General features: G+C 31.4%; 2 protein-coding genes and 1 long non-coding RNA gene across 5 annotated transcripts; 2 read left to right on the top strand and 1 right to left on the bottom strand.

The window, feature by feature from the left end:
• Window positions 1-12877: 12877 nt before the first annotated feature.
• LOC103504069 (two-component response regulator ORR9-like) lies at window positions 12878-16498 on the top strand. Of its 2 annotated transcripts, none has more exons than XM_008468503.3 (5): window positions 12878-13437; window positions 13539-13651; window positions 14335-14412; window positions 15698-15765; window positions 15921-16498. In XM_008468503.3, exons 1-5 carry the CDS (start codon window positions 13305-13307, stop codon window positions 16255-16257), a joined length of 729 nt encoding a protein of 242 aa, XP_008466725.2. In that variant the 5' UTR covers window positions 12878-13304; the 3' UTR covers window positions 16258-16498. The 2 variants fall into 2 exon arrangements, with proteins under 2 accessions (XP_008466725.2, XP_008466724.2); XM_008468502.3 differs by having other exon boundaries at window positions 12891-13437; window positions 15918-16498.
• Window positions 16499-28333: 11835 nt separating this feature from the next.
• On the top strand, window positions 28334-29574 carry LOC127148545 (uncharacterized). Its single transcript, XR_007819595.1, has 2 exons — window positions 28334-28711; window positions 29306-29574. It is a non-coding gene; the product is annotated as an uncharacterized LOC127148545 (long non-coding RNA).
• Window positions 29575-30777: 1203 nt separating this feature from the next.
• On the bottom strand, window positions 30778-35988 carry LOC103504071 (protein disulfide-isomerase-like). Of its 2 annotated transcripts, none has more exons than XM_008468504.2 (11): window positions 35683-35988; window positions 34901-34931; window positions 34539-34820; window positions 34257-34445; window positions 34036-34161; window positions 33556-33693; window positions 33349-33468; window positions 33059-33176; window positions 32473-32585; window positions 31869-32113; window positions 30778-31149 (listed from the first exon to the last, which is right to left on the bottom strand). In XM_008468504.2, the coding sequence occupies exons 1-10, from the start codon at window positions 35862-35864 to the stop codon at window positions 31874-31876; spliced, it is 1539 nt and encodes a 512-aa protein (XP_008466726.2). In that variant the 5' UTR covers window positions 35865-35988; the 3' UTR covers window positions 30778-31149; window positions 31869-31873. The 2 variants fall into 2 exon arrangements, with proteins under 2 accessions (XP_008466726.2, XP_008466727.2); XM_008468505.3 differs by having other exon boundaries at window positions 31857-32113; window positions 35683-35966.
• Window positions 35989-69035: the final 33047 nt, after the last annotated feature.

The raw sequence follows: 69035 nt of genomic DNA, 5'->3' as shown, positions 1-69035 counted from the left end.
CGCTCTACCTTTCCATCGTGTAGCCTAGATCTATGTCACACGTGGTTATCTGGAAGATAGCGTCTATGTCCCATGAAAGATGTTTTACCTTGTATCCCGAAGTACGATCTATCACCCATACATATAGGACATGTCCGATACCCCTTTGTACACCACCCTGATAGATCACCATACACCGAAAAGTCATTAATAGTCCACAACAAGGCTGCATATAGCTGAAAGAATTGACCTGTAAGAGAGTCATACGTACGCACCCTAAAAGTCCATAACTCTTTCAATTCCTCAATCAATGGTTGGAGATACACATCAATTTCCCTATCAGGAGATCTAGGATCGGGTATGAGTCGTGACATAAAGAAATTTGTCTCTTTTTCATGCATTTCCATGGTGGCAAATTGTAAGGAAGTAACACAACAGGCCACATATTGTATGACGTACTCATTTGACCAAATGCGTTAAACCCATCTAAAGCCAAGCCCAAACGCACATTTCGTGGATCAGAAGCAAAATCAGGATATTCAGAATCAAAGTGCTTCCACCCCTCTGCATACACTGATGTCTCAACACATCATCCGTTTCAACACGTTTATCCTTGTGTCATCTCATGTCAGCTGACCTTTCCTGTGATACAAACAAGCGCTGTAATCTCGGTACCAAAGGAAAGTGGCACAATACCTTATGCGGAATTTTTTTTCCTCTATTATGATTAACCTTGTACCTAGCCTTGCCACATGTAGGACAATGTTGCAAATCAGCAAATTCTTTCCAATACAATACACAGTCATACTTACACACATGAATAGTCTCATATCCCAAGCCCAAGTCACGAAGTTTTCATTTTGCTTCATAAAATGAACTAGGGATAGTACTACTACACATTGGAAACACCGCTCTTAAGAGTTTTAACAATATGTCGAACAACTTGTTACTCCAACCATTTAGAACCTTCATATGCATCAACTTAACTAAAAAATTCAACGACGAAAATTCATAACAACCGGGGTACAACTCATTACGTGCTTCATTCAATAAGTCTTGAAATATATTGTTTGTTCTATCTTTATCTATATCTACCCCAACATTCATCAGCATTTCATTTTCTGAACGACATAAATTTGTTTCCTCTTCATGTTCAATGAGGGCTTGTAAATCATTTAGCATACCAAACATTTCATCTTCTTCATTAAATTGTTTACTACTAGTTCCTTCATCAAAAGGATTACTACTAGTTCCTTCTTCAAAATTTTCTGTACCTCTAAAGCTTAATGACTCTCCATGATACACTCATTCTGTGTAAGAGGGGGATATTCCAATAGTCAGTAGATGTCGTTCCACACCCTCTAATGAGCTCCAACTTAAATTCAAACATCTCTTGCATGGACACCTTAATCATCCATAGGTATCAACGTGAAACTTGGTAAATTCTAAAAATTGGGTCACTCCCTGTCTATACTCAAAGGAGAACTTATTTCTAAGTTTCATCCAACCCTTGTCCATCGTTTAAGTCCCTAAAACATAAATAGGTTTGATTAGAAAGAGATACATATCACTCTCTCTCACACACATCCATAACTTACTCCCCTAGATTTTCACTAAAACTAACTTCAAAATACTTCAAAAATCTTTGCATCCTACCCACCCCTTTAAACTACAGAGATTACCATAACTGCAGGATAGCCAACACAACAAAATACTTCAAAAATCTTTGCATCCTACCCACCCCTTACAACAACTCTACCTTACAAGTCATCCAAACATGAAACAAATTCAAAACAAACAAAGCTACCATAACTGGAGGATAGTCATCCCAAATAGAAACATATTCAGCACAAAAAAGGCTACCATAACTGCAGGATAGCCAAGTGAAATCAACAACCAAGTTATTCAACATAAACAGGATACCATAAACCCCCCTCCAAATTTGAATGCAACCATAACCCCCCTTCATTAAAAATTGAATTCAACCATAAATTCCCTCCCCTCCTCCATTCAAATTTCAATGCAACCATAACCCTCCCCCTTCATTAAAATTTGAATTCAACCATAAACCACACCCTCATTCAAATTTGAATTTAATTACACTAACAATATTACACACTAACAACATTTCAATTCAAAAATCTAATCCAAAATAAAATTTTAAAACAATTTTTTAAAAAAAAAAACCCTAAACTAAATCCTAAACCTAAAGCAAACTTATTTTAAACTTATCTATATGGTGGCAGACGGTGACGGAGGGCGGTGAGGACAGATGAACGGTGATAGCTCTCCAACTTTTTCTTTCTTCTCCGTTTCGATTTTGTTTAAAACATAACCGAAATGAAATATATAGGGAATTTCCCAACGTCGCCCAAAAACGTCGAGAAATCCCCAAAACGACGTCGGGAAAACACCACTTTTCTCGATGCATTTAATGAGCGTCGGAAATACTCTTTATTCTTGATGCCTTTTCCGACGCCATGCATAGTGCATCGGAAAAACCTATATTTCTTGACGTTAATTTTCCGACGCATAATTAATGCGTCGGAAATAAGGGGTATTCCCAATGCCTTGCTCGACGCACTATGCATGGCATCGAGAAAACTCATATTTCCCAACGTCTTAATTTATGCGTCAGGATAGCCCCTTATTCCCGACGTTTTTTATGCCGACGTCGTTTGATGTGTCGGGAAAAGCCCAATTTCTTGTAGTGTAAAAAGATGTTAAAAGTTTTGAATTTTCATGTGAAATATACTATTCACACGAGATTTTTTTGAAGAAATTTGATTCGTGGAGTTGAACTTGTGTTGATGTTGTATTTATGTTGATTTAATGCTTTGTGGTTCGATCTCTAGATTTTGATTATCTAATTCTCTCTCGACTGGACGCTTACGCTTGATTTAAGGAAGCGAGTGAAGCACGTCTTAGAAGAAAGCTTGTATCTTCAGGAGCTTCAATCTTCGAGGGTAGTCGACGTGGTCGACTTCAGGAGTTGGGATTCTAGCTCTTTGCGAGAATTCTCTCTACACCTTCTGGAGTTAAAAATTTTCAACCCCACAAATGAAGAAAACTCCTCTAGAGCTCCTTAATGGGCTTTTATTGACTTGGGTCTAGTCTGGTCAACCCATAAGCTCAATCATATGGATTTTTGTCATATTTAACGGTTAAATTAAGCTTGTTTTTGTTGGCTCAGTTGAATTTTAGGCCAAGTAAATAATATTTAATTGAACCAAGTTAATTAAATTGATTCAATTTTCATAATAATGATATTAACATCATTAGAATTGGCCAATTTGTCTTTAAATTTAATTTGGGATACATGTCAATTTTTAGTTTATCCAAAATGAAATTATTTTAATAAATGATGTGACTGGTTCCAAAATTTCTTATTCAACCTATATTTGGTTGACTTCAAAAAAAAATTCTAATATACTAATCTCTCAAAATTTATCCCTAGTTAACTTTTCTTTATATATATCGAGTATTCACACTAAACCCTACTTTTACTCCCTTCCTCTCACTAAATCTTTCTTCTTACATCTACATTGCATTGCATTAAACTCCTCTAAGATCATTTGTTATTATACACATTTTTTCTATTAAATCTCATCCAACATGAAACAATAATTAGTTTTGAGAAAAATGCATTTTACCACTTATTCAGCTAATTCTAGGGCGCTCAAAACCAAATGTGTGGTAACTCTAACTCGAGGATTACTAAAATGGTTAGGATATAAGACTTTTTCTTTTATCAAAATGCTATAAATTTGAATTCTCTATGTCATTGTGAACTCAAAATAATAATAACTATTTAAACAATAGTAATAATAAATTATTGGTATAAATTACAATTTTTTTCATAAACTTTTAAGTTTTGGTCCGACAGATCTCTCAATTTTAAAATATAGCAGTGTGTCTGTTTAATTTTTAAACTTTAAAAAATACTAATAAAATTAGAAGAAGTAAGAATGCGTTTGAAATACATTTTCATAAGCTTTAATTTAAAAGATAATTCATATAAAAAAATATAAAAAAATAAGTGTTTTAGTTTATCATGATTTAATTCCTTTACTCCCAAATGTATGATAATTTAGTTCATGAATTATTAACTTATACTTTATCATCTGTAATTATTTATTTATGATGAAGATTTAATGAAATTTCTTGATAGATGGATTAAAATGCAAAATTGTTTATAAATTATAAAGATCAAAGTTTCTTTGGGTGAGATTTGGTTTTTAAAAATTAAATCTACTCTCTCTCTTAATTTTTTATCATGATTTTTATCTTACACAATTAAAGTGGATACGGTTTTTTTGTAACGCCCAACAATTCGATATTTCTTTTTGGTTTTGTCCATTGTCATTGATATTAAGTGTGGTTATGGAAATTTTAAATTTATTGGAAGAACCTTACCATTTTGATTTTCTTGAGTAATTAAGGTTGGGAATCCTTATTTTGTTTAAGATAATAAGTATTATTTATTTATTTTTTTTTTACTTTTATTTTTGTTGGAAATAATTGGGGAAGCCCTAAACTAAAGTTGGGTTTTTTTAATTATTGAAGTTAGGGGTGAAATAATCTAATTAAGGGATTAGCAAATTAATTATTTGCCTTGGAAAGGGTCAAGGGTGGTTTAATTGAAGAGAGAGAAAAGAGGGTAATTGAAGAGAGAGAAAAGAGGGTTTATGGATTTCTTTTAGTATTTTAAAATTCTTTTAAAAAGGAGGCATTGGGAGACGTGAGACTCCTCATCTCCCCAAAGAAGAAAAACCCTAGCCACCGCCACTCTCCGCGCCGCCGCCGCACGCCGCCGCCAGCTTCAAACACAAACCTCGGAGCCGGCCGTAGTAGAGCCGAACCACCCTCCCAGCCGCGCCGCGTCTGCAAGCCGAAGCCGGAACTCGCCGAGACAGCCGAAGCCAATCAGCCGCGCGTCTGCAAGTCGAAACCGAGCCGTCGCCGAGCTCCCAGCCGCGTCGGAAGAATCGATCAAGCCGATCCGCGCAGCCGAGCGCCGTGTCTACAGCCGAACTCGCCGCGCCGCGTCGATCTGAGGAAGAGCAGCCAGCCACGCCGCGCCACGTAGATCCGACGCAGCGCAGCCGGAACGTTCGTCAGCCGTGGCGCCGTCGCGTCGACTGAAGCCCAGCAGCCAACGCCGAGCGTGCCTCCAGCCGTCGAACCCGAACCCGGAGCCGCTCCACATCCGCGCGCCCGAACCCGAAGCGAATCCGCGTGCGAGCCGCGCCCGCGTGGGAAGCCGCGCCGCGCGCTTCCGCGTAGCCGAGCCGCGTCTCCCTCCTGTTGCAAGCCGAGCCGCACGCGTAAATTCCTGTTGCAAGCCGAGCCGCACGCGTAGATCCCTGTACCGAGCCGAGCCACGCCTGCGCCAAGCCAAGCCGGTCCCTGTCCTCTTCCAGCCGAGCCGCCAAGACTAATTTGGCTCCATCCACCTAAATTTTGGTAATTTAATTAATTAATGTGGCATTTCCCAGTAAGACTCCGTGCTTCGGACGTTAATTAAATTAATTTGGGACTAAATTAAGTTATTTTCCTTAATGGACGTCTTGGACCAAGTAATTGCTGCAGCGCGGGATTTCTCCAGTAGGGGCTCGAGCACTGCAACCTCTCTCTAGGGTAAGTTATTTCAAATGAGTCTTGAACCGTTAGTCGTTGGCGACCTAATTACGAATTTTGGCATATTAAACAGTTAGGACCTCGTCGCTTGGAAAGCGTACTGCCTCGCGGTTAGGACTCGACAAGTAAATCTCCAGGTAAGAGATTCTACTACTAGCTTCATGTTTAGAAGTATGAGACGACGTATGCTCCAATTTTTCATGTTAAGGATTAGACAGTACGATGCCTGTAATAAATTTTAGTATGATGCAAATGACGATATGGTTATACTATAGCCTGTTATGTGTGACGAGAGCTGTTATGGCTATACGACGAATGTCGAGACGGAGAGTGTAGAGATGATGTATGTGATATGTTATATGCTGATGCCATGTGTATGTATACTGCGATGAGGGTACCTGTTAGCTTAATCTGTTAGAGTCGTACCTGCATGGGTGTCCTTCGGGATCACCACCTATTGAGGACTGTGTGGTCCGACGGGACACCAGTCTAGCATGGATATAGATATGACTCGAGCGACTCGACGGGGTCCTCGCATCCCGACTGTCCTAGGTGTCCCCCGGGGCACCGAAGACCAGAGTTACGTTCCTACGAGAGCGCATGTTGCACGTGTTCGGGAACGTGCCAGAGATTGGGTACCAGTTACAGGACTCTGACAGGAAGTTAACAGGCACCTAGTGGGACTAGTAGTGGGTCCCTTACTGAGTATTTTTATACTCACTCTCTTCATTTTATGTTTTCAGGTAGAGGACGAGGCAAGGGCAAGGGCAAGCTGGCGAGCGACCCGAAGTGAGACCGTGGAGGGCCATAGGGACTACTGCTTCCGCTTATCTTTATTTCAGATTTTCGTATTTGAGTTTGAGTACTTTTCATTACTTATCATCTTTTTATGTAGATAGGGCCCGAGTAGGACTTTAGAACGCATTACACCTTTTTGCATAACTACCTTGTTTAAATTTTCATAAATAAAATTTCTTAAACCTTATGCGTTTTTAATAGATTTTTGACTTAAACCACTTGTTCTATATTTAGTAACGACTTCGATTCAGTATAGGGAGTTGGGTCGTTACATTTTTACTACAAAAAAACTTAATAATAAAAGTTTAACTTATTACAATTTGCAAATTATAAATACAAAGATTCCTTTTAGTAATTATTTGGTTCGTTTGGTAGTCTATGTTTATTTTAAAAAAAGTAAGTCTTCAAATATTACTTCCATTTACAACTTTTTTTTTTTTTTTTTGTTATTACCATTCTAATAATAATTTAAAAAAACCAAGTCAAATTTTTAAAAACTAAAAAAAAAAATAGCTTTATAAAAATTGTTTTTGTTTTTTAAAAAGAATTGTTATATATAGATAAAAAATGAAACTATTTACAAAATTTAAATGGGGTATAAAATGTTTGATGGATTTTGCTATTTCTTTTAAATAGTTAAACTATTTTGTAATTTTTAAAATGTTCATTCTCTTTAAAATTTATTTGAGAATTGAATGGAGATATATAAGAAATATATAAATGGGTATAAGAAGGGAGAAAAGTAGATAGTTTTTTAAATAAAAAAAAAATTGTTATTAAATAACACATTTTAAGTTTTTGCAAAGGAAAGGTTAGAAATTAAATCATTACATCATAAATAGTTGATGAACCTCCAAATAATTTTCTTTTTATTTCTTCTCTTTTGGAAAATAAGAAAAAGAAGGTTGGGTGTACGGAACAGAATATTAGGAAGAGAGAGGATGATAGGAGATCGATCCACGTCAGCAACCAATTACTGGCTGACAGATTTATGATTGAAGAGCAACACATGGGAACAGTAACACGTGGCAGACAAGAACGGGAACCCACAATTCGGAGCGTGAGAATAATTCTTTTTTCTTTTCTTACCAAAAATATATTTTTACATTGGAAATAAAGTCAATGAGTATTGACCGAGTTAATGAATTAGTTTCTGCTACTAATGTTATCTTTATCTTTCCTTTGCTATTTAACACATCATATATTTATTTTGTAGACTATTTATCGCATGATACTCCTACATAATAATTTTGAATAGCTTCTTAAGGATATTAGATCTATTAAGGTATTGTTTGAAATAATGGTTATCTATTAAGGTATTATAATAATAATAATCTTTTTGGTATAGTAAATATTATTTTGTAGTAGAGAAAGAGAAAGAGAAAGAGAAAGAGAAAGAGAAAGAGAAAGAGAAAGAGAAAGAGAAGGGAATTGTGGGGGCGGAGGGAAGATCTTAAGAAGGGGACCCACAGGAGATTTTAGATAGAAAAAATGGGAAAACCAAAATGGTGAAGGAAATGGAAGATTAGGGTAAGAGTGAGGTGGAGTGGGTCCCGCTCAGTCCCACCTCCCTCCCCCACCCCCAAAATTACCTTTATTTATTTCATGTCTCAATCTCCCTTCTCCTTACTCTGCCCTTCGCATCTCCCACATCCACGCTCTGTCTCTTTATTATTCTTATTCTTATTATTATATATTTATTTTCAAATCCCAATATAAATAATACAAAATTAAAATTACACATACATGATACATCATTCTTAAAAATTGTCCTCTATTTCTTTTTCTTTTTCTTTTTCTTTTCTTTCTTTTTTTTCTTTTTTTTTTTTTTTTTTTTGTCTTCCTTCCTTTGCCTTTTCAGTGCTCAAAATTCTAATAATTATGTTGGGTGTTGGTGAATTTGTCTGTCCAAAACATGCCTAAATTTTCTTTCTTTCTTCATCAACATTTTGGAACAAGATTTATTTATTACAAAAATCATTGAAAATGCTACAATTCCTTGAGTCATTATTATGAGTTTTTGTAAGTTGGAATTGATAATGATGTTTGGGTTAAAACCCATTACACTACATTCTCATGCTTCAATAACAAAAATCTTTAATTTCAAAAATAAGTTATTTAAAAATTAAAAAAAAAAAACATTTGGAAGTTATTCAAAATGATTTTTTAAAAGAATCTTTTTTAAAGATAGAATAAAGCGTAAAAATATTTATACTATATAAAACAATTTTAAGAAAAGAAAAAAACTCACAAGTCCACTAAATAAAATAACAAAAATACCTCCACAATTAATCAGTCACATACGCGTGAAAAAATGATTTTATACCTAGTCTAAGTGATCTCATACCCAATTTAAGTGATCTCATGTCCAGTTTAAACGATCCCTTAGCCACGATCTTGTAGCAAGTCTAAATGATCATGATCCATTCTACCTGACCTAAATGATCTCGTAGTAAGGCTAAACGATCTCGTAGTAAGTCTAAACGATCTTGTGCCCTTGTACCTAGTCTAAACGATCTGATCTTGTACCAAGAAGAAAAAGAAAAGAAGATGAGCAATGATGAAGAAGAAAAGAAATTTAGTAGAGGAAATGAATAAATTGGTAAATATTTACATAAATAACCATAATATTGTAAAAGGAAGAAGAAATATTAGTATGAAAAAAAGTAATAATATGAAGAGGAGATGAATAAATCGTAAAAAAGAAGAAGAAAAAGAAGTGAAAAGATAGTCAGCATTAATCAAGGACAAACTTAAAATTTTTGAAAATATTATGGACTTTTTTATTTTGTTACATGAGTTGGAAATATTTTGGTGTTTTGTTATATTTATGAAAATTAATGTGTTTTAAGTGTATTTTAAATAAGTTTCCTTAAATGAGTTTAAACAAAAATAAGTTTCTTGAAAACATTTTTTTTCTTAAATAAATCTAAACGGACCCCAAGTCATGTATTTGAATCACAATTCTAAATCTTCCCATTATACAGTGCTAGATTCACTATATTCTTAAATAAATAAATGCATAAGGATGCTTTTAAATATAGTAAAATGAGTCTAATTATTTACAAAATATACAAATATGTCTAACGTCCATTATTGGTAGATAACAATACATATCTATTAGTGTTTATTACTATCTAAAATTGCACGTTATACTTGTAACGATGAGACAATTAGCTAATTAATTCTAAAATATTAATTAACAATTAGATTACAACTAACTAAGATATGGGTTTATAGCAATCTAATAATCTATTTTTCTTTTTTAGAAAATTAGGTATGTTCTTTCTCAAATTTTTACAACTATATGCATATCTTGATTCTTAACCAAAATCCTAAAATCAAAACCATGTTTATAAAATAGTTACATTTTCTTTTATTTTTAAATTTTAGTTTGATTTTTACAAACACGAGTGAAAAAGTTAATAGCAAAACATTAACGAATAAATGGAAATGTTTATAACTTAATTTTTTTAAAAAAAAAATTTACCAAAAGCCTAAATTATACAAATAATCTAACATATTTGCTCAGTCATACAATTTAGAGAAGACCAATTGAGCCCTAAATAGCAGTTGTCATTTATTGAAGATAAGCACTTTTGTCAATGATTCAATTATTTTTCAGCCAAATTTTTTATTTTTATTTTATAGAGTGTTTGCTTGTTGTATAAGCCATCAACTCCAATAATGGGACAACGGCCTAAGGTAGGTAATAGGTTAATATAAATCTTCTTTCCATTAACATTTAGGATGTCATTTAAGTAAACCCCTTCTAGAATTTTTTTCACAAAAAAAGATTTAGTCATTAAAGTCAACTTCAAAGATTGATATGGTGTAGATTTTGTTCTAGATGTCATAAAGCTTTATGAAGATTTTCTTTTATGACATTTATTAAGATCTTTTTTTCCCTTGAGGAAACAAATTTTTAAGTTTGAAGAAATAAATTTTAAGTTTTTAATTTCACACCCTTAGTGAATTTATTGCCTATTAAAGATTAGAGTTAATGTCCTAATAAATCAGCTCTACATAAACACACTATGTCTATGTCTATGTCTATGTCTATGTCTATGAGTGTGTGATAGGCATGATTTAAGTATCTTCTTTTACCATTTTTTTTCCCTTTGTCTTTAAGAAAAATGAGTGAGTAATTATAATAAAAATTATTTTGTGCAACATATTATAATTTTGCTAGCTCGTATATCTCACTTAACTCTTTAGATGACACCAATGCTTTGGTTGGCTAACCTATAAGAGAACTTGTAGGTACAATGTTACATTAAAATGTCTAACTAAATTATTACACAGAGTATATTTAATTCAACTAAACACTCAAAGATATTGCTTATTATCTCTTTACATGGAGGAATGAAACAATTTATAGACCTTATTATCTCACATCAGCTTTGGGATGTAGTATCTAAGATTGCAGGTTTTCAATGAATGAGCTAAGAATAGTTATTACTTCTTTAGTGATATGAGACGATCAACTTGACTGGCTAATTAACTAAACACTCTAGGATTTGATTCTTTGCTTAAACGTACAAATTCCTAAACAAACTCCCAAAATACTCTTAGCCAAGTTTATAATCTACCAATGGGTGTGGTGTGTTGAGCTTAAATGTCTAAATTATTATATAAGAAGTATTTAATATTCAAAATATTGTTTACCTCTTCAAGTACCAGAGGAATAATACAATATATACAATGTATGGTCTAACATCAACTTGGGATGTAGTCTCTAAGCTTGTAGGTTTTCAATATCATTAAGCTCCAGTGCATCTGTTATCACCTTGGTAATACGGGATGAGTTTGGCTAGGGTAACCAAACACTAATGACTTGTTTAGGGATGTGCGGACTTTTAACCAAAACTTCTATAATGTCTTTAAACTTGGACTTTGAAACAAAAAAAAAAAAAAAACAAAACAAAAAACAGTAGTTGTTAGGCTCTGGCCTTAATAAGATTAAAACAAAACAACAAAAGAATTGTGGTTGTTAACCCTTAATAAGACTAAAACAAAACAACAAAGAACGGTGGTTGTTCACTCTTAACCAGATTCAAACAAAACAACAAATAATAGTGATATCTTTCTAAAACAGGGATGTCAATTTAAGCTTTTAAATTTAGAAAAACGAATATATGTATATTGTGGTTTACCTTAGTTAAAAAATAACATTATTTTTTTGGAAATAAAAGTGAGTATGGATGAAAGAAAATAAAGATGTAATGGTGACAGGTAAAATCTATCTAGATTTAAGATGGTATGCCAATAATAATGAAGGGTTAAAAAGAGATGCTGAGAAATACAGGTAAAGAGTATCTATTTAAATTAGGTGAAAATGAAATTCCCAAACAAAGTTTAGAAAGAGAAATCAATTACCTTCCTTAATATTACAAGTAATTAATATTGCATTAATAGAATTAAAAAAAAAAAAGGACAAAACCATGGGGAAAATGGAGAGGGGAGAGAATCCAATTCAATGATAGTTTGATTAGTTAAGTACTCTCTTCTAATTAATATCAGAAAGGGTGTTTAATTAATTAATTGAATCAAATCCAACTAACACCTAAAATCAACTCTTTTCCATCATCATGATGACCGAATGGGAACAAAGATCTTGGGATTTTTTCTTGGCAATCAAACAAAATCTTAACCAAGAAAAGTAAAAGGGAAAAAGGACACCAAATAAAAGAAATTAATTAATACTAATTAAAATACCGTTTTGTCCTTCTTTTTCACCTTTTCTATTTGAGTCTTTAACCCCCTCTACTTTTATATTTTAGTCTATATCTTTTCTATTAAATTTAAATTTAAATTTTGTTCCTTTCATTTTATTCCATTAAAACATAGAATTTTACCTTCATTGCTAATCTTTCTTCGTAAATTGTGAAAATTCATTCATACATTTGTATTCTATTTTCTTTTCTGACCAACTAACTATTTTCGTATGCGAATTCTACATCGTCAAATTTAAAATTTATTGAAAGTAATATTTAAAAGGTTAATATGGATGAAAATTTTAAAGATATAAATTCTAGGAAAATGTCAATGTCAATAGATGTTTTTACAAAAATATAAAGACAAAAAAGTGAAATAAATACATTTATGGTTGTTTTCTAATATTCTAAAACAAATTAAAATATTTATAAAATATAAAGGTATTTCACTATTTATGAGCATACCGCAGCAGTTATAGATACATAGAAGTCTATCATAGTAATATGTTGCTAATAGACGGTAACTTTGCTATATTTATAAATATTTTTAACAATTTTGTCGTTTAAAAGAATTTTGCTATCGAGAAGTTTTCAACGCAACAAACTATATTTGATTATATGCAACAAACTACATTTGATTGTAGGCTTAACTTTTGCTATTGTAGGATATAATTTATGATTAAAAAAATTATTGAAAGTATAAGGACCAAAATCATATTTAAAATAAGAAAGAAATAGATAAATGGTGGTTGTAGGAATGGGGTATAGAGAATCTATGGAGAGATCTGAAGCCTGAGAAAATACAAACACACACATGACATCTACAACTACAACTATACTTCTTGATCACTAACTATTTCTTTTTTCTTTCTTCTTTCTTCTTTCTTCTTTCTTCTTCACTCACTTCTTCATGAAAACCTCAAATATTACCACACCCCACCACCTATAGCTCCCATTTCTTCCCATTTTCTTCTAAAACTTCCCCTATAATGTCAAAACCATCATAATTTTGAGATTTTGAAAAATAAAATAAAAATATAACTACATATTTTCCTTGGATATTCGTCATTCTAGCTACAGGCTTCTGATCTTGAAGAGAAGAAGAAGAAGAAGAAGAAGAAAGAAGAAGAAAGAAGAAGAAGAAGAAGAAGAAAAGCGAGAAGAAGGAAAATGGAGTTGAAGAAAACAGAAGTTGAGGAGAAAGTACAACAACAACACCACCATTTCCATGTATTGGCTGTTGATGATAGTCTTATTGATAGAAAGCTTTTGGAAAAGCTCTTAACAATTTCTTCATGTCAAGGTACAATTTTTTTATTATTTATTTATATCATTTAATATTTTTAATTGTTTTTTTTTTTTTAATAACTGGTTTGTTTTCTTCTTCTTCCTCCAATTATGCAGTTACCTGTGTTGAGTCTGGTGATAAAGCTCTTAGATATTTGGGCCTTCTTGATCATGATCTTGATCCATTTTCTTCTTCTTCATTTTCTTCCTCACAACTCTCCCAACATCAGGTTATTTTCTTATTTTCTTATTTTTTTTCCAATTTTCTATCTCCCAATGTCCATTTTCTTCTATGCGCATTCTTAAAGAAATTAACACAACAAAATGTATCAGAAGAATTGATGGACAATGGAATTATTTATATTGCCCTTTGGAATCACTTTCATTAGAATTTTAAATATATATATATATATATATATATTTATAAAATTAGTTTTAAATGTATTGATAAATAAATAAAATTAAAACATGTTTTATAAGATGTATATATATATATATATATATACAGATCAATTACTTTTAAACATGTTAAGTATTAAACAAATGTGTGATTTGAAATAGTTTTGAAAATATATAGGTGAAAAATAAAAAAATGAAAATGGTGTAAATTAAAAGGTAAGAACAAAGAAGAAAGTATTTATTGAAATTTTGTGGATCACATGTGGAAGAAAATATTAGGTAGAATACAATTATTTTTTTCAACAGTGCATTCAATCAGCCGGGAATTGATGAAGATTTTCTGTGGAATATGTTTTAGACATGGGGACCCCTATGTTTTTATTTTTATTTTTTTTATTTTTTTATTTTATTTAAAAAAAGAAAAGAAAAAAAAAAAAAGAAAAAGAAAACCCCTTGATTTTTATTATAATAATAATTTTTGAAAATGATTTAGATGTTGATTTTGCATTTACAGGAAGTCAAAGTCAACCTAATCATGACAGATTTCTGTATGCCTGGGATGAGTGGTTATGATCTACTCAAACGACTCAAGGTCAATTTCCACTTCCACCCTTTCATACTTCCAACAATTAATCACCTCAATTTTCGCTTCTATTTTTTCTATTTAATTCTTCATTTTACAATCTACCATTGGTGATACACAAGAATAATATATGCTTCTTCTTTTTATTTAACTCACAAACTAAGATATCTAAGTTTGAATAAAAAAAGAAGTATAATATATTTAAAGAAAGGAAAAAAAAAAAAAAAAAAAACAAAGTAGGATGATATTCCAAGTCGGTATAAAAAAAGATGATAATGGACAAAAACTTTACCTGAATATAGAAATTCCAGGCACCCAAACCTTGCAAAATTTTACTTTCTCAATATATATACATAAACTGCATTATTCTGTACCTCTCTCTGGACATTAACTTTGTTTCTATTTTTTGAAAATTTAATTCAAATTGTTTAGAATCAAATCAAATAACCTAAATTTGAAAAGTATAAGAGTTGCCTATCTAGCATATTTGAAATTAAAAAAAAAAAAAAAAAAAATCTTTCTTTTTTTCATTCGACAATTTGATTTTTTTTTTTTATTCGACAATTTTGTTAAAATGAATGTAACTGAGATGATGAGATGAGATAAAATATAACATGTATATGTGATTAAAAGATTTTTAGTTTTGAATTCCTAATCCATTGTTTTACTCCAAAGAAAAACTACTTTTATCCATTAAATAGATATACGAGTGGATAGGTCTATGTTATAACTGCTTAGAACTAAAAATAACTCTTTTTGCTATATTAAATTTGGTTTGATGGCTATTTTTTATTTTTAGAATCAAGTTTATACATACTATTTGTGTTTATAAGTTTTTTTTTTAATCCATTTTCTATTAGTGATATTTATCCCCTTTTTTTCTTAATTTAAAAAAATTAAATCATGAAATTTTGAAAAAAGAAAAATAGTAAAAAGCTTCGATCCTTCGAGCATTTTTTTAATATTTGTTTTCTTATAATATTTTGGTAATCTTTTAAACTCCAAGCCAAATTTTTTCAAAAAAAACCTGAACTTTTTAAAACTACTTTTTATTAGTTTTCAAGTATTAATTTGGTTTGAATTCATAAAATTTCAACTAAAATTAATGCATTAACCTAAAAAAGTAGACAACAATACCGCCTATTTAATTAATAATTATTGGATTTTTTTTTTTCTTTTTCATTATGGAAGGAGACAAAGACACTAAATTTTTTAAAAACATATTTTTATTTTTTAAAATGAAAAGATGAAAAGTGTTGTAGTAATAGAAAATTTTGAAAACGTGGATGTGCAGGGATCTTATTGGAAGGATATTCCTGTTGTTGTGATGTCATCAGAGAACGAGCCATCAAGAATCAACATGTAAATTATCATCTCTAACTCAATTTTCTTTATCTAAATTAAATTTCTCTTTATCTAATATCAAACCTTAAATTTATTAAATTTCATTTATATTTCATAATTACTTAATTATATATATGATAAAACACTTCTCAAATAAATATCAACTAAAGCAGGTGTTTAGAGGAAGGGGCAGAGGAATTCCTTCTAAAGCCCCTTCAATTATCGGATGTCAAAAAGCTCGAGCCTCGCCTTCAAAAATCTATCACCCGTTGTGCTTCTGATCAACAAATCAAGGAACAACAAACAACACTTGGAATTGGAATCGGAATCGCTATCGATGACGAAGAAAACTCGAAATTAGAAGAGAGTAAGAATAGCGTTAATAATAGTAGTAGTAGTAATAATAACAACAACAATAATAATAGCTTGAGCAAAAGAAAGGCGGCAACTGCGGAGCATTGTGAAGAAAGATCACGACCAAAACTGAAAGAATTGCAAGCTGGAGGGTAAAGTTGGAAATGGGGCATTGGCATTTCGCCGAACACCTCGGCTGCAATCATCTGGGAGTTGTTTGATACCAAGCGGAGAAAAAGGGGAATTTGGAGATGTAAAATGGATTGTTGTTTTGTATACCGTAATTTATTTGGTAATGAATGTGTTTGTGTTGGATGGATGGATGGATGAAGATGGAGGAAAGTCTCCCAAAATTGGAATGTTTTTGGAGGGTAATCAATTAATTCTAATTTGAACATATGTGTATATATCTTCAAACCATATGGGGAGGGGGATCATATCGAATATGGGGTTGAGGTTTATAACGTATGTTGTAATTTTAGGTAATATATTTCACTACAAAAACTCGCTCCACATAACATTACTTGAAAACAAGGAGTAAAGCACAAATTAAAGATAATTAAAGATAGAAGAGGAAATAAGGTTTTGAAGACTTAGTTCATAACACCACCTACTTCTCAAGGCATTTTACTAATATAATACTCAACCAATTTCTTATATTATTGTTGGACTTATATGTAAAAGTAATGATACTTATACCACCACACCACAAACTTATATGTTATCAAGTGTTGAGAGTGGGTATTTTTTTCCTAACTTGTTTGAACTTCAATTGAATGTTTTGAATCCTTTTCTAGGTGGAATCAAATTGTTAGTAAAATGTCTTTAATTTTTTATTATAAAAATAATTAATTAATTAAGAGTATAAAAATCAATCCTTACTTATTTAGTCGTAAAACAAATATTGACACTTTAATGCCAGACTAATAATTCGAATAAATTAATAAGCATAGAAATATATTTTTTAAAAAAGTTGAAATTTAATCCTTATAATTAATAAAATCTCATAAATATAGTTTAGTTAGTTTGTCTGCCAGAGATTGCTTAGGAAATCTTCTATCAAATCATAACAATTAATTTCTAATTATAAACTACTAAATTGTAATTTCTTCTAAACCACAAACACCAACATTGTTGTAACTTTTTTCAAAATCACAGTGACTAAAATTATAGTTTAATGAATATTATAGTTTTTTCTTAAAAAAAAAAAAGATATTATAAATAATCAAAAGCCACGTGGGGGAATATAAAATAATCAAAATAAATATTATAGTTTATCTTATAATTAAAACAACTTTACATAGACTCTCTAATCTCATGAATTGCTTAAATTTATTCTTATTTTAAGGAAAACCTAATGAAACGTACTAATAATAGTTTGTTACAAATAATATAATAATTGAATTAAGGTGTTACAGTTGTAGGTTTTATTTAAATAAAATATTTTATAGATTTATTTTAGGAAACTTTCATAAATATACAGTTTAATAAATCAATAAAGTTGACCATTTTTCAAATATTTCAGATTTGACTTCCGGTTACCTTTATCAAATCTATTTCTCTCTACTATTAACCAAAACTAAAAGATTGTGTATATAGAATATTGAAAAAAATTATTTATACTAAATTTTGAAAAAAAAAATTGTTTAGATCGTGTAGCCAAATCTAAATGATCGTATACCAAATTTTGAAAAAATGTTTAAATTTAGAATAGTCAAATGATTATGTAGCCAAATTTAAACAATCGTGTAACCCTATTAATTAAACAATCGTGTAACAAATTAAACGATAGAATTGAACGCATCGTTGACGAGACAATATTTTTGGTATTTTACACGTTAGGCCTCTGGGCTTTTTTCATTTTCGAAATTGATACTTTGCCGCTTTTTTCTATTTTTGAAAAGAGTCCTTTATTTTAGTTTTAAAAATATTTATTATAATATTGTAGTTTTTAATAGTTTTAAAATTATTTTGTTTTCTCTCTCCAATGTCTCAACAAATAATAATATCTTCTTCCTCTTCCTTCGATTTCTCTACTTCCTGAATGATAAGATAATAAAATTTTCTTTTACCTGAAAATAAATTAAATCAATGCTTCATTTTTCTTATACATGGAAAATGAAGAATATAATAATATATATTTTTAATAAAATTCCAAAATAGGTTTGAAGACTTTCTCTTTCGGTAAAGATTAAAATAATAAATTTGTTTGAGTACTTTAATTTCTCTTCCAGTAAAAATTAAAAAGAAGAAGTGAAAATGAAGAATAACATAATAAATATGTTTAATTAAAATAATTCTAAATAATAAATATTTTCTCTTCTTTTACATGTAGATAAAAGAAAAATAATAATAAAATAATACTTTCTTTTTTTCACTTTCTCTTCTTCAAATACAACTTATCTCCACTCTATCTTTCATTTTAATTATTGTTTTTTTAGTAACCTCGGTTTCCTTCCCTTGTATTTAAATTTGGCTCACTCCAATTCAATCGCTAAAACCAAAACCTTAGATTTGATATACAAATATTTTTATTAGTTTTATTCTCATTAATTACCGTTTTTTCTCAATCATTTCTTTCATAATTTCTTTTATAAAAAGCAGTAAAATAAAAATATTTATAAATAGGTCATTCCAAAATTTTTTGTAGTGAAGCAAGTTTTTAGTCCAACATTTTGATCTATTGAAGAATTAAATTTTTTTAGTAGTTAGTATTTATTTTATTGAATTTATATTTTGTTTTAATTATAGATTTTATTTATCTTATGATACTACTGCTCCTACATTTTGTAGATCGGGACATAGAGAACGAAACAAATTATCACATAAATAAATTGTACTTAATATATTTTTTTTAATGTTTTTAATAATTTATACAAAATTTCTCATATTATTTTTTTTGTGTAGTTCTGTTGGGTTTGATTAATATCTAAAAAGAAAGAATCATTATCAATTTGAGGAAAAAGTATAATCGTTATTCAATTTGTAAGTTCTTTTCATTTAATATTAATCTATAATGTTATTGTTGGGTTTTATGTTCTAAAACTCGTATAAAGTAAATATAATCCATAGATCGTTATTAATAACGTGTTATTATTATAATTTTAATAAGTGTTATTGATTATATTATTAATTTTGTCTTAATAGCCTAAATCCAATAAACTAACATCATAAGCTGTTTGATGAGTCTTGAACAGTATGTAGAGACATACATGGATTAATGTTCGAGATACAACTTAAAGGGTTTATAGTATAGATATAAGGCTAAGTACCTTATCCTGGTAACACTATAAATACGACTCACTTTGTAATTGATACAAACGCAATGATCTAACACATTCGTGTAGGTGACATGCGAGTGAGGGTATCCTATGCAATAAGTTTGCGTAAAATCAGGCCACGAAATAGTAACCACAAGATGTAACTCCTTTAACTAGTTAGGTTTCTATTTCATTAGGATGACCTAGGTAATTTAGTCTTAATCCTGAGTGTATTATGAATTCTTATTCGTGAGGGATTGTCCTTTGATTTGTATGGGTGAAAGTGTCCAGATTGTCGACTCAATATGTTTATCATTTTAGAGAAAAAACCGAGTGGGGAGTTGGGAACATAATCACACAAGATGAAATTCACTAATTCCCGACGTTAGGGTAAGTAGATAAGTGTTCCCTTAAATGGTGTTTATTGGACTTGAACAAAGGGCCCCATCCTCTCTATGGCATGAGAGAGGTTTCTGTTTAATGGTTGGGCCATAAATAGGTTATTCATTAGAGGAGCATTGATATTTAAGGACTAGAAGTAATCTAGGGGTAAAATGGTAATTGTGACTCAACTGGTGTTACGAACACTTGCGAAGGACTAACTCACAGGTATTGGTCTAAATTTGTACTATGAAGCATCTACACATGTATCATATTGACAATAGTACCAATAAGAACCAAAGAATCCAGAGAAGCCACAACACAAAATTCAAAACCGACAATGTCCAAGTTGAGGAACACGTTTATTTTATTTTATCTTTTAAATGAATGTAATTTGGTTATTAAAAAATATTTTAATTTACATTTAAAAATTTTAATTAGGGTCATTATTAAAAAATATAATTATAAATTTTCATAAAATTTGTAACAAATGAATGAAAGATAAAATATGTAATCTATAAAAGAATTGAAATTTTAATATGGTTTGATTTAAAAAAACAAAAGTCTCTCATTTACTAATTAGAAGGATTTGTGTGAAAAAGAGGTTTTAGGTTCAATCCAAGACATTGGAGAGACAATAATCTTAGGTTCAATTCAAGACATAGGAAAGAATAAGAATGTCTTGAGTTGAACCTAAGACATTGGAAAGAGAATACAGTTACATTATCATTTGACATGGAAACATGGAAATTTGAGTTAAGCATTTACATTTAATGAAGGGTTGAAATGGAAATGGCAGACATTGTACTAAATTTATGATACAATATTTAACAAATAGAGGCAATTTTAGCAACAATAATATCCGAATTAAGTTTGTAATATATTCATTTATTTATTTTATTTTATTTTTCATTTTTCAAAATTTTCGATGATTAATAAAGCAAATACGCAATCAATGATTCAGTGTACTGACCCCCACGCACTTGAAGTCGCCAACTGCTCTCAATTGAAAATTGGCATCCTCCAAAACGGCATTAACTGTCTTCCTCTAAAATAAATATCTAAAAATAAATATCTTACCAGATTTTATTCCACGAAAAACAAAATAATTTAAAACTACTTTTCTTTGTTTACAATTAAAAAAAAAAAGAACTTTAAACTTTCAACATTCTGGAATATTCCTAAACGGTTATTTTTCAAATATTAAATTCTAGATAGTACAAACTAGTGGAACCCATTCCCCATTACTATATTTAAACATCTTTGAACCTTTGGAACTCATTTTAAATTTCAAAACTCTAAATTGTTAAAATCGTTTTTTTTAACATTTTTCATATTATTTTCAAATATAGCCTTAATCATTCAAAACCAATTTCGATGATACGAAAGTTTCATATAAAAGTATAAAATTAGATAATGTTTCAGACTAATTTTGAATATGATTGTTGATGCCAGAAAATGGATCAATCATGAATTTTGTGGGAGATTCGTCTCAATCATGAATTTTGTGGGAGATTCGTCTGAGTGCCTACAAGATAAAATAAAAATAAAATAAAAAAAAAAAGGTAAGCATGAATGTGAAGTCTAGTAACACACTCCAACGCTTAATTTAGTCTTGTGCTTCAAAGTAGCTAGACAATGGAGAAAATAGTAGGATATTCAACCTTATTTGGGCATATCTTTGACCAACGACCTTGGTTTATATAATATGGTGATTCGTAACCGACGCTTGGGTCATCATTGCACCTTTTAAACTTTCAGAACCGTTGAGCTGATAATCAATGGACAATTGCACTACCATTATGACAAACCCATGAATGCTCCTAACGACTCCCTTAATGATACTTGCTTGTATAGAATCTGAATGGTTTCACATTCAATGGCTTAGAGGTTGGTACGAAAACCCTTTGATCGAAGACCAAGAGATTTGGATCACCTTTGGTCGAAGACAAAAAACGTTCCTCACTCCAAGTTTGAACACTCCACAAGCAAGGTAATCAAACTTACCTAAATGTTCTTCGCATGCAACCCCGAGTCAAGAACTGCAATAGAATGGTGATGAGACTCTGTCATCTACAAGAGAATTTTCATTTATAAAAAACCTTAAATCTTCAAAATATCAAAAATTAACATGTTGCATTTTGCTTACCTACTTTAAACCCAACCTACTGCACTAAAAATGACAGGAAAAGTCCATTCTACCCCTAACTCAAAGGAAATAAAACTCAAATAAACATATATGAGTTCAATAATTAAAAAAACAACAAATAAAGGTATTTTTTGCAAAATAAAATTAAATTACAAAGCTCAATTTAGATAAAAAAAAAGTTTTTTAAAAAATATAATAAAACGGTAAAATATTTACACTTTAATAATTTTAGAAATGGAAAAAGCCCACCATAATGAAAAATACAAAAAATACCCCAATCAAAACGGTATTAATTGTGTTGGAATTTATATCCTAAAACTCATAGTTTGTAATTATATTTTATTCAATAAAGTCGTTATTTAGAAATTGAATACTATAATTTTAAATCCAATAAACTAAGTCTCGAGGCTATTTTGAGTAAACTTGAACTTTATGTAGAGACATAAACTGTAACAACTCAACTCTTTGTACTAAACTGAGGTCATTACTAAAAAGAAAACAATAACAAGAGACACTTTCTTGAAAAGAGGAAGACTAAATTTCATTAAAAACAGAATACTGAAGCACTAATACATAGACGTGGAAGCAAAACTGAGTCCCCATATGGCATGTCACGAATCCTTCTTTGTCACTCGCCAACTTTCTTCTACTTTTACCTTTGCCAAAATATTAAACATAGAAAGACTGAGTATAAACATATACTTAGTAAGGGACCTACTACTAGTCCCACTAGGTGTATGTTAACTTCCCATTAGAGTCCTGTAGAGTAGTACCCATAAACTGACACGTTCTCGAATACATGTAATCTGTAATCTCGTAGGAATATCTCTGGTCTTCAGTGAACCCAAGGAACACCCAGGACAAACTGGTCTTTAGTGGACCTAGAGAAAACACTAAGACTATCGGACTGTGAGTGACCCCGTCGAGTCATTCATATACTAGACTGGTGATCCAGTCGGACTATACAATCATAAAAAGGTGGTGATCCCGAGAAACACCCATGTGGGTACAACTCTAATAAACAAAGTTAACAGAACGCGCATCCATAGCATATAGCATAACGTAACATCATTATAAACATGGAATGAATATTAATCTTAATGTTATTAATCATGTGATTGATATATCATGTATCATCATCAACGTAAATCAATCATCAAAACAATATAAGTCATCAAAATTAACACATTATGCATCTTAGCTACATCAATGCATAATGGAAAATTACATGCAAGCTCTTAACTTCAGTCGAAGGTCTAGTAGGGGAATCTCTTACCTGGAGATTTTAGCCAAACAATGTACTCCCTAGCTGACAGTAAAAATTCTCCAATTAATTTGATCCTAATCATAAAAGAAAATTTCAGTATCTTAATTAATGAAATTAGCAATTGATCATCATCCAAAAATTCTAATTAACTTCCAAAAAATGGAGTTGAAACCAATTCAACCTTGATTGAGAAAAATCCAAAATTTAAATTTTAAAGAAATTAGCCAATTGAACCTTTAAAGAAACTCCAATTAGATCCAAAATTAAATTAACAAATTTTTAACTTAATGATCTTAGCTTACCAAGGTTGCTCAAATGAAAGTTGAAAAATTCTCTTATTCTTGATAGGAAAATTCATCACTTTAAATCTTCACGTTTTGCCAAAGGAGCTAATCATAACTAAAATTGGTGAGGCATCGACGACAAAAGAGGGTTATCTTAGTGAAGATGATAAATAACCTTTTTCTTTTTCTTTTTCTTTTTCTTTTTCTTTTTCCTTTTCTTAACTTAAGCATTCCAATGCTATTTATGGACTCAAATAATAACAATAATATTTATTATTATTATTTTCTTTTCATTTTATTATTATTATTGTATGTGATGGACTCTTAAAGAAGTAATCTTAGAAGCAAGAAGTCTAGAAATTTTATTAATATTCTAAATTAAAAAATATGTAATAACAACCTATGCTATGAAGTTTTTATACTATGGACAATAGTTGACTTAGCACTATACAACCATTTGTCACTATTACTTAATGCCTAGAAAGTGATATCTAGCATTTAAACACAGTTAAAAAAACAACCACTATAGTTAAAACACAACAACCAACTAACAGTTACTACATCAAATCCCCCCCTCCCGAAAAACTTGTCATCGAGTTTTAGGCTAAAATGTGCAGTTGATCAGGAGGAAAATACTAAAAAATATACCCTATATTGAAATAGGATTGATGTGCAGGTGGTCGAGCAACTCAATCTTGTAGGCATTTTCACTGAACCTCTTTATTATCCAAAAAAGGTACTATGCTCCTTGGTGGAAGTTTATTTTATTTTCCAATAAGAAGTCTTGTTCTTTGGAAGTTGATCCATTACTATATCTCCTTCTTTGAATTCTTTGAAACTTTTATGTATGTCGGTTTGTGTCTTATAATTTTCATTAATCTTTTCAGTTTGGTTTGTCACTTCCTTATTAAGCTTAGCTATCCTTTCATCATGTTTATGGCTTCCACACTGAGATCAACATTATATGGAATGTTACCAAGTCAACAATTAGTCTAAGTAATTTAGTATAAACAATCTAAAATTGTGACTTCCCTACTAATCTATTCTTCATATGGTTGTAGGCGAATTCAGCTCGCTAAGATAAGGCCTCATTGCTTATATTTGTCTCCACCAATGCACTTATGAGGTTGGCCAGAGTTCAATTGGTGACTTTGATTTGTCTTTCCATTTGTTTATGACTCGTGGTGCTAAACTTAAGTGTCATATTGAATTTTTTTAAAGAGTCTTCTAAGAGTAGCTTATAAATTTTACATCTCGATCGAACATTAGGGATTTAGGTATTCCGTGAAAACAAACTATTTCTTTATAGAATGGGTTAGCTACATAAACGACATTTAAGGCTTTCCTACAAGGTAAAAAGTGAGACATCTTTCTAATCGATCAACTGCCCGCACATATGGAATCATACCTCCTTTGAGTTCTTGGAAGGCGTAAGATGATGTCCATGGACAAATCTTCCCAAATGTCTTTGGAAATAGGTAATAGGGTGTAAAGGCTTGTATTTTGCTACTTTCCCTTGGTAGTTTGACACATAAAATAGTATTTGACAAACTTTATGGCATCCCTACGTAATTTTGGCCAATAATATGTTTCACTAAGTGGTGATAGATCTTATCAATACCAAAATGCTTCGCAAGGCCATTGCTATGAAGTTCTTTAATCAAAGCCTCACGAAGTGATGTTCTAGGAATACAAAGAAAATTATTCCTAAAAAGAACATCGTTAGTCAAGTGGAAAACATTACAATTAATATGATCAACAAGTAAGACCAAATATTGTCAAAACTAGGGCCATCTTTATTAAGATTTGGTAAAGAGTCGAAAGATACTACTTGAGTCTTTAGAATAGCGAGAAGATTGGCTTTCCTATTAAGAGCATCCGCCACAACATTAGTTTTACCCATCTTATGCTTTATTATGAATTGAAAATATTGGATAAAAGAGACTCATCTAGCATTGCATCCTACTAATTATTTTGTGGGTTTGTAAATATTTGAGGGATGAGTGATCAGAATATAAAATGAATTTTTGGCCTAAAAGATAATGTTCCCAAACCTTTAAAGCTCTTACCAACGAATAAAGTTCTTGTTCGTAGATGCTCCACTTTTGTCGTACTTCACTTAATTTCTCACTAAAATACTCAATTGGGTGAGTGTATTAAGAGAAAACCAATCCTATTTCATATTCGCAAGCATCGACCGCTGCCTTAAATGGTTGAGAAAAATCGGTAGGGCAAGAACGGGTGTATTTGTCAACCTATCTTTTAAAAGGATAAAACTTTGTGTTTGAGGGTCAGACCATGCAATTTTTTCTTTCTTTAAACATTTCGTTAGAGGGGATGCAATTGTACTATAATTTTTTATGAGTTTTTTGTAGAAAGATGGAAGATCAAGAAAGTCATGTAATTCTTTTACCTTTTTAGGTTGAAGCCAATTTTTTATTGCCTTAATCTTGTTAGTATCTACGAATATACCAAATTCATTAATGACAAAACCCAAAAAATATATTTCTTTGACCAATAAAGAACACTTCTTGAAATTAATACTAAAATTGTTTTCTTGAAGTGTTTGAAAAGTTTATGCATGCAAGTGAGAAAGATGTTCTTTAGGAGAACTACTACATACTAGAATATCTTTAAAATAGACTACCAAGAATTTAATAAGGTAAGAATGCAAAACTTGAATCGTTAACCTCATGAAAGGGCTAGGTGTCATAGTCGTGCTTGTCCAGAACGTGTTGTCCATGGTCGCATGACCTCTTCAACACCTTTTACTATTGCTTTCATCATATTTTTATTTCTTAATATTTTTATTATAACTGATCGCTCGCTCTTTAGCATATGCAAGCCTGACACTTCTCTTTTTGTTCAAAATGTACTATGGGGGTAAGACTAATCATCATATCTACACATTTGAGAGTTATAAGATATAAAGTTGTTGTTGTCATCCCGTGTTGCTTAAGTCGTATAATGATAACTTGTAGAAATACAAGTTATTATAGCCTTTTAGTTAGAATAATGAAGCCAAAACTCGTAATAAAAGTGTCAAAACGTGTAACTTATGTTGTAAATTCATAAGTATTTGGAAATACATTGTACGTAAGTCTTCATACCTGTTTTACCATGTTTTTAGTGTCTTAACGAAAGAATAGGAATAGAAGAAGAAACTGGCGAATCGCAGAGGACCTCGCGCAAAAGCTACACAAGAAGAGTTCGTTTAGCAAGTACAATATCTAGGTGAAGATCTATGTCATTACGCAAAGAAGGTTCACTAGAAGACAAGTATGTTAGTTGGAGTTGATGTGACTCGATAAAGCTGCAATCGGCGCTGACATGTGCAGAAGAATAGAAGTTTCCTGCTGAAACTTACTTATAAAAGGACTTCATCCCTACCATGTAAAGTGGTTGGTCTGAATAGGCCAAACCCTAGAGAAAGACGAAAAGGAGTAGCATTTCTGCCGTCTGTAAAAGTTCTTCTTCTTCTCTAATCAATCTATAGGTGAAAGCTTAGAGTCAGAGCAGAGAAGAATCCATCTTTCTTCCCCCCAGCTTGTAAAGTCATTCTCTTTACTTTTCATTTGTATATTTATGTGTAATGTATGTGTTCACATTGTACAGTGGCCTAAGGCCTAAATGTTTTAATACACTATATGTTTATACCTTTTCAATCCATCATTTTTTTACTGTTCATTTGTCAATGTGTTATCTGTAGTTTAGTCTTGTGATAAGTTTTTGATAAGGAGTTTAGCTTATAAAGCTTATCGCGTTAGCTAAGCTATAGTCATCACTTGGCCAATGTGTGTCGCCAACTACTCGAGAGAGTAAGTAGCAAGGACCTGCCTAACGCACGCGAGGAGTTTGAAGACAAACTCCACCTTGGCAAGATAACTTCCATCATTTGTATCCAAAAAGGAGAACAAGTGTGGGTATTTGGCGCCAAGAGGTTGTCACCCTTAAAAGAGAAGTACTATAAGTCATGTAAGTAAACCCTTCTAGATAGATCTCGTTTAATCAAGCTTTATCATGAATCCGTAGAGGCAAGCAAGTGTGGCGTCTAAAGCACTGAGAGGTGCTCACCTTAATCATAAGCTAGCTAATTGGTCGCTACTACATCAAGGTGGCTTAATCATCTAATAATGTGGAGACTTTCCTTCACTCTTTCTTGCACAAGTTAGTTTGCACTTCCATCTCACCTCCATTCTAATTCCCCCCTTTACAGATTCTCTAGTGTAGATAGTAGATATAGTTTAAACTTACACTTTGCCATACCGTATAGATAATTATTTTATATCGCCTAGATGAACATTGGACCCCAAAACTAAGCTTTGATATCGATCTTGGATTATCCAGGAAACCTATTGTTTCGCTTACACTTGGGCAAACATTAGGAAAACTTGTACCCAACGAGGACTTAGTAACTATGTGAGAACGCGAGACATAAAGAGAATTTAGTGTGCAATGATCATGCCTCATCGCATAGAATAAGATATAAACTTACACAACACTGCATAACTCTAAGTCCGAAACACTAATATGAATTCAACCATATAACAATCTTCCTTTTTTCAAACATTTGCAAAAAATATTTTGCACTAAACTAATTTTCTAAATTTTTTTTGCAAGAACGAGGATGAATGTCACGAAGTACATCTATTGTGCCATCGACTATTTGGATTTCGTTTGGCTGACTTGTTCTAGTGTGGAAATAAGTGTCGCATGATCAATTTGAGACACTTAAGGAAGTGCGATCGTGACAATTGGTATCACAGTTATGTCGGCTCACGAAGTTAAGAAGTTGTAATTATGTCAGCTATAAAACAGTTGGACAAGTCCCATGTTGACCAGTTGGTCGAGATGGAATAGCATATGCTTTATCTGAAAGAAGTCCTTATCAAGTTTGGTTCCCAAAGACTCGACTGAATAAAGTCTCTGGCAAGGCTAACGGAATTGAGGTGGTAGCTAGCCACTTAGACGGAATGCTTGTCAAAGAATTGATGACACCAGGGACTCAACCCTTGAAGCAAATGCTACTAGGTTGGATAGCTTTCAACAAGAGGATAGCTTGAAGGGCTCTATGGCCCCATTGAAGAGTGTGTTATTGGATTGGACAACTCAAAGAAAGTTACAATTCAAATGGTGGATGAATTTTCAGATGACATTAGAAAAGCCATCTCGTCGGGACAGAGATTGTAGATGTCAATGCAAGAGTAAATCTCATAATAGAAGCAGTTGGAGACTAAGACCCAGTTGGGAGCATGACCAGTTTAACCAGGTGAAAGTGTCGAAACCAAAGCCTTTATATGAGGCTTGTGACTCAAAAGCTCTAGAAATTATCTTCCACAATAAGTTGACCATAAAAGTGGAATATAAGATTGATGTTATCCATTATGTAAATAAAAAAATTATGGCATTTATCGAACTTAATAAGAAATACACATAAATATAATAATTTCTGTCATATGGTCAAATTCTATTTTGCTTAAGAAATTAGTTACAACTTATCATAAATTGATATAAAAACTCTTATGCTATTATGTTATAAGTTTGTTATTTCAATTGTGACTTAAAGTTTGTTAAACAAAACAAATAAGAAAAATAATAGGCTGAGCATTTGGGATAATTTTCTTACTTTTCTATTTTTCTGTATTTCGGCAACTACAACCTTAAAAATTTATATGCACAGTAGCCTTGGACCAGCGACAAAAACGAAAAAGAATAAAGAATTAATAAATGTACAAATTATTGGAAGTTTTAAAAAATCAATGACTACAGAATTCGTTTTTGTGATGGAACAAAGAATTAATAAATGAACATTCATTAAAATACTTGACCGATAGTAGAAAAATTTGTGTGTGGCATATGACAGGTTGAAGAATCATTGCCGAGATGAGTGGAGATCAAGGAAGAAGAGCAAGAGATGGAGGGCTGAAGAATCGTTGTTGAGATGAGTGGAGAAGGAAGACGAAGGAAAGATGGAGGGTTGAAGAGTCCTTGCCGAGATGAGTGGAGAAGGAAGATGAACCAGAGATTTAAGGGTATTCTGGTGGTGACACGTTAACTTATGATTGTTCAACTTCTTTTGTAGATTTTGGAGGCACATTATAGCTATATTTTGAAGTTTTTAAATATCTTAAAGTTTTCCTTTTATTTTATTTTCCAACTAATTCAATATAATATATAACTAATGTCTACGTCAACACTTGACAGTTAAGTAAACATTCTGTTAAGTTAAAGTTAACTTACTTGATAGTTTAGTAAACATTTTGTTAAGTTAAAGTTAACTCAGAGACTATTTAGAAGTGTTTAGCAAACGTGAGAATCAAAGTGTCTATTCTGAAACTTCAAAAACCAAATAGACATAAACCGAACCTTAGAGACTATTTAAAAGAGCGTGTTATCCATTTATTAACTACATGAAAAGAAACTAGATTCAAGAATAACCAACAAATTCTTCATTGGTTATCCAAAAAAATCAAGAGAATATAGATTTATTGTCCTAGTCTCGGTACAAAAATAGTTGTAACTAGAAACTCAAGATTTATTGAGAACTATAAAATTCTTGGCGTTTGAAATTTTGTAGTAGAAATGCAAGAAACTATGGTGGGAATTTTCTCATCTTTTAACCCATTTTCAAGTTGTTGTGTTTGGTAGTCGTGAACTCTTAAAGATCAACAAAAAAGAAAAGATTAGTGATTAAACACCACTAAATGATGAATGAACCTATCTATAGCCTATTCTTATAGTTAGCCCTATATTTCAATCATATGTAGTTCAATCATATGTAGAGTGGAAGGATAAGACTTTTATCCTCAACCAAACGAGCTTAGCTCAATAATAATTGACACGATCTTCTATCCTATCGACGAAATCTTCCAATTTCCATACTAGTTATTGGACAACTTTTAATTAAATCTTCCATACTAGGTATCGGACAATTTTAATAAAGAATTTTATAATCAATTTATTAATTTACTTATAAAATATAACAAAATTTTTATTTTAGAAAATGCTCTTTAGTTTACCTGAGAAAAACTGCCACCAACTGCGTCAGGATTTCGATCCAATAGTTTATAACTTAAAATTCCACTGAATTTATGATTTAAAATTAAAGTTTTCACCCGTTATAATCTAAATTTTTACCCATCAAACTCCAACCACAGTACAAATATGTTACATAATCATTCAAAATAAAGTGTTCTAAGGTATCATTTTACATACATTTTATTAAAAGAGTTTAAATAAAAATGAAATTTTTGAAAAAACAGTTGAGCTAATACTTTCGACTATGCAGAGAAAAAAAATAAAACCACAAATATGAAAATGGTAAACTCCAAAGAGTGAAATCACAGCATTAAACTCCGCCTATAAATTAAAGGTAACTCAGATGTTTATACTGTCACATAATCGTTACATTATAGAAGAGAGGATAATAGAACTAAAAACTACTCCAAAAGCAAAGAGATTGCATTGCACATTATTGTTTATTTTTGAAATATTAAAGGGGGAAAAAAAAGATGAGGAAAAAGTGAGATTTGGAAAAAACAGAAAAAGGAGGATCAGATCACATGCTCTGTGCTAATTACTATTGTCAACTTCCATGGGAATAGCAGCTGCTGCCAAAACATGTCCCTAACAACTCAAGCTGCACAGCTACTTTACCCCCAGATGGCTTTCAGGTCTCAGCTCTTCAATCAACAAAAGACTTGCTTCCTACACACAAAAAAAGAAACAGACAAACTTATGATTCACCACAAGTTATTGTGTTTTGTGTTAAAACATGTGGCATCCATATACAATTCCATGAACAAAAAAACTAACTTCTCTACCCAACAAAAGTAATGGTTCACAGATTCTTGAGTTTTGTGTCATGTTTCTAAGTGATAGACAGGTCGTATTTAAAAAGAAAAAAGAATTATTGGTTTCTCCATAGAAAGTTGCAGTAAAGGTCCAAAATCAGTCCTTACAAATATTCAATAATTGAAACTTACACCAACAGAGGGGCTTCTAGTCTTTGTTTTTAGTTTTGTTTTTAGTTTTCTTTTTTTTTTTTAATTTGAGTAAGAATTCACTACTTTTTTAGAAGATGGTTAGAGGAGGTTTGGGGTAAAAAGCCCAACAGCATCCCAAAGAGATCAAAATAAGCTAAGTATTTAAAACATTGTTAGAGGAGGATAACAAAACGAACTTACTTTTCCTCGAAAATGAAAAACCCTAAACCCTACACCCTAAACAAAACTTACTTATTTGTGGAGGTTATAAATTTAATTTTTCAAGAACTAAAAATAAAGAATCAAACAGTTCTAAAAACTTCAAATTTCTTCACATTTCAAACAAGAGAATTAGTGGTCTACTATTTTCTCCTATGAAAGTTTCAGGGGATGCCATCAGATGAGTTAATATAAAAGATCATAAAGTACTTTTTCTTTTACCCTTTTTAGAGCTCATCCTTGGCTTCTGAATCTGGCTTTGATTCCTTAGGTTTTGACTCTGTGTCCTCAGGTTTTGTATCTGCCTCTGCAGTTTTATCCCGATTTGTCTCAATGAAATTTATTATGTCTTCCTTGGATCTATCACCATTATACTCGACCAGCTTTCCGCTTGCTGATCTGAAATACAAAGTAGGGTAACCTTGGACTTCAAAATCACCATCTGCAATATCGTTTGCCGTGGCGTCCTAACAATTTAGGGAAAGGAAATGAATCAAACCAAAGTTTAAAGAATTGAATCAAAAACAGGAGATAAGACATAATCAAAGCGAAACATAAGCCAGATAAAATTATTGATCAAACATATTTGGTTTGTCTCATAGATCAAGTATGCAGATAACCCTTGTAATAGAAAATAAAAGGAAAAAAAAAAAGGAAAAAAATGCAGATACCAGCTACAAATAAATTACAGATCATTTATTATGTCCATCTATAGCATAAAAAGTTCACAGGCAATAACATGGGTTAAACGTAGTAGAACATGCATTTATCACAAGAGGTAGACTAAAGCGATTCTCGTTAAAGATTCACAGGTAACAGATCTTACAAACTTAGCAATAATGACATCAGGATCGCTTTCATATGAGACAGCCACTTCGTCTAAGGTTGGAGCAAGTTTTTTGCAGTGTCCACACCATGGAGAATAAAATTCCAGTAAAACTGTCCAATGAAACAATGCAGTTAATGATCTCGCCGTCTAGAATAAGAGAAGGTTAACCAGAAATACAAGAACAAAACGAAATTAATGTAAAAGTTACTGTAGTGTAAGCTAGCTCATTAAAATTTAAAAATAGGCTTGTATTGAGGAAATTTTTTGCCCTACCAAATTTCAGTTGAGAACATCAAAATGAAATTAATAGAAGTTAAATATGAAAAAAGATTTCGCACATTTTCGAGTTTCACAAAATAAGAAAAATCTTTCCAATACCAAGCTTGATGATATGGAAATAAGTTGTAATAACTTTTTTTTCATTAGTAGTAATGAGTATAATTTGCCTAGTGCGTTATCATCAAGTGAAAATTAACAATTTCACAATAATAAGTTCTCGGTCTTTTAAGTACAAAAGTAATGCTGCTTCATATGTACAAACATACTAAGAACTTATAATGAACAATAATAAACACTGACATACCATTCTTTCCAGATTTATAGACTACATCTTGGATGCTATCAGCAACAACCACTTTCACAGGTTCATTGTTACTCTCAGGAATGGGTTCTGACTTTATGAATTGTGGCACATTGCCATTCTGCAGTATCAAATTCAGAGTTATAAACTACCGAATGTAATTCCAAAAAGCAAAAATAAGAAATGAATTCAAAATACAAAAACAAAACATTATGTAACCCACGACAAAGAAAAAAAATTGAACATAAAATAACGACTTTTGCATCAATTGTACGTGAAAGAAAGAGTTTGACCATGTAATCCTTCACCCAAGGAGCAATCTGATCAGCCTCCACATTGAATTTCACATACTTAAACCTATCATTTTTTTGCACAAGAAGGACAGGCACTTGATCTTCCTTGAGTCCAAAATACTGTTGATATAAATCAATAAGTGGGTTAAGCCATAATGGAGAACGAGGTAAGCAAGTAAAAGTCGCACAACAAAAAAGAATACAAACGTTTAAAGCAGCTTGACTGGATTCGCTGTCTCCAATTAGGAAACTTATTCCCTCTCCTTTGTACTGTTCAGCAACTTCACGGTACTTGGATTTCAAAGAATCAGCAGCGTCGGTGGTGTAGTTCAGAAAAAGCATAGCCTACCCAACAAAACAGAAACATGTTCATCAAAAACCTCATTACTTATCCACGGAAAATATTCATTTTGAATCCACAGAAAATAAAATCCAAAGTTGTTTGAGCATGAAAGATAACAATGAAATTATTAAAATCATTAGTGTTATATAATTGAAACCTTTAGCTTTTGCGTTCAAGGGTGATTTAAGAGAAGTTGATGTGAACTAAATAAGAGTAAAACATTCGTTTATTGAACAGCAGAAAAGCAAGCTGGGAACGTTAGTGCAGAATTAGCTGAATGCAGAGAATGGAAACAATTCTTCAACTAGAAAGAACGGTTCTCAAAGCGGATCATGTCATGTTACCTTATCATTAGAACTGGAGAAGAACTTGGAAAGGTATACATGATTGCTAGGATCATTATTGAACTCCGTTACAATAGGAATACTAGATGCTTCAATGAACTTCTCCAACTTAGCTGGATCGAAATCCTGCATTCATAGCTCCAATAAGAATCAGCTTGCAAAAATTAAATCATAAGCCAAACCTACAAATTTAGCACACAGCAAATCAAAAATTCTGGTACCTTAAAATCAACAAACTGTTCATCGAATGGCTTGAAAAGCCTAACAACTGGGCCAGATACAGATGTTTCTCCACGCGGAAGTAGCTTAGCATCCAAAGTGTGACCAAAATCATAGTCAGAACGCAACTTCTCAGCCAAAGCGTTGAAGCTATCAAACTCTTCTCCAGAAAACTTTGGAAATATCCCGACCTGCAAACTCAGGGAAAATTTAATTTCTTAGCTAATACAGATAAATGTAACAACATATAATTGGAAATAGAGGATGAGAGATCAAGTTCATACAATGAAAACATTCTTAATGAGATTATTGGCATCCTCTGCAGATTTTATTTCAGCAGATGCAGGCCCACTTTGCTTCTTCAAGTAGTCAACAATACCATCTGCATCACGAGGTCCTTTGTAATCTTGACTTGATTTACCCCCATTTCTCAGTATCTTAATGGTGGGGAACCCCCTAATTTCAAATTGAGTTGCCAGCTCTCTGTTTGACTCCTCATTTGCATCAACTTTGGCTAAAGTAATTGGAGGGTCATGACTGCTCAAAACAGAGGCAGCTTTTTCATACTGTAAACAAAGAAAAGATTAGATAAACCCACAAGGAACAAGATCCTCAAGAATCGTGAACAAAGAAAAGATGGGTTTACCTCAGGAGCCAGGTTCTTACAATGCCCACACCTACATTATTTGGAGAAAACGTTTAAAAGAATGGGTACGCTCAATGACAATTCATAATGTAAGAACAACAAATTCAAAACATCATAAATATGATTAGAAGGTTGAAATCTGGACCAATTCATTAAATTGCCACCGTTTCTCAAGGGGGAAAATGATCCAAAAGGAAGGACATCCCAAGGAGAAAAAGTCAAGCATATACAAAACAAATTAAAGAAATGCTTCTCAGTGATTATGAACAGGATCTTCTCTTGTGAGGATCTCAAATATTTGTTGACATGTTTCCTTTATCCCTTTTAGATGTATGTAATTGAGAACGAAGTCAACTAGGGAGATGATTCTCAAGTATACATTTCAACCCTACTTTCCTTCCATTGAAATGAAAACTCAAGAATTCGCTCCGTGGACGACAGCATACTCAATTACACACCACATCAAAGAAATCAAACAGACACACATTCGTTCCAAAATGCTAATATCAAGATCACACCACGAAAACTGTTTAGCAACCATGCAGTAAAACCAACCTAAAGAAACAAAGGGAAAAGAGGAATTTAAATGCGAAAAATGAATCAAAGTACAAAAATAAAAAATCCCCAGAACAAAACAACAAAAACAAATCGATCTCACATAAATCACAAAATCAAACCAAATAGCAGACCATGACAAAGATCTGAGACGACAACTTGAGAAACAACCAACATGCAAATGACAACCAAAAAAAGAAAAAAGAAGAAGAAGAGGAAAAACATACCAGGGGGCGTAGAACTCAACGACGATGAAGTTGTGCTTGGAAACAACGTCAGAGAAGTTGGAATTGTCCAAGGTAACGACAAACTCCTTGGCCTCAGCCTCTTCAGCGTAGATCTCAAAGAAAGAAGCAGAGAATAGAAGGGAAGCAAAGAGAAAGAAGCGAATCAAAGCAGAAGACGCCATTGTTGAAGCACTGGAAGAAGAAGCTCTCCGTAAAACGATATTAAAAGAGAGGTTCAGTCCGTGAAGGGGGTTTTAAGGGATACCGGCTGAACGAGTTTTTGTTTTTTTTTTTTTTTTAAAATTATTTTTAGAATTCCGGCTAAAGGAATTAGATAAAGAACGATACAAATATGGTACTCGCACGTGACTTACGTACGAGTAATTGGATCTATACTTAATTAAAATCAATACCGGCGCTACATGTGGACAATTTGCAACGTGGAACCCTCTGATTGGTTAGGTCTTGTCATTGTATTAGTTTTGCATCCAAGGGCTATCACGCTTCGCGATTAAATCGCCTATTAGTCTTACGAATGTTTCGCCGCGGAAGAAACAGAACAGTATACGGCTGCGGTTAGATTTTGAAATGTCAAATTAGTCAATAAAATGACGTGGCCAGTACTCAGTGGACATTATGATTGGAAAATATCTAGCCAACTGAATTTGATTTGTTGGTTTGTTTTGCTCTATGTGGTTTTGGATGTACTGGAGTATAGCTACTTTTTCCATTTTGAAACTTTTAAGTAAATTTGTAACAATTCAATTTTATTGTATTAGGAAAAAAAAAAACGGTTTTAGAGATTAATAATCCTTGTGAAGGTAACGGCCTTACAAAATTAGATGCAATTTTGGGGAAAATTAAAGTAACAATATAAAATTAAATTATAAATTTACTAAAAATACATTATAACTTAATTGTAATAGGTAAACAATGGCCTAAATTAACTCTTTTTCAAAACTATTCTTTTGGTGAAATGCACATTTCTATTCTAATGAATAAATTATTGTGACCATTTATGGATTTTTCTTTTTCTGAATATTAATTATTATAATTGTGGGGTGAATCTTACATGATTTTTTTACAAATAAGGGACGCTGTATTAATATATATATATATATATACATATATATTAAAACAGAAAAAAATTCAATTTCTTTTGTTTTTGATCGAATGGTAATTCAGTAGTCCACAAACATTCTTCTTAGTACAACTGGAAGTGAAAAATTTAAACCTCATGTCCACAAATTTCTATAATTTTAATTTCGCCATTCAATTATAAATTATATATTTATTCTTTATGATTACCTTTAAAGGACATATTGTCTAAAATAATAATAACAACAACAACATTAATTATTTTAAAAATAGTAATAATAACAATAACATCCATTGACAGAATATATGTGACATGAACATGTCTCAGTAGTTTACTTAGTTTAGATATGTTGTTCACAAAATATCAATCGATACCCTTCTATAGTTTATGAATATATCAATTAAAACCTTGAAATAATTATAACATCAATTTAAGTCCTATATGATCAATATTGTTCAAAACTTACGATTTGAATCAATTAAAATCTAGATAGTGTTTGCGTCTTTATTAAGTAAAATGGTTGGATTTTTAGCCAAATTCTAAAAATTAAAATAAAAATTTTAAAAGCTATGATCTCGTTTTTTAAAATTAAGCTAATAGACAATGTTTCCATCCTAACTTTCTTTGGTTGTCATACGCTTTTTACCGATGACTTAAAAACTGAAGCCAAATTTTAAAAACTAAAAGAAATATTTAATAAAAACAATTGTTTTTTTTTTTTAATTTTCTAAAAAGTCAATCATTATACATAAGAAATATGCAAGAAATGGGGAAGAAATATGTTTAATTTAAAGAGAGAAAAAAAAGGTTATCAAAAGAGGTTTAGTTTTCAAATTTTTGCTGAATTTTTTAAATCATTCGTAAAATGTAAATAAGAAAGAGAGAAAGTTGGAAATTGATGTAATATGGATAGATTTAATTTTCAAAAAATAAAAAATAAAAAAGAACAAAATGGTCGTGGAACTAAAATTTTTGTAAACCAATCACATTAAATCCTAACTCTTTTAACTAAGTGATGTAATTACTTTTATACTTAGATGATTATGTTCGAGATTTATCATATCCTTATCCTTACTATATTTCAAGTATCATAGGAAGAATCATTTTTGGAGGATTCTACTCTTACCAAATTTTAAATTTAGACATTTTAAAATAAATATTAGTTATTGTTTAAATCTTTTTTTAAAAAAAAAAAAAAAAACAGGAAACAAGCCCTTTATATTCCATGAGTTTTCTAAAAAAAAATTATCAATTATATTATTTTATAATTTATTTAATATAAAGAATAAAATCAATATTAACTATCGAATATTTTTTCAAATTCTTTAACTCCATTGTAGAACATTGAAGAATTTTATCGATCTCAAAAGATTTTGTAATCATTCTATATATATAAAGACATCTCTTCAACCATTTTCTTATAAAAGGTTTGAATTTCTCTATACTTAGATTGATTTTTTCATTTTTCTTACAAGTTACATGTGTTTTCCCTCTAACAAAGGTATATGTTTTTTTTATTATAATAATTTTTATTATATAATATTGATTGATCAAACTCTCATCACTTATCTTTGACTTTGCTTTTATGTTGAAATATATTTTTTGTGTTACAATATATTAATACTTGATAATCTTAAAGAAAGACTTAAAGATATACACGTAAGAGAGTAGGAAAATGATAAAATGTCATTTATTATAATATAATTTTGTCTTTCTAATAAATATTTCTACGTAGTTGGAAAGAAACTAACACTTTTTCCTTCTTTCTTTTTCTTCATTTTTTTGGATGATTCAAATTCACGGTGGATTTTCTTATTTATTTTTTCTATTAATGTTGTTACATTTTATTTTAAGATTTGAATTGTTATATTATATTAAATTTGTGAAATCATTTTTATAAAATTTATTTCTAGATCACATTTAGAACTATATAATGTGATGTTAGATTTTTTTTAAAGCAATATTCATAGAAAATTGTTACAATGTATCAATAACGAAGAATAAGTAGGTACTTTGAGACCCATTATTATGGTTGAAGAGGTAATTTATCACTCTCTATATATTAATATTTACTTTTAAATTAAAATTGTAGTACTTTAATTTGTTTAATTTCAATTTAAAAAACATAGCTCATTTCTCATCATCAAAGTGGGTTAATATTCAAGAAATTTGTAGTTTAAATCTCTTTACTCAATTTTACTAATAAAAAAGGTTACTCTGGACCTAATATTTTGTTTAGTAATATATTTAAATATAAAAAGTCAACCATATAATCTTTACATTGTACGTTAATATTTTCTAGTTAATTAAATCGATTCATTTGGGGAATATTTTACGTGCAATTTTGCATAGTTTTTCTTATTTTATTGTTTTAGTTTATTTCACGTGGACGTTAACACAAACATATGACAATTCCTTTTTTTTTTTTTTTTATACAATGTTCTAAAGATTTGATTCAAAATTCCAATTTGACAAAAAGAAAAAAAAAAGTGGGACAGTCAAAGAAGAGACGTGTGAGAGAGTTGAGTATGATAGAAAAGAACAAAATTATTTTTCTGAACTATATTTAATTCAAATGTATTGATCATGTTTGTATCGTGACATAAAAGATTTATAGAATAAATTAGCAAGATTTATATTTATTTAAATTAATTGATACGACAAATCAAGAGATACTGAAATCTTAACGGCAATAACTAAAATGAGTAATTTAAAAACAAAATAGAACAAAATCGAAAATTTTAAATATTTGTTTGTTTGTTTGGCAATATATGGAATGAGAAAATTAAATATCTAGTTTCAAAATGAATAGTAAAATTTGGTTGATTTTAATAATTTACTGTTGGTATGAATAGCTCCGCATCAAATTTATATCATCTAATTGATTCCTATATGAGTTTACCTCAACTACACTACAACCTAATATTATAAATGTTCTAAAAGTCTTATAATTTTTAATTTTCTTTCCTTTTTCTTTTGAGAAAATATTTAATGGAATTCTTCCACCAAAATTAATTATTAGTCATGAAACCATGGAATTCTTCAGGTTTGTGATTTCAATGACCAAAATTAGTGGGTATTTTGAATAATAGTGCCTTATCATTTCAATTATTACTTAGTCCAATTCAAATTCACTCTTATTATTTTAAATTTAAAGTTATTTATCATTTCTTTTACGATACATGAAAAGACATTGAATGTAAGAAGTTCCGCATACTTATTTTAAAAACAATTATTTTAGATTAATTATAATTAATCATGGAATTCTAAAAGTCACATAAACCGGATCATTTTTTTTTTCATATTTTGAAATATATATCTATATTTAAAACCTTTTCTAAGATATTTGCTCGTAACCATTTATTTTTTTCCTTTTAATTTGTTTTTCTATTTTATATTTATATGTCTATTAGTTCCAATCCATCTTTATTAAAATTTAGAATGTGAAGATTGCATTGTATATTGGTGCACTAGTAGAAAAATGGCCTATGATGACAGTTAAATACTGTCATTAAAAGCTTTCGTGACATTTTTTTGCAGTCATTGATGCGGCAGTCATGGAAAGTATTTTATGACAGTTCTCCAAACTGTTACGAAATGTGGTTTTTCATGACATAGAATAAATGTCATGGATTCAATATCTTATGACAGATTATAACTGTCATTATTTATTTTCGATGACAGTTAATAGCTATCATTGTTTATATTTTATGATATCGGATAACTGTCATTGTTTACATTTTATGACAGCGAATAACTGTCATTGTTAATATTGTATGACAGATATTAAATGTCATTATTTATCTTTTATGACACTTATTAACCGTCATCATTTCACTTTCCACGATATTAATTAACTGTCGATAAAACTTTTTCAATGACAGTTTTTTTTACATTTAAATGTCATAATTTTGTTTTTAGTCACTATTTTTCTTGCACTATTTTTTTATTGAACCTTGTTTTTCATGTTGCCCTACCATTACACAAACCAATACAATGATATATGTAAACAATGATGTTATTGCCATCATAAACATATTAGATTATGATATTCAAAATAATTAGTAAATCCCTTTATATGGAGTAAAATGAATCCATCCAGTAATTTAGATATATCACGAGTTTGATTACTAACATTTCACTTTCACAGTAATTGTATTGTTTTTTTTAAGTACATAATGATTATAATGTTATACTAAAATTTTGAAATTTCAAAAGTAATTACTAAATTAGTTACATCAAAATTATATTTATAAAATATGAATTTTTACCAACTTAAATGATATCATTAAATCAAGAGATCTTTTAAAAAATATAACAAAACGAAAAAAATTTTACACTATATAAAACAATTTCGAAAATGGAAAAAACTAATAGGTCTACCGTGGAAAATATAAAAAATGTTCAGTCAACCATGCCGTCAACAACATGCACGTAATATAGTTGGTACATGATTGTTTAGATTTTGTTATTGTTTGGTACATAATCGTTTAGATTTAGTTGTTTAGATTTGAATACAATTTAGTTTTTCAATTCTATCATTTAATTTTGTTACATGATCATTTAATTTTGTTTTTCAAAATTTGGCATACGATTGTTTAGATTTGTCTCTATGATTATTTTTTTTACACATTCGTTTATATTTGGCTTTTCCAATCTAAATGATTTTTTTTCAAGATTCTTATAGACGATCTTTTAGATTTTGCTTTTTTTTTTGTACATAGTCGTTTAGATTTGGTTACCCAAATTTAAATGACGTAAAAATAAAAGAGGAAAAGAAGAAAGACATGGAAAGAAATCACATAACAAAAAAAGGAAGACATGGAAAGAAACGAGGGCGAAAAAAAAGGAGGAAGAGGATGAAAGAAATTCCAACGACAAAGGAAGAAAGATGGAAGGACAAATCTGAAATATTTAGAAAATGACTAACTTCATGAATTTTGTTACACAGACAGTAATTAGTTTGGTGTTTTGTTACATTTATGAAAATTTCTCTAAAATCAAAATAATTAATATTTTTATTTATATAAATAATATATGATCCAAACTTGTTTCTCTCCCTTATGCCCTTACTTTTAGTTTTGTTTTTAATTCTCCTTTTGGTTTTATGCTAAATTCATTTTTAATTTTGTTTTCTCGTAATATAATTAATTATGGACTATCTCCTACTACTTTTCAAATTAATTATACTTACGTTTAATGGAATTAAAGTAATTAAAGTAAAATACGTAGGATGTGAAAAGTTGAAAGGTAAATGATTTTTCTTATACTTAATTTAGTTGAATTAAAGTAATCTATAGTATATCTATATCTATGATATATATAAAAGTCTCAATATGGATACATTTTTTTTCTTTTCCTTATACCCTTAAATTTAGTTTTATGTTCTAAATCATTTTTTATTTTTACGGTAAATTCATTTTTAATTTTTTTTTGTAATATAACTAATTAATATAACTAATTATGGACTCACTCTCTTCCACTACTTTTTGAATTAATTATATTTAAGTTTAGGGAAATTAATTATATCTAAGTTTAGGGGAATTAAAGTAATTAAAGTACGAGGATGTGAAAAGTTGGAAGGTAAATGGTTTTTCCTTTACATTTTAAAAATTGATTAAAAATTAAATATCTTATAAATCATTCACATTCATGTATCTTTCACTTATTCTTATTACCACTCTCATATTAATTATTTCTTTTACATTTTCAAATCTTTGGTATAAATATCCCATTCTTTTTCTTTTCTATTCATGTTCACAAGTTATAATAAAAGATTAAGGGTGTGAAGAAAAAATGAAGTGAAGAAAAAATGAAACCATACTTTTTACTCTCATCTAATTTCTTTGCTTAATTTTATTTTGTTCCCTATTTTTATATAGAAATATGTTTATGTATATTTCTTCATTGATAGATTTTTGCGATGTCTAGGAGCAGGCAATCGACCCAATAAAAAAGATGCAGAGAAATTGATGAGGATTAATTCAAAGATGAAGAATGTAAAAGTGGGAGACAAAAGAGAGAACAGTCAAAAGCATCATTTTCAATTTTTCAAAAAATAACAAATTGACGAGGATACCAAAGAACTAAGTTTTTCTATTTTTTTTTATTATTGCTTTGTAATTAAGTATGTTTTTTATTTAGTTGAGTAAAATAAAAAATTACTCTTTTTATTTAGTCAAATAAAATAAAAAATTAATGTGCATAGCACGTGGTACCAACTAATCTCAATAAAAGTATGTATTTATCTACATCTACAGTATATATAAAAGGATAGAAGTGGAAAAACATTTTAACCTCATTTTACCCTATAACTTTTATTTAGTCTTGCTTTAGTGGCAATTTTGTTATTCACGTAGATTTAATGTTCGTAGTCATTTTCACATTTAATAAGATAGAAGTTACACTTCATTAACTTTTCATTTCCTTATTATAACTTTTCTCAAAATTTTAAAATTTCTCTCCAATTAATAATGTCATTTAAATTTATCGAAATCCATTTACATTCCACTCTCTCCCTTAATCTTCTATCTCTCAGCTATTCACATTCCATTCTCTCATATTAACTTATTTGTATCTCTTTCAACCTTTCAAATTTTTCATTTTCAAATCTTTGAGTATAAATATCTCTTTCTTTTTTTTTTCATTCATGTTCATAAGTCACAACAAAATGCTAAGGGTGAAGAAGAAATCAAATCATATTTCTCTATTCTCTTTTATTTTTTTTATTTTGTTGTCTACTTTTTTTATATAGAAATATGTTTGTGTATATTTCTTCATTTATAGATTTCTTTTTAGTACACAACAGAAGTTGGAGAAACTTGAACCATCAACTTTGTGGTTGACATGTATATATGTCTATTCTTTTAAATCATGTAATATTGAGAATCTTTTTTTAATATAACCATGAGAATCTTGCTCTTTTTTATTTAATTTTTTTATTAAAGCTATTTTATCAATAAAATGGTTGAGTGACTTATATTTTAATTTTGTTAAAACAATGTATATATTTTTTGAATTTATTAAGTATACACGAAGGTAATAAAATGTGTAAAACAAGAAATATTAAAGTCTTTCATTTAACTTTTTACCTACAAAATCATTAAAAAAATCATGATTTCACATTAAATTCATAATTTATATATATATATATGATTTTGGTGGATGTTTTACACTTTTATTATAATTTTTTTTAGTCTTGCTTTAATGACAATTTTGTCATTCACATAGATCGGTTATTTCACATTCAACAAGATAGTAGTTGCACTTCGTAACTTTTCATCTCCTTATTAAAAAAAAAGCAAAAAAAATTTATAATATAAATACGATATTTATTTCATTGAATCGTTTATTTTTATAGTAATTATGCATGCATATACGGTTGAGATAGTTAATTTCACATCTGCGTTAAAAAAACAAGTGCAACTTCATTTCAAATTATAATTAACATAAAAAATAAATTTGAGATAGTACATTATGATATTTCTAAATTTACTATTCATTTTCCACTCATTACAATGTGAATATAAAAAGAATATAAATATGAAAATATTGAAATGACTATTTCAATTTTATAAAGTTAAGTTAAAACTATAGTTTTTTTGTGTGTGATTTTCACGTGTATTGCACGCGTTGTTTATTAGTTTTCTACAAACAAGTATTTGTCCACTAAGTTCAATGTTTCCGTTTCTACTATGGATCTATAACGAGTAATTAAGGTTTTATTTTTATGGTGCGTAGAATGAAAGCTTACATAGTGAGGTTTATATTTCGTTTGATTATTCGTTCCAACAATTTGTTGATTGTATCCAACTTAAACTTATTTTCGGTCTTTCCAATCATACCAGTTTTGGATATAGTATAATTGTTATATTTGTGTATCAATTATGCATAGAAATACAGTGTAAATAGAAAAAATCGATTATGAGATTCCAACCTAAAGGATTCAAGAGATAAGGGAGCGGATTTTCTCTTAGTTTTGAAATTTGAATCGATAGTATAGTATCATATTTGATTTGATATAACCACTTTTTGAAAAAAAATTTGAAAAATATTTAGAATGAGTCAATATATAATTTGTATATTACCATTTAAATTTTAATTTACTAGATCATTAGATTTTACATTATCTTATTAATTCTTTATTATTTTAAATTCACATTAATAAATTTACTTTCTATTAAGATTTTATTAATTACTTTGTACACGTTATCATCTAACAAATTGTATATTTCATTTGAATTTTATCATATTTTTTTTTTATTTTTAATCACATTTTATTCATTATCATCTTATTATATTATTATACCATTAATTAGTCTTTTTTACAAACAAATAAGTATTTACTTCTTCAATCTTGTAGTTTTTGCTATGCCCTTACAACGAATTAGGTTTCTTTCGTTTTTTCCTTTATAGGTTCATAGTGTTTGTGGTTGATGGAGTTATCAATACAGTGTAATCGTTCAAACTCTTCATATAATCAAAAATAAACGAACTCTCATTTTCCTCCTCTAATTTTATTTGAATTTATATTTTATTGTCAAATTAGATTTTATCTAACTACTTTTCAAATTAATCACAATAAATAAAAACTTCCTTATTTTTCTCTCCACTTTATTTATATATATATATATATATTATTCAACAACAACAATAATTATCATTTTTTTTATTTAGTAATCTAAATAAAATAAGATAACCTAAAATCCTAAATCTCATATTCTTCATCTTCTTCACTTAGCATCCCCCAAAATCACTCTCTCTTCTTTTCAATCTGATCGTTATTTCAGCAATCGTTTCTTGAATTCTATCATCTCGTTAACTTTTGATGATCACTCTCCCCAGGTTGTCAACCTTAATCGCTCACACACATGTTTTGCTTTTGTTTCTACTTTGAACTTCATTTTTAATAATGATGTTTTGGGATTGATGGCGTTTAAATTTGGCTTTCAAGATCCTATGGGCTAACTGGTCACATGAATGCAAGCCATCTTTAATCTCTTTGCTTATGGAATGTTTAGCTAGAGTATACGGTGCATTAATTATTGTGGTCTTTGGTAATTTAGTTGTAGAGTATTTTAGTCTTTTTTTTTTTTTTTTTAACTATTTAGAAAATCTCCAAGTTAAATTTTTAAAGTTGTACGTTTTAATTCAAATGAGGTATTTTTGACAATTTCACACTTTTATTTTATGCTATTTAATCGATTTTGCCATTTTAGTAATTAAATTTTCTTTTTTCCTTTTTCTATTTGGACAAAGTAAACCTTTAATTTTACCTTTTATCTAGTCATCCCTTGGATAAAAGAAAGTTGTGATTAACCCAATCAAATCCGAATTATATATAGGACAACACTTGGCTGTCCCACAAGTCACTTCATGTAGATGTGGAGGTGTGATCGCCTAACCATCCAAAATATATCTCTCTGCTGAACGCCTAGTAAGCGAAACAAACACAACAATCATTTACTTTAAATGCGAGACAAACTCAAAACTCTTTTGAAATAACAGATACTTTCATTAATATTTAACAAGGTTTACAATGCAAAAAGTACAATAGTTTACACAAAATAAAACGTACAAGTTTTCAAAACAATAATTGATCGTCTCGCCTAAAACTCTTCATGTTATGTGAACTGAGAAATACTAACAAGATGATGCGATATAATTATGGCACGATAGGCGTTCAAGATCTTGGAGGGGGGAGGGGGGAATAAAACAAAACATTTGGAATATTAGACAAAAGTTTCTAGTAAGTAGGGGTTTTCACCAACATATTTATTAAATAAGTTTTTCACACTCTTTTGTCAAGTTGTGGCTATGCAGAGTAAACTCAATGCGTATAACAAATTCAATCAATTTCTCTATGCGTGATGCGTCTTCCAATGCCAGATTACACAACAAGCAAAGGACATCTCATACCGATCACATAGCAAGTATGAGGCATCTCATGCCAGATCACACAGTAAGTATAAGGAATCCTATTCAAGATCATACAACATGAATAAAACATTCTATTACAGATCACAAAGCAAGAATAGAGCATCATATTCCATACCACACAACAAAGATAAGGTATCATATCGTTGAGGATACAAGTTGACTTTATTCGAAACAACATTAAGTCTCAATATTTTAGCATAAAGTAACATAGTATTCAGAGAGCATATTATTATAACATCCTTCAAACTCGGAGTTATTCAGGAAACACTTTCTTTTCATAAGTAAAATCACTTACATATGTGGGTGGAACGGTTGAAATTCATACGATTCATGAACTCGAAGAAATGATCATTAAAATCTCAAACATGTTTTCAGAAAAAAAATTTCTTTATTTGGAAACATTTAGTAAATAGAACCACTCATTATCACTATTGACTAGTCTCCTAGCTCAGCTTCCTAGGTTGAAACCTCCCTGTTTGTTACAGAATCTTTGATCGAAGATGAGCTCGTTCCTCGTCTCGAATCCTTGGCAATTCTCCAGTTCTTTCTTAACAATATTAGGGTAAACAGAAACCTCAAATGACCTGATGTCTCTATTTATAGACCTTCCCAATGAGCTTTTCCATACCGAAATGATTCCTCTAACTGGCGGCGAAAAATGGCCCAATCCTGAAATACCACGTGCCTCTATCAACCCTTATCTTAAACTCATATTTGGCGGCTGGGTCCCATCAATTGCTGACCTATTGATATCTAAGTCATCACCTTTTCTAGGTGAGATAGGCTAACTTGTTCATTTGATCATCGCGCACCCTCTCCACATAAGGATCCTTATCGCCTAATTCATCAGTAATTTGTACTTTACTAACAGGGGTCTCCGCACATCTTTCTTATCGCAAGGCTTCCATCGCGTTGGTGATTTGCGATCAAGACCTTACATGAAAGGTTATACAAAACATCTAGTGTGTGGGGTCTTTGGTCATCACCTTTAATATATCAAATTCGGCAATAACACATCATAAATCATTTCGCCAAATCATGCGATAAAAATAGTATGAGTATCAATGTAAAATATTAAGTCTAGAATCAATCATATCAATGCATTAGGCAATTCAACCCAAATCAAATCTCATCATCAAACATTTGTAAATCGTATGGAAATCATTTCCTTGTAAATCATGTCCTCGAAAATTATGCACAAAAGTTCATATTGCATCGAACACATTTTATCAACTTATTATTTCGTCATAACGTAGAATCATTCTACATAGTTAATTATATCTTTATACCCCTTTCCTCAGCTCAAGTGTTTACCACACTCTTTTGCCAAGTTGCAGCTATGCGAAGTAAACTCAATGCATTTAGCAAGCTCCATCAATTCCACTACGCATAACACGTCTTCCAATGCCAGATCACACAGCAAGTATGAGACATCCTATTAAGATCATGAAACATGAATAAGGCATTCTATTCAAGATCACATAGCAAGAATACAACTTCTTATCCCACATTACACAACAAGGATAAGGCATCCCATACTAGATCACATAGCAAAGATAAGACATCCTCATCATATAGGATACAAAAGATCATCTCATTTTCAACTTTATTAAACTTCATATATTTTTTCCAATACATCATTTTAGTAGTAAGTCAACTTCATTTATAAGTTATATGCATTTTAAGGATTCGAAAGCATAAGAAAAATCATACAGATCATGGACTTGATAGAAATGGATTTAAGGATTTAAACACATTTTATAATTTTTTTCATTTTGGAAATATTTTATAAGAACCACTCACTGCAGAAATCAACTTGCTCTTTTTTTATAGCTTCCTTGGCCAAGAGTCTCCTTTCACCCCTTGAAATCCTTGCCGAAATAAGCTCGTTCTATGTCTTTAGAATCTTGAGTACTTCCCCAATTTTTTCTTAAATAAACTCACGACACAAGTAACTTCAAATTAACATGAATTTTCTCTATTTATAGGTTTTCCTTGGAGGATTTTTCCACAACGAAATGATTACCTTTACCGGTAGCGAGAAGTGCCCAACCTCAAAACGCCGCATGTCTCTGTCCAATCTTTATCCTCGACAGGGTCCAATCAATCTTCGATCTACTGACATTAGAGCCACATCACTGTTCTTCGGTGAAGTAGCTCAGACTACTCTGCCATTTGCTGCATAACCCTTTTCGCGGAGAGACCTTCCATCGCACACTCCTTTTTCGAAGCGCGTTCTACCAACAGAAGTCTCTTCGTGGATTATCCCTATCGCAAAGCCTTCATCGCGTTAGTGGTACGCGATTAGGGCCTTACAGCAAACGACGATGGTAAAGAATGAGCCAACGATGATAAGGGGTTTTAGCGAAGATGAAGCGTCAAATGGGCTTTTTCTTCGATGAAGCGTCAAATGGATTCATATTTTTGGCCAAATGGGGAAGGATCCCTAAATTAACATGATTTTCTTGATGGACATTGCCCATCAATATATTATTTTCCTTGATGGAAAATGCCCATCAAAATATCCCATGCCCATCAAGAAACCTACATTTGAGCTTTGCCTATCAAGAAACCCTAACACAACCTTTTGCTTGAATGCCCATCAAGATATCATTTTCCTTGATGGGAAATGGGCATCAAGATATCCCATGATTCTTCTTTTGAGCCTTGCCCATCAAGAAAACTCTAAACCCATCTAGATATCCAAAACAAATATATTAATAATTCCTTGATGGGTCTCGTCCATCAAGAAAACCTAGCTAACTTGATATTGCCAGTCAACTAATATATCATCCTTGATGTTTATTGTCCATCGAAAAATAATTTTCTTGAAGTTTATGGATCATTAACGAAATTAAGGAAACTTTGTCCATCAACAAAATCAAGAATCCACTTTTCTTTTTTTTTTTTTTTTTTTTACGTTTTTCGTATTTCTTCAACAAAATAAGGAAACTTCTCTTCATGTACATGAACATCAAGATAAAGATTGTATCAAGAAATATTTTTCTTAATGGTATTTTGTCGTGGCTCTCAAGAAATCAAAATTTGCCTGTGCCAAGAAATGTCAAATTTTTCTAGTGTCCAATCTACTTTAGGTCTTAAAATGAGGATGTTTTGAGTAAAAAGCCCAACTAACCTTTTTTGTCTCGTTCTCAACCAAGCCTCAAAATTTGATGAACAAGGCATGCCAAATGTGTGTGTCTTTCCCCATTTAGCTTAAGAGATAACCTAGCTTATCTAGAATTATGAAACTCATGTTAGGTCCTCTTTTATCCAAATTGTAAATTAGGAATTTATTTTGTATGTCTACCACAAAACAACATTTCAAGTGTATCATCGTTATAACAACGACGATCAACATTCAATAAGTTGTAACTTACTTTTGAAATAAAACATATATTTTTCCTTTTATAACATAATACTTCTAGTATATTGACAATCCTATATAAGATTGATAACACTGAAAATGTGTTATCTAGCTCTGCTTAATTTAGGGTTGTTACTGTAGTTTATGTGTTTATTTGATTTTTTTTATAGGTTTTGAGCATCCAAAGAGGTAGAATCGAGTACTATGAAGAAAATAGAGCTAAAATGGACCATTCGGAGAACTAAACAAGTATTTAAGCCAAAAAAAACCCAAAAATTACGAAACTACAACTAAAACATATGCAGAATCCACTTTTTTGGGATAACGTCGTGGCATCGCCGAACGAATACAAATCTGTAGCTTTGATTTTTAGGTAATATCTTTTGGTTCGGGTGGCATTTTGGACAAATGATCACTCATTTTCTTCATTTCTCCACCCTCTATCCCTCTACCGCATTAGATTTTAGGTTTACTTTGATCATTCATTCTATGTAATCAAGTTAAAATGATGTGGGTCTCTATCTTTTCCACTGTTATGGGAAGGTAAGATCCTTGTTCTTTCTAGTACTTTATATATGGAGTAAATAAAGTTCAACAAAATATTTTTTTTAATTCTTCTTTATGTTCCTAAAAAAGATTGAAGTGAGTTCATGTTGAAGAAACATAATTCATTAATGGTAACACAAAAGTTGGTCATATTTAATTATATTGTTTACCTATGTTACCCAATTGTAATGAAATATGGGCCTACACAGCCAAATCTATTATAAAAAATGCAACTTGACTGTGTAGTTGAGAGTGATCTATTCAACTCTATTTTGAAAATTATATGGAACCAACTATAGGATATGAATATTTGTCATAATTATTATTGTTATTATTATGGATATATCATTACCTACTAATCCTAAGCGATGATAATAAGATGGCAATGGTGTTAAACAATATGCACAAGTAAACAACTGCAATGTAATAAGTATGGAATTCATTTATCAATAAATTCGATCAAAAGCAATCAATTGAAGTTCATTATTGTTGATCCATCAATCAAATCTTATTATGATTATATCATAGACTAGTAAACATGGGCGCAAATAAATAATATTTATTATTTGGATCTCCATCAACTAAACAAAATTAAAATTTTTGTCAGTTTTCCTTTTGTAACTTTTTTGTTTTTCTTCATTTTTTAAAAATAACCCTATAATCACCACTTGTATATATTCGTTTGTAGGCTTTCCCAACTACACTTTATTTTAAGAATGGTTTTAAAAATAAAAATTTAAATTTAAAACCTTAAAGAAATACATTTTAAAGTGGGTTTTTAAAGAATAATAAGAGGTTTTTTCAAAAATATAACAAACCAAAAAAATATCTACACTGTATAGAACAATTTTGGAAATGGAAAAAGCCCATAGGCTCACAATAGAAAATACAAAAAATGCTCCAATCAACACATGATTAATTGGCCACACGCGCGCATGTAGTTCTTCTTCTAAACAATCATGATACACGATCGTGTATGTTGTATCAACACTTTAAAATGTATTGACCACGCTAAACGATCGTGTTGTTCTTTTTAACGATGAAAAAAATGGTTTCAAATCTAAACGATCATGTTGACCACGCTAAATGATCATGTTGAGTATGATAAGCGATTGTTTACATCATATCCACATGATCGTGTAATTCTTTTTAAACAATTGAAAAATGGCTTCAAATCAAAATAATTGTGTTGACCATGATAAACGATCGTGTTGACTAGGTAAGTGATCGTTTAGATCATATCCACATGATGGTGTAATTCTTTTTAAACAATGGAAAAGGACTTTATATCTAAACGATCATGTTGAGTAGAAAGTGATAACTTGTAGAAATACAAGTTATTGTAGTCTTTTATGTAAAATAATGAAGCTTTATCGAATAGGATTTGAAGAAAATGCGGGAAAAAGTCCTAGATTTGACTAACTTGTGTATCACAATATGCAAGAGAACTTTTTCCCTGTTTTATCACGTTTCATTGAAATTTTGTCAAAAAGAATTAATGAGATTCTCTTGTTATTTAATGAGTTATTTAATTCCAAAAATATAAAAGATCTTCCTTTATTTTATGAATATCTTTTCTAAATACCTTTTTGAGATTATTCTTTGAAAATATATATATACACTACCAAACTTGTGAGATTTGGTACGACTTACGGATGCAGAAAGATGATTTGTGCTGCTAGTCAAAAATACTATTGCAGAGCTGTGAGCGAGAGAAGGTAGTACGATTAACTAACTATGGTCTCAACATGTTGATCTTCGATGAGATTAATGTCACGTAATATGAAAGAAGAAGTGATGATCAAGAGATTACCTTGAACTCAAGAGTGTGTAAAGTTATCTTTAAGAAGATTCACTCATATATTCAAGGGGAGCCTGAATTCTTAAGTTGTCTTGTACTTTAAGATAGCCATATACATGAGAAGATTGTCTCTTATTATATTGATCTATATTAACTATTGTGAATCTTAATAATATTACTCATCTGAGCTATCTGCAGCTTCCTAGACGTAGGTGGTATCCGCCGAATTAGGTTACAAAAGCACCCTGTGTTATTTACTCCTATTGTCCCTTTGGCTATTACAATAGTTAATTACTTTAATTAACTAAAGGTTTTACTGATTATCTCATAACGTTTTCAATTGGTACCAGAGTGGGTTGCTAGTCAATGGAAATAATCACGGAGGGACTGTCAACCTCACGTCCTCCTGTACTTGATGGCAAAAATTATTTGTACTAGAAGCCTGATATGATATTGTTTCTCAAAACTCTTGATAGGAGAGCTTGGAAAGCTGTTGTAGCTGGATGGAAACCACCAATGATTATCATAGATGGTAATTCTGTTCCTAAATCTGAAGTTGACTGGACTGATGATGAAGACCAATCCTCTGTGGAAATGCTAGAGCTATTATGCTATTTTTAATGGTTCTGACTTGAATGTGTTTAAACTAATTAACTCTTGTAGCTCTGCTAAAGAAGCATGAAAAATCTTGGAGTTGCATATGAAGGTACTACAAAAGTTGATATCAAGATTACAGTTGGTAGCATCAAAGTTTGAAGCCTTAAAAATGTCTGAAGATGAATCAGTATCTGAATATAATAAGAGAGTTCTAGAAATAGCCAATGAATCATTTAACCTTGGAGAGAAGATACCTGAATCCAAGATAGTGTGAAAAGTGTTGCGTTCTTTACCTGAAAAATTTGACATGAAGGTTACAGCTATAGAGGAAGCATATGATATAACTAAACTAAAACTGAATGAATTGTTTGGGTCTCTTCTTATGTTTAAGATGGCTATATCAAACAGAGAAAACAAGAAAAGTAAAGGCATTGCATTTAAATCAGTATATGAAGAAGAGTCAACTGACAATAAATCATCAAGTGAAGAAAATGTAAATGAGTCAATAGCTTTTCTAATAAAAGAATTTTTAAAAGTTGTAAAGAAGTTCAGAAATATGAATTCGACTGGATCCAACTCCATGAATTCAATTAATTTTAGAAGAAGAGATGGTGAAAGTTATAATAGAAGGGATAATGAAAATTCCAATAGAAGAGATAGTAAAACTTTAGAAGAAGAGATGGTGAAGGCATATCTTCAAATGTAGAGCGTATAGAGAAGTTGGTCATTATCAGGCTAAATGCCCTACGTTTCTGAGAAAACAAAAGAAAAATTTCTGTGATACAGTATATGATGAAGAAACTAATGATAGTGAGGAAGATGATGGGTGTATAAATGCATTCATTGTAAATATCAGCGAAATTAATTCCGTAGTTAAAGATGAAGTTGAAGATTCTGAAGAAAAAAGTGAAAACAACATGTCCTTCGAACAGTTAAAGATTAAATTGAAAGAATATTTAGAAGCTAGAGCAATACATAAAAAAAAATATACATAATCTTATGGAATAAAATGAACGGCTATTATCAGTTATATCTTTCTTAAAACAAAAATTAAGGGAGAACCAGACAGAGTATGATCAGACTATGAAGTCAGTCAAAATGTTAAATTCAGGATCTGAAAATCTAGATCAAATACCGAATTCAAGACAATCTAGTTCAAACAGATGTGGTCTTGGCTTTAACTCATTAGAAAAAAGAATCACTCAGGCAAACGGTATAAAATTTGTTCCTGCTACTGTAGGTGTCAAGACTGACCAACCAGCCTAAATGAAGGCCGTTAGCTCTTCCTCAAGAGTAAATAGTTGGGTTTGCCATTATTCTGGTAAGAAAGGTCATATTTGGTTTTTTTTTATGCATTACAAAGATATAGATTTCAATATCAAAAAGTTGTTCATCGTTCACAGAAGTAAAAGTTAAACTTATTTACTCTAAGAGGCAAGAGAAGCTATAAGGTATGAAGAGTCAATAATTCAGAAAAATGTAGTATTGTTTTTTTCTGCAGTTCAGTCATCAACATACGCATGGTATTTTGATAGTGGATGTTCCAGACACATGACTAGAAATAGATTATTCTTTTCTGAATTCAAAGAATGTTCATCTGGACATGTTACTTTTGGGGATGGTGCAAAAGAAAAAATTCTTGCAAAAGATAATATTGAGAAATACAATCTACCGTGTTTAAATTATGTAAGATATGTTGAAGGGCTCAAAACAAACCTAATTAATGTTAGTCAACTCTGTGATCAGGGTTACATTGTTAACTTCAACAAAGATGATTGCATTGTGAGTAGTGGAGATAAAAGAGTTCTTATAAGTGGCGGTAGATAGGCTGATAATTGTTACCATTAGGTGTCAAACAAAACTGATTTATGTCATCTAACCAAAGAAGATCGGACTCGATTAAGGCATAAGAAACTTGGACATGTTAGCCTAAATAGTATCGGTAAAACTATAAAGAATGAGACTGTAATGGGAATTCCAAATACTGACTCAAACAACAAGTTCTTTTGTGGCGATTGTCAACTAGGAAAGCAAATCAAGTCATCACAGAGCCTTGGAGGAAAAAAAATATGTCTTTGTTGTTGTGGATGATTTCTCTCGCTTCGCTTGGGTAAGATTTCTCAGAGAAAAATCAGATACTACCAAAGTATGCATTAGTCTATGCTTAAGTCTTCAACGTGAACAAAGGAAGAACATTGTTTGAATTAGGAGTGATCATGGAAAGGAATTCAAGAATGAAGAACTAGATAGTTTCTAGGAAGCATAAGGCATACATCATGAATATTTAGCGTCGTTAACACCATAGCAGAATGGGGTAGTAGAGAGAAAGAACATAACCTTACAAGAGATGGCTCGAGGTATGCTTCATGCCAAATCTCTCTCTCTCCACAGTTTTAGGATGAAGCCGTGAATACTACTTGTCATATTCACAATCAGATTACTACTCGTTCTGGTACAACTGTAACCTTGTATGAGTTATGGAAAGGTAGGAAACCTAATGTGAAGTATTTCCATGTGTTTGGAAGTATTTGTTATATTCTTGTAGTTAAGGAGTATCACAAAAAATGGGATGCTAAATTAGATATAGGGATTTTTCTAGGCTATTCTTATAATAGTCGTTCCTATAGAGTATTCAATAATAGAACGAGAGTGGTTATGGAGACTATAAATGTGGTGGTGAATGATAATGAGAAATCAGTGTACAGACGAACAGATGATGATGATGATTTACCAACTCAACCCTCTGTTGCACCTACATTAGTTATTGTTAATGTTCATTCGACTGATACAAGTGTTAATAACTATGGTGATAGCTCTAAATCAACTTAAAAGGAAGTAATGGATGATGTTAGTGAAATTATTCCATCTTCACATGTTCAAAAGAATCATCCATCAAGTTCCATAATTGCAAATCCCTCAGCTGGGATTACTACCAGTACCAGAAAAAAGGACAAGATTGATTATGTTAAGATGATTGCCAATATTTGCTACACTTCATGGATTGAGCCTACATCAGTGAATGAAGCTCTCAAAGATGAATTCTAGATAAATGCAATGCAGGAAGAATTATTGCAATTCAAACAAAATAATGTATGGACCTTGGTTCCTAAACCTGAGAAAGCAAATGTCATAGGAACTAAATGTATATTAAAAAATAAGACAAATGAGAAGGGGTCTGTAACAAGAAACAAAGCTAGATTGGTTGCACAAGGTCATTCTCAAGCCGAAGGAGTGGATTTTGATGAAACCTTCGTACATGTAGCTAGACTTGAAGCTATTCGCCTCTTACTTAGCATATCATGTGTTCGTAGGTTCAAATTGTATCAGATGGATGTTAAAAGTACCTTTCTAAATGGGTACTTGAACGAAGAAGTGTATGTAGCTCAATTTAAGGGTTTTATTGATCCAGTTTATCCTCAGCATGTGTATAAACTTAGTAAAGCTCTATATTGACTAAAGCAAGCCCCTAGAACATGGTATGAATGACTCACGATTTATCTTGGTCATAAAGGTTACTTTAGAGAAGGTGCTGATAAGACCTTATTTGTGAGTAAACCTGATAAAGACTTGATAGTTGTGCAAATATGTGTGGATGATATCATATTCGGAGGAATTCCAAAAGAGCTTGTGAAAAATTTTATTGATATTATGCAGTCAGAATTCGAAATGAGTATGGTTGGAGAATTGTCCTGTTTCCTCGGTCTTCAGATTAAGCAAAGGAAGGAGGACATCTTTATAACTCAGGAGAAATATGCTAAGGACCTAGTTAAAAAAATTGGCCTTGACAATTCTCAGCAAAAGAGGACTCCAGCTGCTACACATGTTAAAAACACCAAGGTAGATGGGGATTTTACAGATCATAAACTTTACAGAAGTATGATTGTGATTTTGCTTTATTTAACAGCTAGTAGACCTGATATTGCTTATGTTGTGGGTATATATGCTCAATTTCAATCTGATCCTCGTGTTTCACATCTTGCTACAGTTAAAAGAATAATAAAATATGTTCATGGTACAAGCGAGTTTGAAGTATTATACTCTTATGCTACAAATTCAATTCTTGTTGGCTATTGTGATGTGGATTGGGCAGGATGCTCAGATGATAAGAAAAGCACTTCAGGAGGATGTTTCTTTCTTGGAAACAATTTAATCTCCTGGTTTAGTAAAAAGAAAAATTGTGTTTCATTGTCTACAGCAGAGGCAGGATATATTGCAGCAGGAAGTGGGTGTACTCAGCTTATTTGGATGAAACAGATGCTCCAAGAATATAGTATTCAAACAGGATACTATGACACTCTATTGTGATAATATGAGTGCAATCGATATTTCTAAAAATCCAATACAACACAGCAGGACCAAACACATTGATATTAGACATCATTTTATCAAGGAGCTTATAGAGGGAAAAATAATTACTCTTGAGCATGTTCGATCAAATCTTCAGCTGGCTAATATATTTACTAAACCACTGGATGCAAGTTCTTTTCAGTACTTGAGAGCTGGTTTAGGTGTTTGTAAATTTTGATTTATATATTTGCTTATTTAAGAGAGACGTGGAGAAAAGTTACGTGGCCTACATTTATGGGCACGTCAGCGCCAAAATTGCCTTTATTAAGGGGCACTTAACTTTTAACCGGGAAGTTACTTTTTTTTAAATCTCCTCATCTTCAAGAAACCCGTTCATCTTCAAATTTTTAGAGCTCATGCTCTTGAAGTTGTTTTTTGAATTTAAAAATGGTGAATACACGTAGAGGAAAATATCAAGCTCGTTCACCCAAAGTTGTTGCTGAAGTTCCTGATAGTCGAACCAACATGCATGGCATTCGAATGAGGGGCCATCAATTTAAAAGCACTCCTTCTCGAAGACCTTATTGTCTATTGTCTAAAAAGAATCAGGTAACTCTTTTTGATAGCTCAAGTATGTCTGTGCATGATGAGAATGTTGCTGGTATTTCTGCTGAGAATGTCGAATTTGAACTAGTTGTCTCTGAGTCTCATATGTCTGAAATGGATTCGAACGAAAGGGATGATGTTTCACTAGCTAGGTTGTTAAATAAGTGGTCTATTTTTTAAAGTTGGGTCCACGATTGTCGATGCTCATGTCCCTTTAGTTCATTCTGTTAATAGTTCTTCCTCGCAAAATGTTTTTGTTCCAACACCTGGTCAGCCTTCTACCACAAACAAAACCTTGAATAATCTGGTCATTCTCCACCTATTTGGTCTAGTCCACCTATTGATAACCAACAGTCTGTTCTTGATCCTGATGCTATGGGTCAGTCTTGTAATAATGCTGATGAGAACATTTATGAAAATGTTGGTGAGCATGTTGAACTAATTGATAATAGTGCACCTGATGATGTTGAACCAAATGAGAATGTTCCTCCAACTGAATTTGAACAACCTCGTGCTGACCCTAAACCAAAAGGGAAGAAAACACAACAGAGTCATCGTATGGTCACTACGAAAACTGGGATGAGGAAGATACTACCGAATATTCCATCTATACCAATTGATGGAATCTCATTTCATCTCGAAGAAAGTGTGCAACAATGGAAGTATGTAGTGCAGAGGCATATTGTAGATGAAGTGAATGTGTCTGACAAGCATCATTCTTGCTTGAGTGTTATGGATTTGATTGTTAAAGTAGGGTTGCCCAAGACTATTTTCAATGTAGGCCTATTTTATTCTAAGCTGATAAGAGAATTTATAGTCAATTTGCCTTCATAATTCAATAATCCAAGCAGCCCTGATTATCAGACTGTGTACATTCAAGGCTCGAAGTTTAAAATTTTGCTTGCTATAATCAATGGATTCTTGGGAAACATTATGGAATCTAGCTCTACTCCTTCACATCCATCCAATGATGTTTTGGCTTCAGTCCTATCTGGAGGAACTCTGTCTATATGGCTAGTGAATGGGATTCCAGCTGTATCACTGAGTACCAAATATGTCATTCTTCATAAGATTGGCATTCCTAACTGGTTTCCTTCCTTACATGCTTCCAGTGTTTTTGTTGCTTTAGGGTCTTTTCTTTATCAAATTTGCACTGGTAATTCAGTGAATGCTGGCCTCTTTATATATAATCAGTTATCGAGACATGTGGGAACGTTCGGTGTAAAGATTTCTATATCTTTACCTTGTTTATTCTCAAGTCTATTGGTTCATCTAAATGCTGATATCCTGACCGCAAATGATGCTTCTGGTCCTGACCCAAAGACGTTTTCATTAAGCTACAGGTTATTTCAAGGAAGTCATGTACCTGACTTATAACATGATATAAGACCCTCTAGGAACCCTTGTGTGTTCGACACGATGATGTAGATAAAAATGCATAAGGATTCTTTGTTCATCGTGACTTAGCCTCCATGATCATTAACACGCTAACAGTTAAGTCTCGAGCTCTTTCTAAATCTATTAATCTGCTATCTGATAAAATTGGAGGTTGATTCTCTTGTTCGACACCTGAAGACTCTTATTCCCTCCTCTTGTACTATTGATCCAGATCAAGAATAGTATTTCTTTTCAGTTCAAATGGGGAGAAGTTGTGAAGTTAAGGGGAGTAGCTATAGTTGTTGATATCCTGAAGTTGTCTCTGATGTTGTTTTTTATGAAGTTTTCAAGATGTTTTGAAGTTGTTTCTTTTTGGAGATGTAAGGAGCTTATACGAGTTTATATGATGTTTATTGCAGATTTTTTTTGTTGCTGTCATTTTGGTTTGAATTAAAGAAATGAAATGATGATCGATAAAAGTTTATGGATAATATTTTTCCCTTGATGAATGAGTTAATCTGGTGTGCCGACATATGTCTGAAAAAAATGGTCATCTCCTAACTCTTGCACTATGGGAAGCTTATCTAAAGCTCTGACTTGAACTTGAAATTGAAAAAAAAAATCTCCTCTTTCGAACAAAAGGGGGAGTTTGTTGGAATTTGGTAAAAAGGAATTAATGAGATTCTCTTGTTATTTAATGAGTTATTTACTTTTAAAAAGATAAAAGATCTTCCTTTATTTTAGGAATATTTTATAAATATTTTTTTGAGATTATTCTTGAAGATATATATATATATATATATATATATATATATATATATATATATATATACTACAGAACTTGTGAGATTCGGTATGACTTACGGATGCAGAAAGATGATTCATGCTGCTAGTCGAAAATACTGTTGTAGAGCTATGGACGAGAGAAGGTAGTATGATTAACTAACTATGATCTCAACATGTTGATCTGCGATAAGATTAATGATGAGTAATATGAAAGAAGAAGTGATGATCAAGAGATCACCTTGAACTCAGAAGGAGTGTGAAGTTATCTTTAAGAAGATTCACTCATATATTTAGTAGAAGCCTAAATTCTTAAGTTGTCCTGTACTTTAAGATAGTCATATACATGAGAAGATTATCTCTTATTGTATTGATCTATATTGACTACTGTGATATATTAATAATATTACTCATCTGAGTTGTGTGCAGCTCCCCAGACGTAGATGGTATTCGCCGAACTGGGTTACCAAAGCTCTCTGTGTTATTTACTTATGTTGTCCCTCTAGTTATTACAACATTTAATTACTTTAGAATTAACTAAAGGTTTTATTGATTATCTCATAACTTTTTCACGTTTTATGAGTCTTATCACAGGATAATAGGTAAAAAAAGTAGAGCTTGGCGATAGAAAGTTAGACAAGGAGACGCATTCAACCAACGAGGCGACGATCACAACAAGCTAGGGATTTGAAGCACTAGCAAACAAATTTGGTTGGTGCATATGTCAGAAAAAGGACAAAAGTATGTTTGTGTGGCACTGATTCAACTTTATCAGAAGCATTAATGAGGCGTGAAATGTCTTGTCAACATCACTTCCCGCCTATAAATAGAAGAATCTACTTCAAAGTAAAGTGTATGAAATTGGACTGGAGAGCAAGCCCATTCTCATTTCATTATTTCTGTCTTGAGTTTTAGGTGAGAGCTTAGAACAAAATAGAGAGAGCTTAGAATAAATCGGGTAAAGGGAGAAAAGGAAAAAGAATTTAGGCCAAACAAGTATTTTGTTCAAAGGGGATTAGGATATCCTAATCCCCTTTTAACCTATCTTCTCCTACTGCCTTACCCGTTGTACGCCTCTCCTAACCCTAGCATTTTCCGATCCGACGCCGTAGTTCTTCTCGCGATTTTCGTTACGTTTTTCTCTCATTATCTTTTCTTTTTTCTCTGATTACCTCTTTTTTACCGATCTCTTCTTCCTTTGTCTTGAAATTCATTTACATCTCCTTCATCTTCTTTCGAAGGAGATGTCCGTGTTCTTCGTGCTCCATTTTTTGCCTTACTCTTCCCGAAACCCTTCTTATTCTCTCTGTTTCGTTGATCGGTTGCCACCAACGTGCGTGACTTCCGAAATGTTTCTCATCCTCTCCATATTTCCGTACCCTTCGTCTGTCGAAGAAACCCTTGCCGGTCCTAGAACGAGTTTACTACACGTTTTTTATACCGAACAACCATTTTATGGTAGATGCTACACTAAATCGGTGAAAGGAATTCGAGTACGGGCATGGCGGAGCACGATAGAGGTTCTCTGTCTGCACCAAAGGTATGGTCAGCCTATGATGAGCATTGTAGTGGTCATTCTGATTGTTTTGTGCAATTTTTGTTCTTATTTTCGGTCCAATATTTATTCCTGTTCGCGGTGATGAGTTTAATTTAGGGTTTCTATTCAATTTTTGTTTAATGCCTCGTCTGTGAAGTTGATTAATCATCAGCGCTCTCTGTTTTTCACATGTATTCCAAAATTTTTTTATCATCCGCACTCTCTGTTATTCACATGTATTCCAAATTTTTTTACTCATCCTCACTCTATGTTTTTTCACATGTATTCCTTTATTTTCTGTCCATATGTGATCATAACTTGTTTTGCCTCCTAATGTGATAAATTTTGTTGGAATTCTGTATCTTGAACATGTTTTGTTTTGTTTTAGAACATCTTCCATTTCAATTGTTGTAATCAATTGCTCTTAGATCCTCAATTGTATCTATTCCTGTAGCCTATGTAATAAAATGTCATGCCTACTATTGAAAAAAATGTCATGCCTACTGTGTACTTCTGTTGAAAAAAATGACCTCCTACTTGCTTGAAGTTTGACTGAATTTGTGAAATCCCCTTTTTTATGGGATTCTTGTTGGACTTAATTACTGTTGGTTCATACTCCCTTTACTATATAATGGAGCCTTCCTCCTTCCATTCCATATTCGACTAACTTTCCTTTTTGGTATACTTGCATTTGTCTTTGGTATGTTCATCAAATTTCTTTGCTGTACTTGCATTCCATTCTTTGTTCTATGGTATGTTTATCATGTTTGAATGTAACATTTCCAACGACACTTGATATTTGTCTCCTATACTAAAAGATATTTTCAATTCAGCCCCTGTGTTTCGCGTTCTTTGCTTCTGTCTGTATTTTACAAAACACTGATTTTGTAAATTTGTTTGCTTCCTATTTCGAATGACCCCTTGGAACCAAAAATGCTCCATTGTTTGATTCTGTAAATTTGTATGTTCTTCAAAAATTTGACTCTTTATTTGTTAATTGTACTAACAAGTATGCTTGTTGTACTTTTTTCTCCCTATGGTTTTTTTCCTTATGCACTGTCACAAGTAATGCTTGCTGTTTTCAATGCTCCATGTTTGTTTGCGTACTATGTTGTGACACTGATCATTGTTTTCTGAATATGTCTCCATGAAACACATTAGAAGGATCTCTATTTTATGTCTCTCTTTTGTTGCTTCTGTTTTACATATGATGTTATCAAGTCCACCGTACAAAATGGTACCGTAAATGCGTTCTTCTTGAACGTCTTTGGGGGAATCAAATTAACTCTGAGGCTACCTTCTTTTATATACATTATGTACTCACACTTTGATTTTTTGAACGGTTCCATGGATTTGTGAAGTTCCATTTGTGGTTAAGGTATGTTTCATTTTCGTTTTGTCCTTCATTTTTTTACAATACGTTATCTTTATCGGCACGCATATGTAATGATAAACTCATTTTTTGTCTATATCTTCAGGTTGTAAAGGTTTAAGCATAAGTAAATGAGGTACTACGGTTATAAAACTCCTTTTACGAAGTCGATGTATATGTTGTCTACTTAGTTGTTTTTTGTAATTAATTCTTTTCTTTCGTTACAATTTATTTATGTTATATGAAATGCTTCGAACTATAGCATGTAAATTGTATTAATTCTTACAAAGTCGTTTTAACTTAATAATAGTTTTCCTTGTCTAAACTCAAACCCTTTGCTCACTTCACTCTTCTGGTGGTTTTTTGAAATTTGATTAAAAAAAAAATACTATGCATCTGGGCTCTTTGCTATAAATTTTATTAAGTTTTTGTTTTGACATCCCACCAAATGAAACTCTAAAATTGTTATACTTTAAAAATTTTCTTGTAATAATTACACTTTTGATCTGGAGATATAGGTTTAGTATCGTTTTTAATCAAAAGAGTTTTCAAAACCAACAAGATAGTAAATTTTGAATTATTTAGAGTACAACAAAGAATATAGAAATGTTCTAACAACATATTAACGTATTCATCTGTACATCAGTTGAATTAGGTTCAGTTTGACACGCTATAAAATACAGATTGAGTGGTCAAATTGGAGACATATGAGTGGATGATGCATAGTAATGAGAATAAGGGAAAGTAGAAAAAGAAAGAATTGTTTTCATGAATCCTACTATTTATATTAATTTTAGAAGCCTGTTTTCTAAAAGCAATAATATAATTATTTATATTATTTTGAATTTTTTTATATAAGAACATGACATTAATCGTTAGACAAATTATATGGACGATACTATTTTGTTTTAATGGATTATTCTTATACATTCTCAAATTAAAATAGAGATCAAACTTTGAAAGCTATATAGCAATTTGTGATTTCTTTTTACAGACCGGATAATCTCTCTATTGAAAAAGTAAAATTAATTGAAACTTTCACGATAGATTTCAATTGAAAATGAGCAATATGTATTATACCATTTAAATACGTATACTTCCTAATATACATAAATGGAAACATAAACATAGTTTTCATTGTCTAGAGTTAGTTTATTTGCTAAATAATTATAGGAAAATTCTTATAGATGGCAAAAATATCAAATTAGAAAAACTGGGGTATTTCACGTATGCAAACTTTGGTATAGTTTCTTTGGAAATACCGAGCTGCCCTCGGTTGATTTAAAACTTGCATATGCTTTTTATCAACGATCTCTAAAATTGAAACGAATTTAACAAAATTAGTGACAATAATTAATAAAATATAAACTTTATGTTAAACTTGAACATATTTCCAACACTTATGATTCAAGTATTAGTTGTTTGTGTATAATTTCAAGTAATCATGATTCCATTCCATTATTTTATTATGACATACTTGAATCATAATTAATTTGATGTATAAGTAATAGCATTCCAATGTCATTTTGCTAATAGCATTCGAATGTAACGCGTTTTTAGGATTCTTTTTGAACAGGGTGTAAATCTAGTATTTATAATGGACGAACACGAGTTTGCGTCTCTTCTAAATGCGTTCGTAACATCCCAACGTCAATTAGTACTAATGTTGGAGCTATTAAATAACGACACAAAAATGATAACACACATCCCCCATTACACTAGGCATATGATTAGATAGTTAGCCTATTTCCGCATGATTCATGCCTCAGACGTAGTATGTCGGCAGAGTACGAGAATGGACCGAAGATGTTTCGCCATTCTCTGTCACCTACTGAGGATCGTTGCTGGACTAACGTCGACAGAAGTCGTCGATGTTGAGGAGATGGTAGCAATGTTCCTCCATATTGTTGTGCACGACGTGAAAAACTGTGTCATTCAACAGGAGTTCATGCGGTCGGGTGAGACAATTTTCCGTCATTTTAACATGGTCTTGTTGGCCGTTATTCGGCTTCATGACGAGCTTTTGAAAAAAGCACAACCAGTAATAACGATTGCACGTATCAAAGATGGAGGTGGTTTGAGGTACCTATTTCTCTTCAACTACGTACTTTGAACCCAACAACGTTATATCTTCCCAATAACCTTTAGTTATGCGTTGCAGAATTGTCTAGGTGCATTAGATGGAACATACATAAAAGTCAACGTTCCAGCAAGTGACCAGGCTAGGTATAGGACACACAAGGGGGAGGTGGCCACAAATGTACTTGGCGTGTGTGACATGAAAGGAGATTTTGTTTACCTACTTGCCAGTTGGAAAGGATCAGTTGCAGACTCACGCATCCTCCGTGATGCCATTTCAAGACCTAATGGCCTTAAGGTGCCCAAGGGTAATATCCTACGACATTGTACATATGACTGCAATTTTGGAATTAACAGCCGCGACATTTTAATCGTGCAATGTGATCACAGGGTATTACTACCTAGTTGATGCGGGGTACCCAAATGCCGATGATTTTTTGGCATCGTACAGAGGCCAACGCTACCACTTGCAGGAATGGCGTGGTACTGAAAATGCACCTTCAACGTCGAAAGAGTTCTTCTATATGAAGCATTCGTCTGCTCGTAATGTAATCGAACGAGCATTTGGTGTCTTGAAGGGTCGATGGGCGATACTGTAGGGAAAATCATACTACCCTGTAGAAGTCCAATGTCGCACAATACTCGCATGTGTTCTTCTCCACAACCTTATCAATAGAGAGATGACAAACTTTGATATAGAAGACAACATAGATGAGGTTGATTCCACCCATGTGACTACTGCCGTCGATGACATTCATTACATAGAGACGTCCAATGAGTGGACTCAATGGAGGGACGACCTTGCAGAAGAAATGTTTACTGATTGGGAGTTGCGTAACCAGTAGAAAAATTAAATGTTCCCCATTCATTTTCATACTTAAGTAGTCATTGCACTGGGTCTTATTTTGTCATAGTTTTTGGAATATAATTATTTTGAATGTATTGGTTACGCAAGTAAATTAATGGCAAACTGTTTTTCAGTAGGAGTTGACTGTACTATGAAACTAATCGTATGTATGTTATCTAATCATAGGGAAATTAATGAAAATAATATATTTGCGTTTGACTTCTAGCATGACAAGTTCATCAAGACTACCTAAACACAGTTGGACCAAAGAGGAAGAGGCAAGCCTGATCGAATGCCTCGTGGAGTTGGTCAATGCTGGTGGGTGGAGGTCTGGCAACGGGACCTTTCGCCCTGAGTACTTAAATCAGCTGGAGAGAATGATGGCCTTCAAGATCCTCGGTTGTAATATTCATGCTTCAACGATCGATAGCCGAATCAAATTGATGAAAAGAATGTTCCATGCACTTGCGGAGATGTGTGGCCTGCAGTGGTTTTGGGTGGAATGATGAACAGAAATGCATCGTCGCAGAGAAAGAAGTCTTCAACGATTGGGTCAAGGTGCATTACTAGTCATTTGAACAATTACTGTACTATATTTCAATAAATGGACTAATAATTTATTATTGTACTTATATAGAGTCATCCGGCGGCAAAGGGCCTCCTTAATAAGTCATTTCCCCACTATGACGAATTGTCGTACGAGTTTGGCAAAGATCGAACGGGAGGCTGGACGGAGAGTTTTGCGGACGTTGGGTCAAACGATCCTGCTGGGTATGACGCATTTCCCGCTGACACTGCGCCAGATACGAACTTTCCGTCAATGTACAGTCAGGGTTTGAACATGTCGCCTGATGATTTGATGGGAACAGAACTGCTCGGGTCCGTGAACATCGGAATGCTTCAAGCGAGTCTAAGCGAAAACGTGCAGGACATTCTGTAGATAGTGGGGACATAATTCGCACTCCGATTGAGTACGGAAATGAACAATTGAACCGCATTGTTGAATGGCGCGTCCTACAACGTCAAGACGCAAGCGAAACACGTCAAGAGGTTTTCCGACAGTTGGAGGCCATCCCTGAGCTGACATTGATGGATAGATGTCACTTAATGCGTATACTTATGCGTAACGTCGATGACATGAAAGCTTTCCTTGACGTTCCTGACAATATGAAGTACCCATACTGCAGCATCATTCTTCAAGAAAATCGATGACTAGTTTGTTTGTTGTATTTGTAGTAATGAAACTTTTCTTACTTCGACTATATGTTCTTCTTCTAACTTGTTATGTCTTATGATGTAACGAACTTGAAATTCTGTTGAATCTAATTCGTTTTTATTTTCATTTCACTTTCCAATGTAATGGTATTAATTGTTGTATTATCGTATTAATGTAGTGTTTTCGTTGAAGTTCTTTTTTACAATATTTATAAGTTGCGTACACGTACAAATAATTTGGTTTAAATGCGCTAATGAATTTACAAATTTACGAATTAATTTTGCACGACATAACATAAGAGAAGAAACAAAATTATTAAATGAGACTCAATATAATTATTTTAGAAAATCATATTTCGTTACTAATTGAGTACGTAAGAAAAATATTTGAAAACCTATATACATAATTATGTTTGGGTTATTCTAATTCAATAATTGAATATTGATCATGAATAAAAAAATATTAAATTATATATTTTCAATTCTTATATGAACATTCCTTATTTAAAAAATTAACATAAATCTAATTAACGTAATCTTTGGTCCAAACAAGTTTTATAATAATACTACACTCATAACTCTTCCTCCAAACATATATTATAATAATACTACAATAATAATCCTTTCCCCAAACACATATTATTATAACACTACTATAATAATCCCTTTCCCAAACATATACTATCATAACACTACATTTCATATTTCTTCCCCCAAACACATATTATAATAACACTACCAATAATAACTCTTCCCCCAAACACATTTTATCATAACACTAGGATTATAACATTTTATCATAACATTTTATCCTTTTCCCCCATAACTCTTTCCCTCCTCCAAACACCCCCTAAAAAAACAATCAACTAATGTTTTAGACAAAAGGTTATAATGTTTTCAACATTTTAAAAATGTTGTAAATGCCCATCAAAAGTAAGTTACAGTATCATAGAAAATTTTGAGGTTTCATCTTACAATCGTTGATATCAATTTTGGCACTGATATAAAAATCAACTTTTGTTTCATAGATGTGTAGTTTCTTGAAACCTAAATCACAATTATCCAAGATAAAAAGCATCTCGATAAGGGATTTAATTAACATTCTTAGATATAAGACCTTTTTACATGGGGAAGGAACAAAAGGAAGAGGATATTATATATTTATATATGTAAGATGGAGTATCGAACTTTTAACCTCTAAGTCTTCGAGTCCAATACTACATGTTTCGTGTCAATTGAGCTATGTTTAATTATATTAACAATGTCGTAAATTAATTTTATTTCTCTTCTATTATTATTTATTTAATTATTTAATATAAATACTTTAATTAGTTAACTTTTTGAATTAAATATAACATTTAAATGGAGTATTTTTAAAAGTAGAAAAAATGCTAATAAAAACCCACTGGAACACAGATTACAATTTGTTTTTACCTGAATTATAAATATTTTATCAATATTTTGACAATTTTTCTATTTAAATTAAACTAAAATATTATTTTAGTTTCTATACTTTATATTATATTTAATTTTTGTTCTCCTGCTCTCATATTGTTAATTTTTTTTTTCTAAAACAAGTTGTTAGTGTTAGCATTTTCTTTATAAATTGTAAAGTATTTCACATAGTATCTCTTCTTGCTTGAAAATTATTAGGAAAATTTCATTTTGGTTGTCTAAGCTTTTGGTCAAGTTTCTATCAGGTCCCTACGTCTTAAGATATCACATTATTAGTTCTTAGATTTTGTTTATATCAATTTAGTCTCATATTTTTTTTAAAAAAAATGTTACCATTTTATGCTTCATATTTAAGTTTTATTTCAACTTTGTCATTTAGTTCGATTTTTAATTTTTTTGTATTCGGTATAATCTAAAATTTTATTAGTCTTATTTAATTATAATTT

Source organism: Cucumis melo, chromosome 3 (genome assembly GCF_025177605.1).
Source record: "Cucumis melo cultivar AY chromosome 3, USDA_Cmelo_AY_1.0, whole genome shotgun sequence".
In the NCBI taxonomy this organism is placed as follows: Eukaryota; Viridiplantae; Streptophyta; class Magnoliopsida; order Cucurbitales; family Cucurbitaceae; genus Cucumis; species Cucumis melo.
Note: the sequence above shows the minus strand (reverse complement) of the source record. Positions and strands in the feature narration are given on the sequence as shown.

Bases quoted from the DNA above. Each gene is read 5' to 3' on its own strand.
- LOC103504069 (XM_008468502.3), top strand. From the start codon at position 13,305: ATGGAGTTGAAGAAAACAGAAGTTGAGGAGAAAGTACAACAACAACAC. The intron at 13,438-13,538 runs GTACAATTTTTT...CCAATTATGCAG, and splicing joins AACAATTTCTTCATGTCAAG to TTACCTGTGTTGAGTCTGGT. The intron at 15,766-15,917 runs GTAAATTATCAT...TATCAACTAAAG, and splicing joins GAGCCATCAAGAATCAACAT to CAGGTGTTTAGAGGAAGGGG.
- LOC103504071 (XM_008468504.2), bottom strand. From the start codon at position 35,864: ATGGCGTCTTCTGCTTTGATTCGCTTCTTTCTCTTTGCTTCCCTTCTA. The intron at 34,446-34,538 runs GTATGAACTTGA...CTGAGTTTGCAG, and splicing joins TCATTAAGAATGTTTTCATT to GTCGGGATATTTCCAAAGTT. The intron at 33,177-33,348 runs GTCAAACTCTTT...TTGATACTGCAG, and splicing joins CTTGGGTGAAGGATTACATG to AATGGCAATGTGCCACAATT.